At 34.6% G+C, this 59,621-nt stretch overlaps 6 protein-coding genes and 3 long non-coding RNA genes across 17 annotated transcripts; 5 read left to right on the top strand and 4 right to left on the bottom strand.

Annotated features, from left to right (window-relative positions):
- Positions 1-2,187: 2,187 nt before the first annotated feature.
- Positions 2,188-5,947, bottom strand: LOC125048874 (cystathionine beta-synthase-like). The gene is made up of 10 exons (XM_047647830.1): positions 5,596-5,947; positions 5,425-5,528; positions 5,151-5,318; positions 4,829-4,989; positions 4,496-4,720; positions 4,144-4,276; positions 3,887-4,067; positions 3,634-3,765; positions 2,971-3,215; positions 2,188-2,323 (listed from the first exon to the last, which is right to left on the bottom strand). Exons 1-10 carry the CDS (start codon positions 5,664-5,666, stop codon positions 2,256-2,258), a joined length of 1,488 nt encoding a protein of 495 aa, XP_047503786.1. The 5' UTR covers positions 5,667-5,947; the 3' UTR covers positions 2,188-2,255.
- A 110-nt stretch (positions 5,948-6,057) lies between these two features.
- Positions 6,058-17,758, bottom strand: LOC125048853 (venom carboxylesterase-6-like). Of its 3 annotated transcripts, none has more exons than XM_047647805.1 (11): positions 17,574-17,758; positions 15,433-15,680; positions 13,778-14,016; positions 13,332-13,526; positions 12,794-12,989; positions 12,587-12,721; positions 12,287-12,422; positions 10,179-10,412; positions 7,516-7,691; positions 6,860-7,140; positions 6,058-6,539 (listed from the first exon to the last, which is right to left on the bottom strand). In XM_047647805.1, exons 2-11 carry the CDS (start codon positions 15,556-15,558, stop codon positions 6,359-6,361), a joined length of 1,899 nt encoding a protein of 632 aa, XP_047503761.1. In that variant the 5' UTR covers positions 15,559-15,680; positions 17,574-17,758; the 3' UTR covers positions 6,058-6,358. The 3 variants fall into 3 exon arrangements, with proteins under 3 accessions (XP_047503761.1, XP_047503744.1, XP_047503751.1); XM_047647788.1 differs by having other exon boundaries at positions 15,433-15,683; XM_047647795.1 differs by having other exon boundaries at positions 15,433-15,683; positions 17,570-17,758.
- A 1,697-nt stretch (positions 17,759-19,455) lies between these two features.
- Positions 19,456-20,493, top strand: LOC125054753. Its single transcript, XR_007117752.1, has 2 exons — positions 19,456-19,879; positions 19,966-20,493. It is a non-coding gene; the product is annotated as an uncharacterized LOC125054753 (long non-coding RNA).
- Positions 20,494-21,728: 1,235 nt separating this feature from the next.
- LOC125054764 (lipopolysaccharide-induced tumor necrosis factor-alpha factor homolog) lies at positions 21,729-23,177 on the top strand. Its single transcript, XM_047656831.1, has 2 exons — positions 21,729-22,369; positions 22,530-23,177. The coding sequence occupies exons 1-2, from the start codon at positions 21,969-21,971 to the stop codon at positions 22,642-22,644; spliced, it is 516 nt and encodes a 171-aa protein (XP_047512787.1). The 5' UTR covers positions 21,729-21,968; the 3' UTR covers positions 22,645-23,177.
- Positions 23,178-32,543: 9,366 nt separating this feature from the next.
- On the bottom strand, positions 32,544-42,338 carry LOC125062259 (ribosome-binding protein 1). Of its 6 annotated transcripts, none has more exons than XM_047668167.1 (21): positions 42,178-42,338; positions 41,526-41,747; positions 41,176-41,352; positions 40,542-40,718; positions 40,015-40,168; positions 39,740-39,937; positions 39,505-39,650; positions 39,320-39,432; positions 38,529-38,682; positions 37,887-37,967; positions 37,284-37,439; positions 36,460-36,565; positions 36,277-36,383; positions 36,057-36,188; positions 35,821-35,961; positions 35,539-35,628; positions 34,911-35,360; positions 34,517-34,633; positions 34,086-34,166; positions 33,953-34,006; positions 32,544-33,830 (listed from the first exon to the last, which is right to left on the bottom strand). In XM_047668167.1, the coding sequence occupies exons 2-21, from the start codon at positions 41,724-41,726 to the stop codon at positions 33,810-33,812; spliced, it is 2,856 nt and encodes a 951-aa protein (XP_047524123.1). In that variant the 5' UTR covers positions 41,727-41,747; positions 42,178-42,338; the 3' UTR covers positions 32,544-33,809. The 6 variants fall into 6 exon arrangements, with proteins under 6 accessions (XP_047524123.1, XP_047524042.1, XP_047524201.1 ...); XM_047668086.1 differs by lacking the exon at positions 42,178-42,338 and adding an exon at positions 41,891-42,025; XM_047668245.1 differs by lacking the exon at positions 42,178-42,338 and adding an exon at positions 41,887-42,012.
- Positions 42,339-42,656: 318 nt separating this feature from the next.
- Positions 42,657-44,523, top strand: LOC125055422. Its single transcript, XR_007117885.1, has 2 exons — positions 42,657-43,327; positions 44,286-44,523. It is a non-coding gene; the product is annotated as an uncharacterized LOC125055422 (long non-coding RNA).
- A 2,303-nt stretch (positions 44,524-46,826) lies between these two features.
- LOC125055428 lies at positions 46,827-48,111 on the top strand. Its single transcript, XR_007117887.1, has 2 exons — positions 46,827-47,119; positions 47,279-48,111. It is a non-coding gene; the product is annotated as an uncharacterized LOC125055428 (long non-coding RNA).
- Positions 48,112-49,249: 1,138 nt separating this feature from the next.
- Positions 49,250-53,989, top strand: LOC125055399. Of its 2 annotated transcripts, XM_047657856.1 has the most exons (5): positions 49,250-49,620; positions 49,824-50,959; positions 51,037-51,208; positions 51,438-51,545; positions 51,772-53,989. In XM_047657856.1, exons 1-5 carry the CDS (start codon positions 49,527-49,529, stop codon positions 53,151-53,153), a joined length of 2,892 nt encoding a protein of 963 aa, XP_047513812.1. In that variant the 5' UTR covers positions 49,250-49,526; the 3' UTR covers positions 53,154-53,989. The 2 variants fall into 2 exon arrangements, with proteins under 2 accessions (XP_047513812.1, XP_047513819.1); XM_047657863.1 differs by lacking the exon at positions 51,438-51,545 and having other exon boundaries at positions 49,252-49,620.
- Positions 53,990-54,398: 409 nt separating this feature from the next.
- On the bottom strand, positions 54,399-57,754 carry LOC125055412 (dimethyladenosine transferase 2, mitochondrial). Its single transcript, XM_047657874.1, has 8 exons — positions 57,704-57,754; positions 57,197-57,612; positions 56,970-57,111; positions 56,752-56,891; positions 56,448-56,594; positions 56,216-56,355; positions 55,806-55,970; positions 54,399-55,463 (listed from the first exon to the last, which is right to left on the bottom strand). The coding sequence occupies exons 2-8, from the start codon at positions 57,593-57,595 to the stop codon at positions 55,304-55,306; spliced, it is 1,293 nt and encodes a 430-aa protein (XP_047513830.1). The 5' UTR covers positions 57,596-57,612; positions 57,704-57,754; the 3' UTR covers positions 54,399-55,303.
- Positions 57,755-59,621: the final 1,867 nt, after the last annotated feature.

Raw genomic sequence — 59,621 nt, forward strand, 5'->3', positions numbered from 1 at the left:
TAGCGAGCGGTTCTGAATTCTGAATTTTAAATTTTAAAATCCACATTCTACAGGTGACAGTGATGGATCCACAGATAAATAGTGATGGATGTATATCATAAAGAGTACGTTATCGATAGGATATAGAGCCAACACTCAGCTTTGTAGCGCACTAGCGTTACCTGGAGATCGTTGTACTAACTAATATACTGTCAAAACGAGCGTATGCATAGAATTTCAAATTACCATCGACCATTTTCAAATAAAATTTTGATATTTCATATAAAAATTTTATGCAGAAATATAATAATGAGAGTAAATGAAACTAATAAAATATAACTTTTTATTTTATTGTTATTTTTCTTCAAATGTTCAAAATATTAAATTTTCATCTTTTTTAGTTGCTGAAATATTTTTTCATGTAGGCCTGGTTTTAAGTTAACTCGTGCTCGTGTTATATATATCAACTTCATTTAATTGAAGATGGCAAGACAAAATGTTATGCTGTTCTCTTGCGAAGGCTTATTGCCATAACTCCTTCTTCTTCTATCTAATCAAAATAGAATATCAACTATCAACAGAAATGGTGAAATTTTAACCAGCGAAGTACTTAAGGGAAATCACACGTCTGCCGTAAAGACATGCATGTGGAAAATATTTTATTTTTATCTTTTACTGATTGTTTCTTACCTAATAAAAATTTGAAAATCTTAGAATCCTTCCAAATAAGTAGGTAAGTTATTCAAAAAACTTGAGATCTTAGTATATGAAATAAACTTTTGATGAATTTCATGGAGTGCGATGTGCGACTAAAATCGAGTCAAAATTATATATATCATCAATTGCACTGTTCCTAAAATATCAAAAATCGTTTTGGTTTCCGAGGTCCCTAGGTGACCTGACCAGTTCGTCTTCACCAAGGTTTCATATTTTCCCCGGTTGCTTTGCTCTATGATACATACGATGATGCCACTCACTCTCCTGCACTACACCGGGAACCCAGAAAAGTTCAAATCAATGCGCCAGTAATGTAGCTTAATATACATAGGAGAGACATTATGAGGCTAACTAATGCATAGATTGTAAATATAGCTTATTATTTTTCACATTATTATTCATGCTCACGACAGCAGAAATATAATAATTGGTTTTACTTCAAGAAATATACGAGTATATGCAAATATACAAAACAAAGCATGAGAAATTTATATGCAACTGACAGTAGTTAATGTCACTTTGTAAAATAATGTTGCCATATTTAAAGTAATAGTGATACGTACAGTTCTTGTTCAATCAGATGAATGAACAATTACAACTATCAAATTTGTGTCTGAATATGTTGTTCACGAATGTTTGTGGAACGTTAAAAACAATTTATACAAAAACAAACAGGCTAGGCATTCGGCATACACTGCCTTAAATGAAGCAATTTTGTTTATATTTAGTTTATTTATTTCGAATAAAATCTCGTCTTCTATATTTTGTTCCATAACTACAGTTAGTATTTTGCGTAGAATAGAGCGTATTAATTGCCGACGTCGTTGCGCGTTCATTGTGGCGCTGTAATTATACTCTACTTTAAGAAATATAAACGTTCACTCGCAACGCACTAAAGAACTTGCCTTTCAAGTTGTACTAAAATACTCTCCTAAACACTATGATAATGTAAATCGGCCCTAATTAAAAATAGGACTATAGTATATCGATCGACCATAGAACAAGAAATTAGCATAGCTTAATCATGTCTTGTCGCAAACGAAGGAATGTGTTTATCCTTTGTTTTCTAAGGCCATCCTGATCGGTTAAAATGAGATAGAACAATATTTATTATGTTTTTAGGACCGATGTTTTTTTTTGTGTTTCTCTTTAAGAGGAAATTTACTTGACTTAAAACATTAAGGTTATTTAAAATTTTGTAAACAAAGATAATTAGTTTTTAGTAGGTATTCTATACTAATATAATATATCTGTGATCGTTACCTAAACAAACATTTTACACAAATTTATAAATCCCACCCTAAACTTAAATATTACCTTTCGGTTTTTCTTTACTTTAATTATTATAAATAAGACGATTGGATATAACATTTTAAGGAACAATAAAAAATAATTTTCAGTTTTATGTCGACGCTGGAAAGTAGTAATTAGGTGAGATTAACAGTCAGGATCGTCGAACATATTATCTGAAAAAAAAACTGAAAAAACGAATGAGTTTGCAATAATAAGTTTATTTTAAAATGGTAAAGAATATAATGAATACATTGTATAATAAAATATCACTGCCTAACTAGAATATAGTTTAATATGTCATCTGCAGTAGCGACGCTTTCCGGAATAAAGTGATCTGTAAAATACATAATAATATGTATAATTTTAATTAGGTTCTAAACAAAATAGAGCGGCTTAAGAAAGCCAAGCAAAGTAACGAATTGTAAAGAAATCAGTTGGAGACGTTAAATTTGCGTCTCAGTATAACGATTGCCATTGTCATTATTATAACTATATATATATTACGTTTAAAACAGCTATCATATTTTATGTATTAAACACGTAAAGAAATAATTTTATTTTAAGATTGCTTTAGATTGTTAGTTATCTATTGTGTGGAAAACACGCTAGTCTGCTGTCTGGCTTGTCATATAGATTTTTATTAGAAGATTTTTTTGTTGGAACATTTTGGATTTTAAAGGAATGAAATGAAAGTCATTGTTTTCAAGTACTCTTTTAAAATAAGAAACTCTGAATATTGTTGCTTTAAATATTTCAGCTAAACATTGGAGTTTCATTCACCATATAGGTACATATATCAATAATTCCTTAAAGATTGCTAGCTAGAGCTACTGGTCACCCACAACACAGGAATGTCCTATTGTGGGGACCAGCGTCTGTAAACAATTTCAACAATAGAATTAAGATTAAATTATAAAGTTATTAGGTAATTGGATTAAGTTGCAATTGAAGATAAGATATTCTTCAAGCTCTTTCGATTACCTTCGTCATCCTTAGAAACATTGGTTCCAATAACAACAAAGTCGGTTATGTCCAATATCCTGGATAGCAAGCCGACACTCGGCATTCCTTTTTTGCCATTCTTTGCTAAGATGTGACAATCTTTCACTAAATAGTTGGTTACCGATTCATTAAAATCGAAATTTTCCGAATCTTCGTATGGGAGCTTCGTAGGGTTTGTTGCGTAATTTCTAAAGCTGTCTTTTGAAACAGCTCCAACAAACGATCTGAAATTATTTTTGCTATAATAATTTATTAATTTTCGTTTTCATTTATTTTAAAATAGGTATATACTGGCGACCCGCCCCGGCTTCGCACGAATGCAATGCTGATACTAAATTCAAAGTATAGAGTATAGGGAGAACCGCGGCCTCCGACGCGCTGCGTCCCGCAATTTTTAAATTTGTAATATCTGGCCATCGCCGGGCCATATACGTATAGATCTATATTAAATCAACAATGTATTTAAGGTATTTAATTGGATAAGGATTAATGCTGTATTGGTTAAATCGCTTCGAAATTAGCCATTATTTGTCGTAAAAAGTAAATGACAAAAAAATAAATGAATGCAAATAAATAGACGGTGTATCATTGTAACCGTTTCCTTTATATTATGTGCCTGTAATTTTTATATAAGCATCTTACCCTTTTTCATTTACTACAACTGCTATATTTCCCTTTCCCATTTCTTTTATTGCCTGCAGACAAGTCATTTTAGAATCGACTTTTGGATATTCATGACCAGGAGTTATTTTTGTAATGGGGTCCTTCCACCAACTAAAAATGTTATAGTCAAAAGTTACGTGTACAATTTATACAAATATGTATGTATATTGTGTAATCCACAGCGAATGCGCGTTGCGTTCGGGTAAAAGGTTATAAACTAGATGTATTATACCTCATAGTATGTTCTGGGGGGTCCAGAAAAAGGTGCGCTTCCATCCATTGATTGCAAACAAACTTTGTCATGTAGTTACGAATGCCGTCAGTCAATATAACCACGATACGTTTTCCCAGGCCTAGTTTCAATCTCTTTGCAGCTTTTATTGCGGCTGCCATCGCGGCTCCACTGCTTCCGCCTTAATATAACATAACACGATATAATAATATTAATAAAATTCAGTAGCCAGTTCGAAACTAATTTGTTTGGCATACCACAAAGCAGTCCCTCCTTCTGGCAAAGTTCCCTGGCCATCAAAAATGATTCTTCATCGGTGACCACCTCGTAGCCATTTGCAACAGATTTATCTAAGACTATCGGTGCTTTAGAACCACCTATACCTTCAACCTTGAAATAGGAAAGTTAATTCAAGTTCATTCAATTAAGGTAACGAGAAATACACATTGTTTTATGAACGCACAACGGAACAAGTGAGTGTCTAAGTGCGAACACAATTTTATGAAAATTGACTCATTATGCCAACCAATATTTACTAGATTATTTATTAATATGTAGTAGATATATCATGTTAATCATAAAGACACACAGAACAATTAAAATACGTACGAGATACGGATGTTTCTTTCCATGAACATTAAATATGATAGAGCCGTCAGGTTCAGCTACAATGATATGGCAGTTCGGGTAGCGCTCTTTAATTTTATGACCCACGCCGGATAAAGTTCCTCCAGTACCAGTTCCCACGACTACCATATTTATTTCTCCCATAGCATTTAGAATTTCCTCTCCCGTGGTTTCATAATGGACTCGCGGATTTGCGTCATTTTCAAACTAATAACATGTAACACAGGACCTCATAACATTATTTTATTTACTCACTTAGCTCATTAACACTTGATGTTCAGATATGATTGTAACGCTTTAGGATTGAAGACTTACCTGGTTGAGTATAACAACATGTTGGAGGTCTTTGTCATGTATCTTGTGGGCTATTTCAATGGTAGATTTGTTCGTCTGAATTACATCGGCACCGAGCAAACGCATGGTGCTGACTTTTTCATTAGAACTTTTTTCTCCGGTAATAATTATACTTTTATTATCTGCCAACCAAAACAAATTTAATATATGTTTTCTAAAAAAATGGTTGATGTCGTTCAATACCCATAGATATATGTAAATACATAAATTAACACTTATCTTACCGGTAAGATATAATAGCGTATAATTAGTAAATTGTAGTCTTTTAATGAGCATGTCTTACCCATAAGTGCTGCTTCAAAGGCAACGCCAATACCAGTATTTCCAGAGGTGGGCTCAACAAATATAGTTTTATCTGTCACATTACCACCTTGTTTGGCATCTTTCAGCAAAGCAAGCGCTGTACGGTCTTTGATGGATCCCCCAGGGTTTAGGAATTCACATTTAGCATCTAAATAAGTAAACATTCAACACTTATTAACAAATCGACATGTATTTTTGTTGTGTCTATTTCACGTTTAGTTACTGATGTGAATATTTTTTATGAATAAACTTACAAATTTCGCATTCCAAATTGTTTGCTTTCGGAATTTTATTCAGCTTCACGAGTGGGGTATTGCCAATCAAATCCAATATACTGTTGTGTATTACGCCTTTTACTCTGAAATTGTGTTGTTTAATCAAATACCTAATCAATCGCAGTAAATATATATTTTAAATAAACTTACGTCGGTTTCCAAAAAATTTTTTCCCTGTGAGTTACAGGGAATTTATGCCCTGAATTAATAAAATTGTACATCGTGAAAGAATTATTTATTGAAAATTTCTTATGAAAAATCAATTTAAGACGTTTTAATACAACACGATCTATGAGTTAAATGTTCATTCATGTTAATGTTCAACTTACTTATCGAGTCGATATCAAGACTTAATTGAATAAGTTGCAAACAATACCTGATATATTCTTGCTTATTTTCATCTTAATAATCAATTTACACTTAAAATTGCGTGTACAAGTATATAACTTTCTTTTGCTCTATTTTTTTATTTATGCAATATATAATTATACTATACACCAGTTGGTATTTTGAATTCCATGGTATTTTCTATGATATTATTCAGTTTAAATTTTAAAGAATACCAATGCAAATCAAATCAAAAGACTAACAAGGGAAGAAGGAAATAACGTGTAAGTTAATTATATTTTTATTTCGACCTATAACTAATATTCGCCCTCACAAGTGACATCGTACCAACCTAATAAGGTTACATTGCATTTTTAAAAAAGAAACGACACACGATACTATGCACTAATGTTTCAATTTAATTCAATAATATTCGGTAAAACCCGACCACGCTAGATAAACAGTAAACACCCGTTTTATTCGTAAGTACTAACGTATGAGCAGCGCATTCACTCTAAATTCCATTGTCTTTAATAAATAACACCAAGTTTTATCACTGCAAGTTCAATCACTTTGTCTAATTCCATTACTGTTTAGAATTGTCATAAAGCCAGTCCCAAAAGTGTAGCCGGTTTGATTCCGGGTCAATTCGCTGCGTGAAGTTCCCAGTTTCGGTAATATCGAGGTAATTAATGGGTTTTGCGGTATTGACGGGGAGCCAATTGAAGTTCACTATTGACTCGTAGTCAACTGGGGGAGTTGGATTTCTGTAAATAAAAACAAAAATGCAGATAGATGGCTACAGCTACGAGTACTTCAACAACGCTTCTACATTGTGATATGCATTGTAGACAAATTTAAATAACGTATTATCAGACTAAAATATTTAGGATGTCAATAAATTATTATGCCAAGACGATCTTTAAAAGAATATAAGTGTTACGGCGCCAATAAAACAAATTTTGGACCTTCTAGGCATACATAAAAATACAGTTATAGCCAATAATTTGACCTCGAGTCTCTCACCGAGCAATCTTGTTTATGTCTTATAAAAATGATTGTTTAACTTAAACATAAAAATATTTACCCAGTTTTAGCAAAATTTGCCCACATTTGTACCATGGTTCTAGAAACAGTCAACTCGGGTGATTCGCCATCTAGCCTGTAGTTGAGTCTTGAGAAATAGAACAGGTAGCCCAACTCATCGCCATGGCACGCCCCGGGGTACGTTATACCCAACATTCGTTTAAAGAGTCCTAAAGCTCCGTCAAAGGCAAAACGGTAGAGGTACGTCGGGCTCTTTGTCGTATTGGCTCGGAAACGGACCGTTTCCAACGCTGGACGTAAGAACATTATGTCGGTGAAGAGCTGCGTAAAAATTATGCATTACAAAATATTGTACCTTTGGCTAGCAATGAAATATTTTCTTACAAAATATAATTAAAACGGAATGCATTGAATAACGCAAAGCTTTGCGTCTAATTATGTTCGTGCAATAACATTTGCGAAAGCAATACTGATTTGTAGGTAAATTGTAGCTCTCGGATAACGTGGAGTTTCAAAGTTGGATTAATAAGTTTAAAAAGAGCTCAAGGAGAAACTAAGAGGAAGACTTATACTAATATTCTACCGAATGTACATGTACATGAGGAAAATTAAAACAATACGACTTTAAGCAAAAATAAAATACCTGTTACCAAAATAAATACCTAAATGAAAAGCGATTTGTCTCTATGTACTTACATCAATCAGACTGTCGATATTTCTCATATCAACTGGTCTCTGTTGGAAGTAAAAGGCTCGTACTTGGTTTACGATTTTCGCTACCGCCTCTGGTCCACCAGTTGATAGTTTTGGAGGTATTACTCTTTGAAACTCATTATCTATCTCGTTCAGTAACTTGGGGTAGCGTTGGAGACCTAAATACCATCAAATTATTAGTATTATGAGTTAAATTTAGAAATTGGACGTACAGGGCCTTCCTACTTAAATCATTATATAGTTAAGTATATAATAAAAGCAAGTGCGTCAATCGTTGACGAGAAAATCCTAGTCATGGAATTAATTCGTCTTTTAAGATAAAGTATTAAGTATAAATTATATTTGTTTTGATTGTTGTTGGCTACTTTACTCAACAAAAGTCCCACGAAACTTAGTTTTTATCCACCCAAAAAAACAAAAACCAAAAATATCTAAATATTAACAATTATTCTTATTTTTAACTTTTAATTTTATTTTATTTACTATACACCCTTACACGCGATTTTCATTACTCACACTGCTAACCTTTATATTATTATTATTTTCTACTTAGTATTAATTTTTTTTTGCTATTGAGGCGCAAACTAGCTGCTGTGGTCTCTGGCAGAATGACCAGCGCTGTGGAACTTTCTGCTCCTCATCATAATGCTGAGCCAGGGCCAATTACAACCACAGCACACACACATTGCACACTTGAAGCGAACCGAATGGAAAAAGGGAATTTTTAATTTTTAGTGTTTTTGATATGTCTTATTTTATTTTTTCTTTGAGTATTGTTATTTTGTGTGTTTATGTGTGTGTGTTTTCGTATGTAATAAATGTTATGTCTATGTCTACTTCAACTTCATGTCTCGCTAAAACCATAATTGCATCTTCAAATATATTTAGACCTTCAGCATATATTCGTCAATTAAACTTCAATAGCAGTCATATTTTATATCTGCGTTACAGACGGTAAAAATTATTATTCTTATAAAATTGATGAAGTAATACGCGACGTGTTTCGTAACTGATAATTATATGCCAATGTATAAATTTTATATTTACACATTATTTTATTTCTATATGTGTATATAAGCTTATATTTATATTTATTTTCAATGGAACTGTTTAAAGCAAACTTTCTAGTTTAAAAATTGATGTGGTCAGATGTCTAACTGTAAACTCAAATAACTTACGCAGCTTTCTGTAAAAAGCTACAGTCGTTCCCATTCGAATATAATGATTCTTTAACCGATGTCCTTATTAAGTAAATAACTAGTAGTACTTAGTAACCCACGAAAGGCATATTTACCATACCATTATAAATTGTTAAACAAAAATGTTCTCATGCATATTATTTCTCGTGAACGAAACATGAATCGTATGACATAACGTACATTATTTGGGGCATTTTCAATTTCTCTGCGGTCATCTGTTATCTAACAAAAGTTGCAACATGTCTGTGACAATATAATTCGAATTGAGATGTCATAACTGCATGACTATGTTTTAGGTTATACAAATAAACAGAGCGATTAACATTGTCTGCAATGAAAAATCCTATTATATTTATCTGGGCCAGCTAAAATGCTAATATTTTTTAATTAATTAATTTAAGAACCGTATTGACTGGTCTTTTAAACCCGGATCGGATAACTGGTTTAACAAATATGCGGAATTATACAGAAATTGAATACATTAATTAAATTGACCATCGAAAAAAGTCCAAAGTTAATCCGATAAAGCTTACTAACATGGAAATTTCCAAATGTATAAATTTGTGAATAATGAATACTTATGTAGTATATTCACAATATATAATTAATTTTAAATATAGTTAATACAAGTTAAAAAAAAGGTACCCGAATTAATTTATTTTCTTTTAATGAGGTTAACCCGTTTTTTTACTAGTCCTGTGCTTATCAACCGAAAATAATTATTTTTCCGGCATTCTACCCACATACTAAGAGTTATACAGCAAATGCGTTGACAACGGCAATCACAAAAAGTGGTTATGCTTATATATGAGATGCAAAAGATAATTTACTTTGCATTGACCACAGTCAAGGTGTGCGTATCCAAACATTAATTATTGTCCGCGAAACTTGACAGCTGACCGCAGCCCCTTGAGGTTAATAAAGCAACAATTTGAAAACGTCGGATTTTAATTAGTAAAGCTAACGCGGTTTCCGCCAGTAAATGTACAAGATTTCCACGAATGGAAGTGGAAACGACATGAAACTAGAGGTTCTAATTTCCCAACATCTTAACCGAAATTAATGATTGAACGTTAGCGGCCTTGTCGTTGTACATTGAGTAATTGCGCTTTTGCGGTTTCTTATAAATTCTATATAATTTAATGGTATGTAATTTAAAACAGTGGAATTACAAGTATAACGAACATAATACAAGTGGAGACATGCGCAGTTATTTTACCTTATACAAGTTTATAAAGCAAAATGACACCTACAAAATATTCACCGACCTGTTATAACAACAATTCTAATACTACATATAAGGGGTTATTATTTATATAATGTTCCCATATAAGGGTCGATATCGATATCATAGCAAATGACGATTCAACATAATAATGTAGTTTTCAAATTAACATATATGTCTATGTTTTTATTACACAACTCTCAAATTATAAATACACTTACGACGCAATAGAAGAATTCCTTCCTGTGCGTTATATCCGGTGAGAAACGGTACATCAGCCCCTGGGAGATAGGCCTTCGGCTCATCCGTGAAGAATGCTCCTGGTATATCAGGCTCAACACTGGGCAAGAATGGCAGAGCAACAGTGCTCTGCAGATCAGCAGTTTTGCCAGCGATTCCGAATAACCGCGCAGCAGCTTTCACTAGTAGCTCACTGGGTGTGGCACGAAGGTATCCTAAATATTAATAAAATATACATTATTTAAACCACTACGTGTATATTTAAACCGTTTTTTGCATAATTGTATTCAATCTGAAAGTGTCGTTCCCCATTTGGAGAAGGGACAAAAAATTTGCAATTTTAGTAATTTTTTATCAAATGATGACGCCGAAGTCTCTTTTTTCTACATAGAGTGAAAATGTCGACTTTAGAATATCGGGATAGCGTGCTATTCACTACAAGAATCGATAATTACCTATTAGAAACGAAATAACAAACTAACACTAATAAAATTTGTCTAGAAACTTCCATCTCAAATGCCAGTTTTTATTAATGGGTTATTCCGCAAAAGGATGATAAATTGCCTTATTAAAATTCATAACATAATATAATTTACTTGTTTTGCGAAAAGTTTTTTGTGTAAATTTTTTATAGTTCAGCAATAAACAACGTAGTATTTTGCGATGTGCAAAAAATCATATAGGTAAGTTTTTATAGCGAAACTTGTTTCCTACAATGACTAATTGTATTTTTTCAACTCACAGACAATAGATGTGTTTTAAGCTTCGTAATTGCATTTTAGCCGAAACAAGTTTTGTAAAACATGTATTTGTTGTTTCCGACTCTAGGAAACAAACGATGTTTATACCCGTGACCACAGATTTCCGTGCCGAGGCAAGTGACCTCAAAAAAATTACTTAAAATGAAAGTTAAAACACGGTATTGGTCTTTTTTCTCTGTTGTATGTTGATAAATAATCTAAATATCTCATAATCTAATATAATATGTTCACTATAATGATACGTTACTAACACGCTAATATATTAATTAAAGCTCTAACCACGGAATATGAGCCACGAGGTACGTGATTCCTAAATCAATCACTAGCACTTGTCTATGGTTCGTAATGTACTTATGTGATCTCTGGAGACACTTTTTCTCTCCAAATTGATATTTACATTCCATCAGGGAGAAAATGGACTAACAAAAAAGGACAGATCAAAAGAGCGATGGGCCGGCGAGATTGATAGGATAGCTGGCAAAAATTGGACGATGACGGCAAAAAATTAAATAGGTTGGAGGAGGCCTTCTCCCGGACGGGGGCCGCATCTTAGCTTAAGAACATTGTATATAATATATTTATATATAAATATATTATATACATAAATATATATATGTAGGTAAATTAGATGTGTGTGGATAAAGGCTTACTATTATTATTATAAAGGGGAAGTATAAACTAAGTCAGTTTAAACTAATTGTTCTCTAGAATCTAACTCATGATCAAGAATACGGATCCTAAAGGTCATCATCAAGTTATTCAAGGGTATGATTTAACACCGACGCCGCTTCGCGTATTTATTATCCTTAATATTGGGTACGCATTGACGTCATCAATAATTTTGCAAGTGTTTTTGTTGTAAGACAACAGAAGCTTAAATTCCAAGGCTTTTCCACAAAAACTTTATTGTCGAAATGTTTTAATCAACATCTTGTTAACGAGAATAAAAATGTTAAAATTTTATGATAATCACAGCGGAGACTTGTCACGGTGCCACTTATGGACCGTAGAGGAAAACATAAACAATATAAGGCATATATTTTATGATGAAACTTTATCTTAACATCGATTAAATTAATTTGATTATAGTCGTAAGTTGACTGTTTTGACTGTCTTGACTTTTGAGGCAAGTTATAAATATTTATGTTTTTTGACTTCTAACCAAAAACAAAATGTTGCCAACATAAACTGCCCCATTAACTTTGCCGATTCTCTTAGGAACCCAAGCCTTGAATCTTGAATACTCGTACACATACACCGATTTAACATAATTTTTAAATGCAAAAATCGTACAGCTCAGTACTTATTCTAGTAATTTTCGTACTTACCTAACAATTCAGCCGTATTGTTTGTGTCAATACCAAGTTCTCGGCCTAGTTCAAAGGCGCGATTCTTCGGCTCCTTTGCAAGAGCCCAGGGGGATGTCGCTGATCCACTCTGCGCTATCGCTCCATGGAAGAGACCCTATCAACAATCGAATCTCAACAATCATGCTCGGGACCCTAATTGAGACCTAGGTACGTTAAATGTTGCCGTTTGGCCCTCATATGTAAGATTACTACAAAACTATCTCTTTTCGCATAATGCATAGATAATAATTGAGATGACGAATTCTTTTACTTGCTTACCCTAGAAACGGGAGATAGCATATGCATATGTACAGACGCAGCTCCGGCTGACTCTCCGAATATGGTCACTCTATTGGGATCACCTCCGAAGAATTCAATGTTGTCTTGGACCCACTTAAGGGCCATCACTTGATCCTGTACGTCAAAAAAAGATTGTATTGCATACTATCCAACTTATATTTACGTTGTATCACGAGTGATATTTACCTTTAACCCCATATTCCCAGACACCTCTTCATTTTCCAAACTCAAGAATCCAAGGGCTCCGAGCCTGTAGTTGAGGGTGACTAGCACCACTCCAGCACCGACGAGGTGATCTGGTCCATACAAAAATGCATTTCCTGAGCCCACTGCAAATGCACCTCCATGGATCCATACCATTACGGGGAGTTGAGGATTGTACCTAAAGGTATATGTTAACTTTGAAATCATTTAAGAAAATGTACGAAATATGTGGTACATTGTTGTATAATTTTAATGTAACGTTTGTTCGTCAAGTTATAAGCGTCAATCGAAATTACGTAAGAAACGTTCTGTAATGTCATATGGAAGTAACTACATTACACTTCCTTCCCAATATTATGTTGCATAGTGCCATGTCATGCATAATGCACGTAACAGTATGTGATAAAGTAACGCGTTAATGGCATTGCAATACATGTCTTCTTTTTTGTGTAATTAAAGTTTAAATAATTTATTATAGTATATAAACAAAATATTGTATTAAATATTGCGGCATACGTACCCCGACATAAGGTCCGGCAGAGCTGGTGTATAGACATTTAGAAAAAGGCAGTCTTCGTCGCCTTTATATGTATCGAAGAGCATAAACCTATGAGGGCAGACGGAACCTTCTTCCAAAGCATCGCGGACTCCTGACCAGGGTTCCAGTGGAGCTGGGGGCCGGAACCTAAGCGACCCTCGAGGCGGCTCTGCATATCTATAGCGTAAAAATTCATAAGATCAAATTTCATCTACTACGAGCAACTTTATTACAATCATAGATTTTAAAGTGGGACAATTGGTGTTGGATGAGTAAGACTTATATTGCAAAATCTGTTAAATATCAAGGTGGAGAGTTGTTAATTTAGAGGTTTCCAATTTTTAAAGGTCACTTTGGGCTTATATGTGAATTATATATTAGGATTGGAATTTAAGCAATTATATAGTAATGCTCAGATTGAACAGTACCTTATTCCTTTGAAACTATAATATGGTGCTTGCGGAGTGCTTCTCGCCACAACTCTTCGTCCACGCAAAGATCCAAGACGCGTGGTGACCAAAGGGCCGCCACCGACGCGCATGCGATCGACTAAAGCATGGACCAGTCGCACTGCTCTCTGGGGCACATTCTGCAACCTTCGCAGAGCATGCTTTAGACCTTCCGATTCGCTCACCGTACTAGAGAGGCGTCTCCATGCACCCGTTACCTATGAGAGATACGATGTCTTAATAAATACAAAATCCAACAGTATACTCATTTATTGTAAACTGTTGTATAAAAAAATATGTTATAAACAACGACACTGTTTCAAATAATCGTACATATATATAAGTAATCGTACTTATCTTTCTCTTTTTAAAGGATATCAACTAATATCAAAAATAAAATAGAGAATTCAGTCATGACTAAAATGTAATTTAATTACACCGGACCATGAATATAAACAGTAATATATGTATTCACATAAAAATAATTATAAGTGTATTGTAAAGTATATCAAGGTCAATTTTTTACTTTGAAATATGTAACTATTTCAATTATTATGACCGAGCTGTTGCAGACTTAATTATTTCACTGTGCAGTCTGCCGTACCTCATGCAGTTATTAATCTTTATATTTATAGCCATCTGTAAATGCAATAATGCTGGGTACACTCCACACAATACTAGAAATACTTGTAATTAGTGTTGAAGACAACATTGTTGAACATTCGGAAGAAGGCCTTTTTACCCGCGTTTGCGTATTAATTTAATCGAGATAAAAGGTATAAACTAACAAGTGAAAGTAGCACACAACATATTATTGTCTAATATATGCTACATATCTATTTAATATTAAACTAGGTCAGAAAACCCTTGGGGCACAGCTTTTAATTTATAATTGGATTATCAACGTGCTTTACTTTTATTTTGAGGTTTAATGGTAGAATGCGTTGGGCATCGTATACTGAAGTACGTTTTATTACCAGTTACATAACTAGATGTGAAAAGAATAGGCCTTAAACTGTATACAAATGACTTGCTTATCATTGTCCAATTGCTTAACCAGATAAATTGTATTGCTCTATAGGACTGTGCCCTCGGCTCTATCGCAATTCCACGTGGACTCATTATATATTTAACTTGGTGACCTTCGCCATCGAAATTTAGGACTTACCTACTCTGTAAATAAATAAAATTTTCAGGAATGATTAACTATTGTCAACGGTTATGTTAAAGGTCAATCGAAATCAGATAAAAACTACTAACGCGATAACTTCTTCCAAATTCAGAATACATCTCAAAATAATAGCCCCACACACAAATGCCCTCCTCTTTGTGCTATTATAAAAATGAAATACAACAAAAATAACCATAATAATAGAATATATTATTTAAATATATGTATACTACTTTAAGCCAATCTTATTTGGATATTATTAACAGTGAGGTTATATCAGTTGATCTTGCACTTCTAACTAAAACTGTGACTGTGTATTTAAAAAGAATGTTTATTTTTGTTTCGACATTTAGAAAATAGATTTACAACTGTACAATACTTATGTATAAATTTATAGTTCAAGAATAAATTAATAATACTTAAGAGAGTCCTAGAATATCAAAATAATTTTAATACAATTTACCTTCATGGAGTTAAGGCTGCTGGCAGCGTTAGCGACGACATCGCCAAGAGCGGCCGGTGGCAAGGCCCTACTTCTTGCCACCAACACGAATGCACACAAGATCACACAACACCAACGCGCGCGCATTGTTATCACTGATCTTCAACACAGATCTGTATAAAGTTCATCACATATTGCACTAGTTACTTAAAGTTATTTGGCACAGCTCTCAAAGTAAAGCATTCCGCAGCTTATGAGTTGTACGGAAACTTCTAGAAAAAAAAAACATTTTATTATAAGTAGATTTTAGGCAATAAGAACTGTATTATATTTAATCCATATTATATTATATATGTATATTTAATCCCGCCATTTCATCGAAACATGCATATTTACTTTACTTTTCCAAGTCAACGAATCAATGGCGTTTAAACCTTTAAATGATTCTTGATTGATGGTGAAGCGCATAGCAATTGTTTTGTTTTTTTTTATATTCTTATATTCTAGTATATCAACTGTTGTGTATTATCTGGTTATTTGTTATTGAAACAAAATTTATTTTCAAAGAACAGAAAATAATTTCGCTCAATGGTATTTGAATTAGGGATTGGTTTGTCATAATGTTTTGAACAAATCAAAAGTTTTTTTTTCTTTATGTCGTCATATTTTTCTGAGTCATATTAACGGAGTCCCTTATGAGTCAGCGATATTTGACACGCTTTAACAGTTTGTGAACAAAATAAAGATTACGTTATTTACGTAGCGGAAGAAAAGCATTTTTGTGACTATTTCGTTATAGTGTTGGTTTGTACTTGTAATCAAAAGTATTTAAATGATAAAGATGTAAACATAGTGGAATATACTAAGTTAAAGTGTGACAAGTTGCTTTTTTTAAGCACACAACGTGAAAAATATCAACTACAATACCAGTTTAAATGAAATTTTAGAAAGATAAATTAAAATTACAATATACGTGGAAATTCACTCCAACATTTTATACAGTTCACGTTCAGGAAGTTCTTAGGCTTTATACATTGTATGAACATAATGTTTACATAATCATAGAACTCTATAGAACTGTAGCAAAGCGCTTCGTTCTCAATTCTAAAGTCACTTTCACTAACATTTGTGCATGAGAGTTAATGTTTACATAGCATCTGTAGTTCATCCGATATTAAAGGACTAGTTCAATGGCTCATTAGTTGAATTAGAAAAGTGTTTTTATTATTATATCATAGCATTAATCCATATCACTGTCGTCGTGATTGTATCTATACTTCAAAAAACGAAAGAGTCGAGCACAACTATTGCGAACCTGTAACTCTTTACCTGATCATAGAAAATATTCGAAAGATATTATTAGACATATTCTCTAAAAAATTATAATGTTTTAGACAAAACTTGACACAGATTTAAAGTACCGTTTCACAAAAGTGTAACGGGTGACCTTATTAAAAACAGTGTAAAAATAATAAGTACGTATTTAAAAAAATATTAACACAAAAGTTTTCCATACATTTTTCGAGTTTATAAATAAGGTCCTCTAAGAATATATAATTTTTAAATGTCTTATTTAATTGTACATAATTGAGAAAGTAAAATATAAAACAAATTAAGTTAAAAATCTTTCATTTTTCATTTTTTATGTATAGTAAAAGAATATATGTATATACATGTATGTATGTTTACAATGCTTATAAAGACTTATTACGGTGTCGTTAAATAATAGGTTCCTTAATTAAAGCATGCGTGTGCACTGTGCATACATAGAGCACAACCCAAAGGTGCTGACTTCGATTCACAGCGTATCAATTATTATTTCTAGTTAAAGTGTAGAAGGCTGACTTATTTTACACTTATTTGACTATAAAAAGAGGACTTTAATATTAAACAAGAAAATAAAATGGCATATGCTTACCACCGGGTTAATTTTAAGCAAAAGATCCGGCAAAAAATCACAATCAATTATATTTTTTATTAATTTATATAATTATTTAAGAGCAGGTAATAAAAGATTATTGTGTATGTGTATTAGTATTCGAATTAATACTTTTTTTAGGAAAACCAACAACACGAGTTGAAAATAAAAATCTGCAAGGAATTACAGAATTTAACCCACATTACTAATTACATAATTTATTTGTGAATAAACAGGCACCTACGTTACTGCGTGACTCCCGTAAACCAGCCAATCCCGGAACGGCGAATAGCAATACGTTCTAGAAAACACAAAATCACCCTTGTTTATTTAAAGAAAAGTTCGTTATTTCGATTATTTTGGAAAGTTTAAGCGACAAGTGCACGCGTCTCTTGCCGAATACTTGACTGCCGCATGCGAGCGACGGGTCGCTGTTACTCAACTCCACCCACCACAAACCAGACTATTATCCAATACAATTCAATATGTCGAATAATTTATCAGCGCAGTTTTATGTTGCACGACTCAAAGGTTCCGGCTCCGATACGAATATTTGGATGAACTACAATTCAATTTGATTTTTAATTGATTATTTTTAAACAATTTTTTTGTTACTTTATTTTATCCAGAAGTTCTTTGCTTCTGCTACACCCTCCCCCGCGATGGGGTCTTTAGGGCCGTTTGGGCGTATGCCCCCTTCGGGTTGTGTGTTGGTTCCCTGCGGGGGCGGTACGGGTGCAGGCCCTAGATGAGGGCTGCGGCGCGCGGGGAGAAAAAAGGCTGGACTCGCAGCGCGCAGCCGGTGTTTTGATTTGAGTTGTGAGGACTAGGCTCGACTCAGTCCTGGGGTCGTATCCAGGAGTGTCAAGTCCGGTGATATGTAGTCGGGCCATGGAGTATTCTCGACTTGGCCGCGCGGTCAAACCGCGGCTGGTCTGATACCCGGTTGCCCCGGGGGAGGCCCGCGGTCGAAGCTGCGTTTTTGCCTTGGTGTCTGGTCCGGTGTTGTTACGAGTACCGGAAGCGATCTGGCGACTTGAAATGCCAAGGCGCGATGTTTTGGATTTGGGCTTGCTGAGAGGCGTCCGCTCAATCGAACATCCCCTTCGACGCCGTGCGACGAACTCGTCGATGGACTCCAACCGCAAGTCTCGCGCTATGGTCTTTACGTAGCGTAAGGTTGTATTTTTGCGTGCGCGCAGTCTCTGGCGATTGCACTCGTAGGAGTACCACGCCGGTGCCTAGCGCGAGCTTGGTGCGGAGAGGTAGATCTCCGGCGAGCAGTAGGAATTATAGACTTCTCTGCCTCCTTGGCTCTTCCTCGAGAAGGCGATTTCTTAATGTTTATTTTATAGGCTTAACGTAGAGCTGTACGAAAAATCGGCACCAAAGATCCAAGGCAATCGTTAAATAGTTACTTTAATTGAAATTTATTTCGACTACATGTTTACCGCAAAAAACATGGAAAATGTCTATAGTTTGTTTGTATTAATATCTGCAAAATATGAAATCCCGATGTCTGTCGTGTGTCGTCCCACAACAGAGCGTTTTACTATATATACGTCGTGTCATATTTGTAGGCATATACTTATATATGGTAGGCAGCAGCCGAAACGTCTTTTGATAAAATGGATAGTGAGAAATATACGGGAATTAGTTGCGGAAGTCATTAGGTAATATGACATAATATTATATTGGCAAGTGAACTCAATGCCGAAAACCTCTATGTAAGGGAGAAGTAATCAGCCTAGCAGTTTGTTCGCACTAATATTTACTAATAGTTGTGGCAAACGAAGTTCTAAAGAGTCCGAAAGGACGATCGCAGAAGAGCACGGGGAAAAGGCTTTGCTGTAGAGGTAAATGCGATTTAGACGGGCAGAGGGATTTTAGTTTGGATATAGATTATAGACATACGCTTCTCGGAGCCTCAGGCTCACACTCACCTACTCCTACGCCGTTGTCTAGCCTCGGCACAGAAGTCTAAAAAAGAATTCCTCTCTGTAAGAAAAGGATAAAATAACTCGGAAGCAAGCTTGTACTTAGTAGTTTGACCTATTGCTACTTATACGAATTATTTGAATAAATAATTACATTATAAGGCAAAAAAAGATTGCTCATGTTTACCACTTAGGGCCAGTTTTTTGATCCGTAGTAAAAAATGGTTTTACCATTTGTTACATTAACTATAGTTAAATGAATAACCATTGGTAAAATCGTAAATGCGTTTTTCAATCCCTTTTCTAACTATAGTTAATCTTAACAATTTGTCAATTTGTTGCCAGTGCAATGAGCAATGACATCCCAAAAAATGTGGTTCTTTTTTGTGGGGAACATTTATTTTGTATGACAACACTAGACATATTGAGTGAATGAAATCCATTTTAGCCATCTTCATTCGTTATTTGCGCTTTGAAGAGTTTGAAGTGTCAAATTAATCTAAATAACACGATATAAATAAAGTTGCTTTTCTGTGTTTTAATACGGTTTACACCTTTTACGATACTTAAATATATAAATAACGATGTCCGCAAACAGCCAACAGTCAAACAAGTAAGTACAAACATATTTTCGTGTTATTTATTCCGGTTTATCTTGTGTTTCGTAATGGAAAGTAATACATTTATGTTTTGTTAAAGGGACCATACTGCTAACTTCGCCAAAAAAGAAACTGCCAAACTGGTGATGCTTCTCAAGGATTACACAGTCGTAACCTGCAAACAACTGATCACTGCAGCAATCTACAAAAAGATGCAGCTTGGAAATCTCTGTGACATTTTCAACTCAGATGGGTCTAGACACCAATGTGTTAAATTTAATATACATTTAATGAAGGTGTAGGCACATTTTTATATTTATTCTTGTATAGCTGTGTCCTACAACAAAAGGAAAAATCTTTTAACCCTTTGGAAACAAGGAAGCGGATTATGATCCACACGGATAAAAAAAAATCAGTTTTTGAAACAAAGACAAATAAGAGAGGATGATTTGTTCAATTATGCTAAGAAAGAGCATCAAAAACATTTTCTGCACCAATGAGAGGCCCACCAAAAATCCATACTGCATAAAGAGGAGGTGCACCAAAAAGTGATGCAGCAGATGGAAGAAAGGCACAATAAATATATGTAGCAGCAAAAAGAGTTGCATCAAATTGAGGTGAAATGCAATTAGAAAATATTTAATTGCTACTTTAGGGTTTCATGTAAATTTTGTAATGTTTTTATAATAAAAATGGTTTGTATTTAAGTTATAATTAAACAGTTTATTAATCAAGTCAAATGTTTTATTTATAAATTCTTGTAATAAAGTAGGTAGACGCTAACTCACAAATGTAATAAAAGCTCTAAAGAATATCATAGGTCCCTAACTAATGTGTAGCTGTAGTTTTTAGTATAAGTACATACAAGTATGATAATTAAGTATAAGCAGTACAATATTAAGTATAATAATTATAAGTTAATATTATTAGTACTATATAAATAATATTAACTCTAATTCATTATGTATTTAATTGCCTATAATATTAACTTATAATAATTATAAGTTAATATTATAGGCAATAAAGTAAAGTAAAGTAGGGTAAATGTAAATTTACGATTAATTTAACTTGACGATTCAAAAGTGTACTTGGTTACCCACTTGAATAAAGATATTTTGAGTTTGAGTTTGATAAAACACATAATGAATTAGTAATATACTTAATTATATTTTGCTGCGGTTCTGTAGCTAGTAATGAAGCAAAATAGGTTGGTATGAGCTGCTGTCTATATATACTCTTGTTCATTGGCAGTTTAAGATCATTCCCAATTTCAGTAACAATCCAGAGCACTGTTCCCTTCGATAGGGGGTAACAGTGACAAAAATCTACATCCCAGGTTTCTAATGGCGGATGACATTGCCTAAATATTTTTGGTCACTCATTAACACATTCTCATATAATATTATCGTCTTCTTCATCGTCTCATTAATTAAAGTATCTCAATATGTTTAAATTCATCATTAGATAGTAATAAACGTATTTATCATAGTTTGATTTCTGTGACAAACAGCTGTTACTATATAAATTACCAGCGGCCATCTTTTTAACCCTCCGATACTGAGTAGTTAACTTTTTTGCCTAATGGTTAGATATTTTACCATTGGATGCTCTTACCACGGATCAAAAAACGCAATTTGCTGATATTTAACTAATAGTAAGGATTTTTTACCAATAGTTGAGTTAACTACGGATCAAAAAACCGACCCTTAGAAATTTTAACTGACCGACCCTTCTAACCCTATTTTGGTGAATTCAAGGTGCTTTTTGTAATCGGGACATTTGGCAGCACAGACGAAGACAGCCAGCCATTGCCAGCTGACAATTAACGTTTTACGTCAAACTTGTGGTGAAACCATTGCTGTCAAGTCTGAAAGTTTTCCAATTTACCTCTAGGCTCTACTTGCACTGTGAATTGTGATTATTATTTACTTTTTTAGGAAGAGCATTCATTACAAAATATGTTGTGCATAGTGTTTATTTAAATGCGAATCTTTGTACACAGCTTTCATTTATTTAATTTTCAATCGTTAAATTTAAACATTTCTCGCGTGCTGATGAGTATCAAATAAATAAGCTTTATTTACGTAACGTATAAACATCATCATGGCCACCAATGACCCAAGTGTAAACAGTATTCCATCAGCCCCAAATGATTTGCCACCTCCATATTCAGCCGTTGTAGGTAATCCACCGTATGGCTTTGTGGCACCTACGGGGAATAGTTACACTACCAACGGCTCTGAACCTCCTAAATATTTCACTCCTCCTGGCGTATATCCCCATCCTTCCCCTAATACTGTCAACATTTCTCAGCCTCTTGCGAGAGATATGCCTACCTCTTCAAATATGACAGTTCCTGTCGGAGTTGTCTTACCAGCTGCTGTAGGATCTGAACCAACAACAGTTACTTGTTATAATTGTGGAAAAGTAGTTACCACTCGAGTGACTTATACCACTGCTTGGCATACACACTTGGTTGCTGGTTCATTATGCATCATCACTATGTAAGGGTTTTGTTTATTTATTTTAGCTTTTGCATTTGTATTAAAGTATTGTAAGTAAATATTAATTTAGATAAGAGCTTCTGACACTGAGAAATTGAAGAACATTTATGTACAAGACAACTTTAATGTTAGTTTATTAAAATTCTGCTGTTTGTTACAGGGCCTGTTCTTTATGCTGTCTCGGGCTAGTCCCATATTGCTTTGACACATTCAAGGATGCAGAGCATTACTGCCCAAACTGCAGTACCTTTATTGGAAAAAGCAATAAGTGTTAATCACAATTCCTCATTTCATATTAAATGTATGGATTGACACAAATTACAATATTAAGTAAACAATAGCCAAGAGAAAAATTTTGTGCCATGTAAATATTAAATCTGTAATGTCCATGATTCTAAGGCCTGTTGTTGGGAGATGCTTAAACAATTAAGAGTAAGATATTGGATCACTATACTATGTACACAATCATTCTTCAATTGGTCTTGTGATGTTGTAGCAAGTATGTTGTAGAACTGGCATTATAATGGGTGGCGCAAAAGTACTGGCACTAAAGAAAATTTGTTTATTTTTTTTATATGACATTTCCTGTCATTCTGTTGTTGAAAATTGTGTAGTGAACAAATTTAAAATACACTGAAAATAAACAAGGACCGTTTTACTCCCCAAGAACGTGGAATAATCGTGTCAATGTTCTTACAGAATAATTCATCAGTGATAAAACACAACGTGAATTTCGTCGACGATTTCCCCACCGTCCGGCACCGATTGGTCGCACAATCCGACGCTTTGCCACACGCCTTGAAGCAACTGGCTCAACATTGGATAGACCTAAGTCTGGGAGACCAAGAACAGGCCGTTCAGCTGAAAATATCGATGCTGTGCGCGAAGATGTGGAAGAGTGTCCAGAAACATCAACGAGGCGACGTGCCACGCAATTGGGCATTTCCAGACGGACCCTGCAGCGTACGGGAACATCTTTAAGTCTTTCACCAAAATACGGACAAATCGTCGACGAAATTCACGTTGTTTTTATCACTGATGAATTATTCCGTAAGAACATTGACACGATTATTCCACGTTCTTGGGGAGTAAAACGGTCCTTGTTTATTTTCAGTGTATTTTTTTTTTTTTTTTTTTTTTTTTTTCCTTTATGGCTCTGGCACGGTTTGTGCATTAGCCAGTGTCAAGTAGGTATAAGATTTTTATAAGTCGCTGTTTTAATTATTTACAGTTTATGAATAATAAAAAACGAAGGAAACTAATCGCGACATAACATAGATGATTGAAAACGCATTAAATTTACAACAAAATCAGAATAGTTACATAAGGGGAAAAATTAATCAAAATTATAGTTTAATGTTATTATTTACAATAAATATACTTATAATACTATATACAAGGGGATTTAAATCTCGAAGAAGTAAAGAAATATTGGTAGGAAGGGGAACAGAGAGAGATACTAAAGAAGTGTATAAGGAAGAATGGTCATATTTAGGACAAGAAAAGAAAACATGATTCAGGTCAGAAAAGCTCTCGCCACACTCACAGGCGGTACTAGTTACGATACCAAGTTTGTGCAAATGAACTGGAAGGCTGTTATGTCCCAGACGCATACGGATTATAGTAGAAGTGGTGGTTTTACCAAGCGACAATTTGGCAAACCATGGCTTCCTGGGAACGGAAGACTGTATAGCATACAAGAAACGACCCTTAATCCGGCCTTTCTCTTCCCAACACATATTCCAGGATTTGTGGAGATATATGCCGGGCAAAGCAGCAAGATCATGGCCAAAATTCTTGTACGGGTGTACGTCACCGGTCTCAGTAGCACTGTTAGCCAAACTGTCAGCTTTTACATTTCCAGAGATACCACAGTGACTAGGTATCCAACAGAATGAAACTAAATAGTTGTGTAATTGGCAGTGCAACAGCTTTCTCTTACATTCAAATATTACATGAAAAAATGGGTTAAGTTTTAGTGAAAATTTTGCTAAGCTCTGTAAAGCACTTAAGGAATCGGTAAATATAACGGTTTTATTGAGTTTGAAACACAACACATATTCAAGAGCTTTTAGTAGTCCAAAACATTCACCGGTAAAGACCGATGATTCCGGAGGTAATTTAATTTTCTGAACTATGTTGTATTGTTTGTGAAACACTCCAACACCAACACACCCATTGGAGTGTTTAGATGAATCTGTGTACATTTGATGCCAGTTAGGCCATTTGCTATTGACATTGCAATTAAAAATTGCATTGGCATTAAAATCAGATTTTTCAATGCCAAGAGAAAAGCAAATCTCTGGAGAAAGAAGAAGAGAATCATAAGAAGAGCTAAATAGAGGAAGTACATTAAAGGAATGAGTTGGGGCTTGTAATTGTTTGAATTTCAGGAAGCTTTTTAATAGACAAGGTATAGGTTTATGTGAAGAGGGTAATTTTAGAGAAAGAGACTCCAGTTTGGAGATGAGGGGATGATGGAACTGGACAATTCTAAAAATGAATCTATCTGACAGATATTGACGTCTTAAGTTTAATGGAGGGTCACAACATTCTATTTGCAAAGCATTAACCGGGCTTGATTTCATGGCACCAGAAACAATCCTTAAAGCCCTAGACTGTATGAGGTCTAGTTTTCTAAAGCCAGCTACATTACCTGGATCTAAGAAAAAGGTCCCAAAATCCAGTACACTTCTAATAACAGCATTATACACCAACCTCAATGTGGCTGGGTGAGCACCCCACCAAACTCCACTGAGACATCTCAGCATGTTCAAGTGTCGCTCACATTTACCAACTACAAATTCGCAGTGTGGTTGACCTGTTAGTTTAGAATCAAGTATAACTCCTAAGAACTTTACTTGATTATAAACGGGTAATATATTACGATCATATGTTATAGTAGGTGAGGGAGGAGTTCGGGATTTAGTGAAAAGTACAACGGAACTTTTTGAGGGAGACAGATCTAGGCCATTTGCATCCATCCAGGATTTTAGCAAAGATAAAGAAGAGGAAACATGTTGTTCAGCAATACTTACACACATATCAGAGGCATAAATAACTAAGTCATCGGCATATTGTAATAAACTAACTGAATCTCCAATTGAATCTTCTAGGTCATATGTATAAATATTGTACAATAAAGGGCTCAGAACAGACCCTTGTGGCAAGCCCCTCCATACCAACCTACTAGGCATATAAGGGCCGCCAACATCTAAAATAATTTTCCTCTCCGAAAGAAGATTTACAATGAAATTAGTTAAAAAATAAGGAACCTTTAATTTATTTAATTTACTTTTAAGAATATGTAACAAAACGTTATCATAAGCCGAATTAATATCCAAGAAAGCAGCGACTACTGACTTTTTATCTGTGAAAGCATTACGAATGTCCGTAACTAATATGCCTAAATTGTCACATACACTTTTACCTTTTCGAAATCCAAACTGAGTTGGGGACAGATATTCGTTATTTTCTATATACCATTCAAGCCGATTTTTAATTAAATGTTCAACAACTTTTGTTATCACCGATGACAAGACAATCGGACGATATGATTTAATATCAGATCGTACCTTAGACGGTTTTAAAAATGGCAGCACTATTTGACTTCGCCAAGATGGCGGTATGTCATTTGTCAATAGAACTTTATTTATTAAATTTAAAAAGAAATTTAATCCATTTTCACCAAGGTGAGACAGAAATGAATATGGGATCCCATCTTCCCCAGGTGCACTGTCACTGACGTAATTTAATACACCTTTTAATTCTACTAACGTAAAAGGTAGATTTAGAGAGGAAGGGGCGGCATCAGAGTTATTTTGTTTAGAAGAGTGGATAAAATCTCTAAGTGGAGCAGAAGGAGGAGCCAAGCGATCAAGGAATTGATCAGCTAACTCTATAGGAAGTAACGACGTGTTAGAAGGATTGACAGCTGACCTAAATCTTTTGATATTTCGCCAAATGACAGTTGAATGTGTTCCAGGTGATAAGGTGCTACAATATTTCCTCCACCCCTCAGATTTCTTTTTTTTAAATAGCTTTTTAACTTCTTTCATCACAGTCATTAAGGTCTCGTAGTTTTCCATAGACATATCATTGCTATAATTATGCTCAGCTGCCTTGCGTTTTTTAATACTTGTGGTACACTCTTCATCCCACCATGGTGGAGATGGCAACTTATTACTACGCGGCTTTTTCTTTGGAAAAACATTATCAGCTGATTCTAATAAAACAGTTTTGAAATAATTACTATCTGTGACATTAATTTCTGAGCAAGTATTAATTTTCTCTTCTACTAATAAAGTGTATTGACTCCATTTAGAGTCAATGATTTTGTGTTTGAGGCGAGAGTTATGAATAAACATGTTACTATTTTTTTTACAGGGAAATGAAATGATTATTGGATAATGATCACTATTGTAAGATGAACACAAAGTAGACCAAGATAGAGAAGATGCTAAATTGGGAGTACAAATGGACAGGTCAATGGCACTAATTGCTTCACCAGGTTTTGTGAGGCGAGTAGGAGAACCCGAGTTTAAAATGCACAGGTTATACATGTCTAAGATATCCAATAATGCATACCCATAACTATTAGAAACCGAGCTACCCCAAGATGTGTGATGAGAGTTAAAATCACCCAGAATCATGAAAGGCTGAGGAAGCACTGAAATTAAGTTTTTAATTTCATTGAAAATTTGCAAGGAGGGGTGAGGGACATAGATAGAGACAAAACAGATATCATCAACAATAGCTGCAATAATAGAAAAGCTGTCACTATGTGAAGGAAGAGGGAAGGAAGAAAAGGTGCTAGAGTTTCTGATGAGCAGGCATACACCACCATACCCATCAGCCCTGTCTTCTCTTAAGCATAAATAACCAGGGATTTTAAATACATGATCTGGCTTTAACCAGGTTTCAGATAGAGAAAAAATAAAAGGATTAAAAGTATTTATAATATGTATAATTTCATGTTTTTTGTTAATTATACTGCGGCAGTTCCATTGAACTAGCCTGTCCATGTTGGCCATTATTAATATGAGTGTAGGTATGAATTAAATTAGCAGCGTGGGACGGTATAGATAAATTGGGTTGTGAAAGTAATTTGATTAATGTAGTAATTAGCTCTGCTATTGTCTGTGAGTTTGCATTAGAGGATGATGGATATGCACAACCATTAGATGGCTCTGGCATATTATAGTCTCTTACAAGAGACTCATGTGCAACATGATCGTAACCTTTACTTTGTTGAGGAGGGGTTCTAGGTTTAGTAAAAAAAGTTTTTTTGTAAGATAGTGTACGTGGAGGTGGTGAACCAGGCAAAACTGTATTTCCACCAGGAAGAGATTTATTTGGGATAGAGGATACTATATCTGCAAATGACTTAGATATGGGGGGATGTAGTTTTGATGCTTCAACATAGGACAGGCTATTCTCTGCCATTGATAGTTTAATGTTGGTTTGTCTCACATACTCTGGGCACTTTTTGCTTGAAGCAAAGTGCAGCCCAGAGCATGAGCAGCAAGAACCGTGGTCTTCCTCCACATTACAAGTATTTCCAGTGTGGCCCTGACCACACTTGTAACACCTAGGCTTTGATCTGCATTGGACCTTAGTGTGCCCAAAGCGGCAGCAATTAAAACATTGAATAGTCGGATATATATATAAATTAACGGGCATAGAGTTGTAACACATAAATACACGTTTAGGCAAAACTTGTCCATCAAATGTAAACACAACTGTTTGCGAAGGTTTCCATGTAGGTGTGTTGTTTACCATGACTTTATAGTTAAGTCGCCTGAGTTTCAGAATTTCTCCACACCCAATGGGTACGTTAGTGTTCTCCATAATATCCTCAGGAGACCACTCGGTTGGGACTCCCTTAACTAAACCCATCCTTGTAATATTAAAAGTTGGGATAAAAGCCTTCATGTTGTTAGCAGGTAAGCAGTTTGAAGTGATAAAGCTGTTAGCGTCTGTGTAATTATGAAAAGATAGTGTCATTTTATTTCTACCAATACGTTTTAAGCTTCCATTTACAATATTTTTAAAAAGATAATTTTTTAAAAATCTGCCAAACACAACTGGGTGTAAAGTTGTACTATCATTATCATCACGTTGTATTTTCTGCACATGTACCACAAACGGGCCATGGTCATTGGCATCATAACTAGCCCTACCAATTTGTGTGGGGGTTTTAGGAGAATTGCTGGTGGGAGGAACAGGCATTGAAGTAGTATCAGTGCAAGGAATAGCAGGCAAATTAACAGTGCTCTCAGGAAATACATCTTTACATTGACAGTCTGAGTGTTTACTACTTTCAGTACTACTTTTTCGTTTTTTTTTGTTACAATGCTTACAAACTTTGTGGAGATGGCTGCGCTTCAGCTTCCTTTTAGAAACCAAAGAGCAGTCAGAATCCATACCAGATTCATTAGAAATCGTGATAAATGCAACCGCGGGGGGCGCCGTGCCCCCCGGGTCCGGAGGCTCGTTCATAAAAATCCGAAAAGCTTACCCCAACTCGAAGAAAGTAGAAGAAAATATAAATAATAATACAAACTACAAATATATACAAGTTTGAACTATTCTGATCACCTAATTGATTAAAAATATTATTTTACAACAAATTCAAACAAAAACCGCGTCCGCCAAATTCGAAGGTTTCCCGCGTTTTTCTCTCAGTGTATTTTAAATTTGTTCACTACACAATTTTCAACAACAGAATGACAGGAAATGTCATATAAAAAAAATAAACAAATTTTCTTTAGTGCCAGTACTTTTGCGCCACCCAGTATAATGGACCCATATTTTTTATTATTTTTCCATAGTGATCAAAATATTTTAGAAATAAATGTATATCATTACTAAAAACATTCTGTAGCTATTTAAATTTCAAATATTATATTTATGCATTCCTCTTTAGATTTTTTAAATTAAAATTAAATACATTTATTACTAAGTATAAAACTATTATTAATAAGTAATCTGTGATAAAATATTGAAACCAACCATGCTTGTACAAATATTTATATACAATAGATAATTTAAAAAGTCAATGAAATAATATTATTTTTAAAGGCATCACTTCCTTAATATATGAAGCTAATAGCTATTTGAGGCTTATGATGAGGTCTGATAAATATATGTTTTTAAATTTGAATAAAATAGCTAACTTCGTATTTTTACATTTAATACAAAATCAATATTTACAACTTATTTTTAGTTACAATTGACTTGAAAATCTTAATGTCAGAATGTTTTATTTTCTTCTTTTATTTTAATTAAACAAATACATTAACACATTTTTATTAACTTGATCTGGAGGATACATTGACAAAGTTGAAGTGTTTAGTTTATATATTGTGAGAAAAACATAAGAATTACATATTAGGAATCTTCATTCTATATCATCTCTTTACGATAACTGTCAAACATTTGCAATAATTTATTTAATTTCTTCATTCTCATAGTTTTTAAATATTTCATAAATTATTAACCAATATTTTTTTTAAATTTGAAAATTTCTATATCAGTCAGTATTCCATATCAATTTCATATATTATTTTAGCAATAAAGATTTAAAGGAAATGTAGTCTTTTTATTATCTAATTTCTCAGAATTATATTATATAGCTAGTCAATATTATCTGGTATTTGTATATCAAAGATGATAAGATAAGGATTCATGTCTATCTGATAACCCATTATAAACAGGCATTGTTACAAGTTATCAATAATTTAGAAGTATATTTAAGAGCAATGAGTAACCAAAATGGTTTAGGAGGAACCTTTAACAGTGAAATAGTACAACAAACTCGTAGTGAATCTATAGATGCCCCACCACCTTACACCCCAGTAGATACATTACATGTGCCAACTGTTATTACTAATCAACCTATTATACATCAGACTATTATAGTACAACAAACTTTAAAGGATGTACCAATCCTCATAGATTGCCCTAGCTGTCATAAAAGGTGCATGACTAAAGTGGATTATGCAAACTCACAAAAAACACACATGATAGCAGGCTTTATTTGTGGATTAACAGTGTAAGTATTATTTGAGATATTTAATTAAATATAATTTTGCCTAATTGTCTAGTTAAGGATTTGCTAAAAGACTTATATTTTACAGGTGGTGCTTTTTATGTTGTTTTGCTGCCTTGCCTTATATTTTACGTACATTCAAAAAACCAGAACACTACTGTTCTAAGTGTAACTACTACTTTGGATCGTCTAAAATGGTTTAATTGTAATAGTTATTTAAAGCTGACTAATACTTTAAATACATAAGTTGTAAATGATATATAACTTACTACTTCTATACTTTCAAACAAATAAATAACACATTTTTTTTGTTCTCTGTTTTATTTATTACATGACTCACTAAGTACTGTAAGGGACTTGCAATCTATAACAATCTGTAGCAATTTTCCACTTCCCCTCTACTGCAACAATAACAAATGTTTGTTGAAAGGGTTTCCTTACTTCTTCATTTTGATATGTAACATCACCACAAGCTTGGATAAGGTATGATAGATTATTAGACATTAAGTTTTCCGAAATAGGTTGAGCATCAATGGTCTTCACATAATGGTTACTGGGTGGTAAATCAAGTAAAAACTTTTGTATCTTAGCATTGCCATTTATTCCATTACCATTCCAAACTAATAAACTAGCATCAAGATAAAGCTTTGAGGTGAGGTGTCTGCTATTATCAAGGTGTTTGTAAAATAACCTCGTAAATTCTTCTGCCGTTTCACATGCACTGTCGACGTTCTTTAATGTTGATTCAGTAGCCATATCAAAAGCTTAAAATGAATTTTTTGCTTATTGTTACTACTGAGTGGTTAATCTTTAACTTTATAATTATTACGATATTTTTTCTCTGCTCAAAGACACAACACAGGAGTTTCACTAATAGGTTTCGACCTCAAATTCATTAAAAATACTTTTTAAATAAGTATAAATATAGTAATTAGTAACGAAGACGAAAGAAAATAATTGCATTAAATGACTTGTTTGTTAAAACTTAAAAGACGTCATGCTTGAATTTTGATTTTTGAGGTACATACGAGTACATAAACAATACATTTTAAACGATTAACGATATGACATTTTGTTAACTGTCACCACATAACAAACTATAAATCTTCAAACTAAGACTGTGTATATTCTAATTTTTTTTTTGTCCTTCGCAGTTTCGCACTTTTAACTTTTATAAGGTCAAGAGTAGATTCGTTGATTTCTAAATGTTAAAGTAAAAATAAGTTGTTGATAACGTCTTTCTAATAAATTCCCACCTCTTTTAATCTAAGTAATTAACGGTTGTTATTTATTGTGAAGTTCTTTAGGCGCGTTATGAAAAATGAAAGTGAAATTTTACGATGCGCGCGCACCGTGACTCAAAATTAACAGAATGAAGTTGCCCACGGAAGATGCTACGGCATGTCGATAATTTAAAAACAACATTCGAATAATATAGAATTTATGTTACACTTAATGTAAGAGAATAATAATAAATATTTATTTATTTAATTTTTCAAATGTAAACTGAACTTTATTGACTCCTTTTCCATTCTTTGATTATTTAATTGTAATTAATTATTTTATGATGCTGTTACTTCTGATAAACTCTTGAAAAAAATCTCTTGTACAAAATAAGGTTTATGTTGTTATACATTATTTATTTCCTCCTGAATTAATCCAATCTACGACTTTCCTATTGCACAGTAAAAACATCCCACTGGGCCCATAACCATTATGGGTCCATTAAAATGGAGTTAATTAAAAAAAGTATTTTCAAATTGGATAGCATGCCGATATCGCTTGACCGCGCTATTGCAAGGCATAGATGACCTAATGGATATCGACGAGGGAAAAAACCGTTGTTCTTGATGATTTCACAATTTTAAGCAAGATATGAAAGGAAAGCATTGCATTATTTGTTTTAGGCAATTTATAATTGCCACACAAAAATTAAAAAAACAAATATTGTATATGTTGATAAGGGCTTCTCGAAATATACCACATACATACATAAAACCCGGTAGTGGTTTCTCCTTTTTATCGAAAGTCTTAATAAATTAATTTACCTAAAGTGTCAAATACTGTTTATGCTGTCACGAGAGAGAGATAATATGGTGGTAACATAAATAAAAGAAATACTTGTAGAAATATTTTATTTGATTATATTTTCATCTAAAATTACGAGTTTTATAATAACGGTTCTTATCAATAACATAGTATGTCTATTAAGTATATTAATATTTTGGACATTTGACACGCAGAATATAACAAACAGTACAAAGGTCAATGAAAAATCGGATTTAATTTAAATAATCAAATTATTCTAGATATTTTCCGAAAATAATAATTTTATCAGTACAATCAATGAAACAAAAAAATCACCCTAAAACTTATGGTTAACATGCATTATCGATCGAATATCTCATTTGTGGAAAATAAACAGTCGGCATATCAAAGTCAAATCTTATTCTAAGGCACTGAAAAATGATTATGTTCTAGTACAAAAGCTAATAAATAAATCTTTATAAATAAAATAACACTTCCTAAAATTGTCCAAACGATGTAATAAATTGTAATTTCTTTTATGTAAATTTGTTATTATATCATTATTATTGCAGGAAACGAGAGCACGAAATAAATTAGTTAGGTAGCTTCGTAAACACAAAAGCATACTAATATATTATAATTAAGGATTTAACACAGTAAATGTTCTATTTAAAACGTCTAACCCTATTTTACGAATGATAAATCAAGTCTTTACACCACGCCAATTGCGTTTTGCGTTAAAAAGCAAGTTTTGTTTTAAATGACCAGTCTATGGCGTCGACCGTTCACTCATTAATCACTAGGAATTTTTATATCGAATCGAGTCTGTTAAAACACAATATAAATTTAATAATAATCACAGTTTTCCATCCATCAAATATGGAGTAAAAGTAAACATAAATTCGATCGTAATAATAATTCGTCGTAAAACGGACAATATTTTGAAATCGTTTGCTCCCGTACTGGAAAAACATACATCGAACTGGAAAAAATGTCTTTTGTATTAATTTGCACTAAAAAAACTTTATCTACTTAAAATAGTAAGCCTATCTTCGGACGCGTCGCCTTTTATTCATTTTCGTTTCATCTCTCAGAACCCTCGAGAATTTTATTGCAAATTAGTTTTCCTTAGAAATAAACGGATTTTATGTACACATTAAATATAATACAAAACATTACCACCGCACATACGGTCGCACACGAATGTCAAGCTTTGGAGCCGAACCGATCTTTCCGTTTTATCAGAGGGACGTCGAGAGCTCGCTCCGATCAGAGTTAATGAAAAAGAAGTGGCAGCGAATATCGTTATCTGCCTTCGCTGGATCTTCCCGAACGGCTCGATCCTATTGAACGTATTCGTTATTTCTCAGCCAGGGTTGCCTGTCGATGAATAATATAAACCTTCAATAACTACTAACTAAAATTACTTTATGTTTCGATAATAGTTTGGTCTATTTAACACACATTTAGTAATTATTACAACTTTTTGAAAGGAAACCGACCTGCGGAGGACCGTTGCGGACGTCACCCATTGAGAAATTCGACAACAATTTTTCCTGAAAATAAAAATGAGTTTTACGTTCGTAAATATTCCAAAACAAACAAAAGAAAAGTCTCTCGCGTCTCCTCTCTCACCTCCGTCAGCCTCTCGGCGTCGGCGAAACTGGTGTTCTTTTTAGCTACCGCCTTCTCCAACTCCTCTATTTTATTCTGCATCTGAAAAACGGGAATGAAAATGAACGGACATTCAGTATCCCATTCCCGTGCGACACGATCCCGACACCTTCGATAGATAGAGAGACGACGACAAAAGACGGACAATACTCGATCGCAGCGCGACTGTTTTAAGTTTTTCAGTACTTCGAGGAGACAGAGAAGTTTCAAGAAAGCGCAAAGAAGCGCACGTCACCGAAACACACATTGTACCTCCGCGATGATGGTGGACAGGGACTTCTCTATGCAGGAATACGCAAAGGCCACGGGTTCCTACGTAAAAATGGACTTTATCATTACAACTTTATTTATTGGCTAGTGGTCGGCGAGAACGGGCGCCCGACGAGCCTCACCTGGAGCACGGTCCTCTGCCGGAGCTCGTCCAGCTCCTTCTGCTGCTCGGCGAGCTGCGAGGCCCATCGCGCCTCTTCCGCGGACACGTTCCGTTGCAGCTGGCTCAGCACGCCCTCCTGCAATTCATTGTCGTTTTCAAAAAACACGCGCTAGAAGTAACGAGATAACAATCTTTTCGAACATTTTATTCTACGTTTGTAGAAAAAACGACACTAACAATAGAAAAAGCTAAAACGTTGACTATAGCTAACTTCAGGGTGTCGGTTTATTGTGACGGCGTACGCGCGCTTCGTAAAAATTTGCTCTAATCATTTTCCCTAACGCGCCAAAAGAAGTATAACTTCAAAAATGAACATTTGCCTCACAAATAAATAATGAAATGAAAGAAGTTACCGTGACTTGGATCACCCTCTTGTATTTCTCCACGGACGCTTGCAGCTGTCGGTTCTGCTCGACGAGATCCGCAACTCTGGAGTCGTCGACTGGCGCTCGATTCGCTTTCGTCTCCATCTCGCTCTCCAGTCTCTTCTTTTCGTTTTCTTTATCGAGCAGCTTCTTCCGGAGCTCGCTCTCCAGTTCCCTCTTTTCGTTCTCCTTTTCTTGAAGTTTCTTTAAGAGTTCACTCTCGACTTTCTTCTTTTCGTTTTCCTTCTCGGAAAGCTTCTCGGCGAGCGAGACTTCGGCCGAAACCTTTTCGGACTCCACGTCGCGGAGGTGCTTCTCGACGTTGTCCGCGAACGCCCTGATCCAGTCGGAGCCCGCGGATCGAGAAGGTGCCGCGCTGGGACACGCCGACCGCAGGACTTCCGTCAGTTCCTCGTACTCTCGCACTTTGGACGCTTCCTGCGGACAATTTTTGAATGCTCTGAAATAAATTCTCTTTTATCCGATAGAAAGTCAAGCGTCTAGCGTCAGTCACAAACGTGCCAGAAAATATGAGACGTATTCAAGCGGCGGTAAAGGGCGGTAAAGGGCGGGAAAGGGCGTTACGGGGGTATAAATAAAGGTGGTCTCCACTTACAGAGGTCCCTCGGGCCTGCGCTTTAGCCTGAAGAGATCTCTCCGCATTCTGTAAGGCTTCCATAACTTTCCAGTTTTTAGTTCGCAACTCCTGAGTGATCGGAGTCAAACGATTAGTTTGAGGTTATAGAAGAAAGCAGAAGAAAGAGAACCGTAAACGTACACCTATAGTGATAATAATAGGAGTCACGATTATTAATCATTATTATTTAATTCGTGCATTAGAAGTGACGGGGACCAATACGAAAGTTAATCATTTGCAGTTCCGCCGAGAGGTACGTACGTTGTTTTTCTCCCGGTGTCGCTCGAGCTGCTGCCTCAGCTCGGTGAGCTGCGTCTGCTGCTCCTCGTTGTCGGCTCGCGCCGAAGACAACTCCGCCTTCAGAGCTTCCACCGCGCTCTCCACTTTGGCCAGCTCGTTCGCCTGCCGAACCGACATGCGCTTTCACAATCTTATTTATTCATTTAAGTACACGACTCCAACTCGTAAGGATACAGAGTCTCGGAAGGCGGGAGTACCTTCAGTTTCTCGATGTCTTCGGCGGGAGACAGACCGTTGTGCGCGGGCGCCGCTTTCATCAGCTTCGCCTCGGCCAATTCCGATTCACGCGCAGCGAGTTGCTCGCGGAGGGAATTCAGCTCTCGGTTCAGCTGAAAATGAGAACAACGATATTATTAACATCGTAACGAAGATCACCAGAAGTCTTTCTTTTCAAACGAAAGCGAGAGCGGGGGCTACCTGCTGCTTCTGACTCTCGAAGGCCGCTTTCGACTCGTCCAGAGCGGTCTCGGCCGTCTGCGCCCGAGCGCTCGTCTTCTGTAGTTCACTCTGTAGTTCCGTTAGACCTGTCGAAATAAATAATTCCAATTGAAGAATAAGGACGGTCCGTCGCGGGGAGAGCCCGAGGGATAGAGAACGAACCGGTGAGTCTCTGCTGAACCTGTCGCAGCTCATCCCTGGCGAGTTGCTCGGCGTGGACGGCGCACTGTCTTTGATTCTCCAGTTCCGAGTATAGGCGGTTCGCTTCCTGTGAATTCATTTTAATTAATGACTTACAAGTATTATAATATTCATAACTCATTGTTATAAGTTTACTGTCGATCTATAGATAATCCGGCTCGAAGGACCGAAACGTACATCCCCTGGGTCATCGGGTGCTTTAAATAATAAAAGATTTTTGTTTTACTATATATTAACCACTCACGTACAGAAATAGAATATAAACGAAATAATGAAATCTTAATTACTCAAAGAGAGTGCCTACGTCTGGCTATGCTCTCGGGTGTAACTTTTAGGATTTAGGAAATCGCTACGCTTATAAAACTAAGAAAGCCCGAGCGAGTAAAATGTACAGCCTTGGCTCGTCCAACGGGATTGACGGGTCTACTTTTTGTTTCAGGAATAAAAGAAGGTAATGCTTTTATTACTAGGATAATAAGAGATAAATAGAATGTTTCACTGATTAAACATAATTACATAAAAAACGGACGACACCGAAGAATGTATTACCACTCTTTAATTGTTTTTAAAAGTTTTTCTAAACCGAGATGTGGCTGACCGGAATAGGATTTTGGAAAGTGTAATCGGTTGAGCTCTTTTAAAAACAAGTTGGATAATTTCTCCAAATCCGCAAATCATAATAATAATGCTTTACGACTTCGTTTCGTTCTCACGTTTTGCCCGTACGCAACATATTAATATGACTTTTGATATTTATTTCAGTAAAACATGAAAAAGCTAAAGACCTGCAGCTGATGCGCCAGGTCGGCGGCGTGCTGCTGCGCCATGAGCACGGAGTCCCTGGCGGCGGCCACCTCGCAGCGGGCCTGCCCCGCCTCCACCGCGCGACCGCTGACTTCCGCCTGCAGCACCGACAGCTGCTGCAGCAGAGCCGCCTCCGACTGCGTATTGCGAAATTGCATATTACACGAATTGCTTTCGAGAGTTCGAAGCTCCCATTTTGGGAGGTCAAAGTGGAAGTTATGAAAATGAAAAATAAACTGTCATCAATCTTTAATTTATCAAAAAATATTAATTATTTTCACTCGATTAGGCGAAGCCATAATTAATTTAATTTCACACTCTAAATAATATGACTTCGCCTATCTAATCCTAACACTATCTTGAAGTCACTTGTTTTATTATTTAAATATAATAGGTATTTGTGTCATTTAACTCAAATTGTAGAAAAATAAATAACACAAAAAATCTTGCCTAGACAATCGTCGGCGGCTGGGTGAAATTATAAATTAAAAGCTATTAATGAATAATCTGAAAATCGTTTATAATCTTCAAATGAATTAAAAGGAATATTATATAAATTAAAATAAAATCTCAGAAAAACCCACCTCAGACAATCTCTGAATGTGCATCTCCATTTGGACGCGTTGCGCCTGCGCCTCGTTCTCCTCGACCAATTGTGCTTGAAGCTGAAATTCAACAACCTCCAATAAGAACCACCGTAATTTAGCGGGCCAAGGGAGGTAAGATAAAAATCTTGCCTAGACAAGATACGTCGTCGACTTTTGAGTCATCGAGTGCGGCTATCCTATGTCTAATGTGATTTTATTTTCATAAATACGTTTTGAGTTTATTAAGAAAACTCCTAAACTTTAGAAATTATTATAAATCAAGTTGAACTCGTAAATATATTTAAAATCGTTAAATTATATGATTATTACGCCAAAACAACGGACTGTATTCGACCGACGCTTTCTCTTGCATTTAGGGACCTCTTCTTATAATAAAATGTCCCGATTTTCGAATTTGAGATAGTTAAACTATAATAAACTTAAAAAAATACATGAAACTTTTGCTAGGCGATTTAGATTCAATTTGGCATGACTTTGAGGTTCACATTCACAAATATAGAGTGTACTATATTTCAAAGTTTTTTTTTTAAATAACACTAACTCACGAAGAACAACTATCGTATCGGGGCTCAACTGTGAAGATGGTCGTAGGACACACAAGTTACAAAAGACACATACGACCAGTTTCTCCTGCGCAAGCGCATGGTTGTCGTCCAAGAGCCGCTGGATCCTGGTCTGCAGCGTGTGCAGCTCGGCCCGAGAAGCGGCCATCGTCTGCTCCGCCGCCCGACTGGCGCTCGTCGCCCGACCGCGCTCGGCATTCAGGAGGCCCCTGTTCGCCGTTCGTGCGTTGCACAATTACATTTCGACTGATGAAGACTCGTATACAATTTAATTAATGGCACGATTTGTAAACACTCGGGAGTGTTTCCTACGATAACTAGTAATAATAGTATTGATAATCTGGAGGGTGTTATTCTATTTTTTTTTATGAAGTAGGTCAATAACGTATTTATTAAGTCCATTGAATGATTTTTAAAAAGCCAAATAAATCAATGTATTCAGTGAACTTTGACAAAAGATCAGCATCACCAGTGTGATTATAAAGATAAGACTAATTTATTTGTCAATAATTCAAAGAGGCCAGGACTACATTCTCAAGGAGTTAACGCCTTGGAGACACCCTCCACCCACACATTGTTTGGGACGAGTTCAATAAGGCATTGCCATTACTTGGAACGGTGATTTAACCAATGCCAATGCCAGATGCCGGACATCGATTGCCACAATATTTGGCTGAAATTAGCACTTTCCAACAAATCGTCGATTTAGAAATAGTAATGTCAAACGTGATACGAATAACGGGAAGTGCGATTATTCATTTAATTCTTATCATTGATTATTATTTAAAAGCAATTTATAAATGAATAACATCGAGTTTGGTCTGTATTATCACAGACTATATTCACCTGAGCTCCTTCAACTTGGCATGAAGCGCTTGAGACGCTTCCACCTCATCGGCGAGGGCCTTCTCCTTATCGGCCAGTTGCTTCTTCAACTTTTGCATGGGATCGTTGGGACCCTAGAAACGACAGACTTTGATTTTCCAGATTCCGACCCGAGATCGTATTAATTAAATTAGAAAAAACCTCACCTCGGTCCATTCGGAGTGTTCGGGCAAGGGGTCGTGTTGCTTGTTGAGCAGCGCATCCGTCAGAATCTGGATCTCTGTGCGCGAAAGAGAGGCCTCCTTCACGACCCGAACCAATTCGCTCACCGACACTCCGCCGCTGTCACTCGCTGAAATAACGATTATATATATTAGATTTAACAGAAAAAAGCTGTTTTGAAATAAAATTCAGAGACGAGACACGATCGACTCCACTGACCAATAAGTGAGAGCACATTAGGCTCGGCTTTCTTCTTCTTGCTCTTTGTGGACGGCGGGGACTGCGCGGGAGCGGAGACCATAGCTTGCTTCAACAATTTGTCTGTAGTCAGCTCGCTGGGCTGCGGGGCGTTCAGTGGCGGCACAGCTTCTTCCTCACTCGGTCCTTCTTCTACCGTTTTCTTCTCTGGCTTTTTAGCTACAATGACATTGATAAGTAGAAGGGAGTCTTAATACCTATAGCTTTACCGTATGTAGTGGAAGAATGCGACGTACCTTTTCGTTGTTCCTTTGGTACTTCACTGCTACTACTGACTTCACGAGACGCCTCCTTCGCGACTTCAGCAGATTTAACCGGTGCCTTGGCGATGACCTTTGTTTGTTTCGACTTCTCCTTCTTTTCCACAGATTCTTGTTTGATGTCGGCAATCTAGTCATATTAAAAAAATGATGTCATCATTTAAACTACAAATTTAATGTAAAACAGTTGTTTGTTTGAACAGATGCTTGATACCAGAATACTATGTGACAATGAAGAGAATATGCAATATTAAAGAATGATACAGTCCATTAACACTCAATAAATATTCTAAGCTGATGGTGGCATGATTTTTGAAGCAAATGAATTCATTGACACTCTATCTATCTCGACCACTATCTATAACTATAGTGGTACATGAGATACCAAAATAAATCACTAAGTATGTATATTGTGCTGTACCAAAATTGTATAATTCCACAACATACATAATTTTATTAATGTTTTTGACAACCAAAATATAGGGTTTGAGTGAGAAACTCACTTTATCCCCCACTTGTGAAGAGTGTAATAACTCGAACTCATCCTTAGGTTGCATTTCTTCAAAATGATTGGTGACAGGAGCTGAAGTATCCGCTGAGCTCAGATCGCTAACGCAACTTGGATCCTCTTTATTTACAAGTATTGGCTTTACTTTAGAATCCTTGCCACGTTTACGAATCTGTACAAGATGATTTCAACTCCTTAGTTGTATAATATGCCTTTAAAGTGTATGTGCAATAAAATATAGATCTTTTTATGTTTAACTTCTCCTTGACGTATCTGCATTCATGCATTCATCATATTTAAATATAGATATCATTCACCCACTTGTTAAAAGGTCACTAAAATTAATGCATCTTTGTAGATAAGATTAAGTACCCAGGCATTATCTAGCACGGGTAATGATACTACAAAAATAATATAATGTATTTCAGATTCCCAAGTTTAAAAAACATTTCATTTTATGAATATATGTGTAATGGAGATATGTACTTATGTTTACAAAAAAATAATGAGGGATCTTAAAAAATCATGCATGAAATATTTCTATTTTACCTTCCTCATTTTTACACTTCCCTTATTCAACATTTTTTTAATTATAGTTTTAGTAAAATTCAATTAGATATTGCTAATACCTTAATAGTAGGAGGGGTGTCTTTGGGGAATTCAACAACAACTGGTGGTGGCTTAAAGTCAACATGAGGTTTTGCTGTGGGTTCATCTTCTAATCCACTTTCAGCAGGGGCCTCACTGTCATGATCACTTCCCGTCACAGCTGTTGGATATTCCTTGTTCTTTTCTTTTTTTGCTATCTGTACAAGATGGGTATAAATTAATTTATTTATTAGGAACATGTATATATTATCAATTATTTATATGATTGTCTATAAAAAAACATCATGACTATAAAGGGATTATTTAAGGCACACAAAAAAAATAATTTAAGAAAATAATTCATATGTAGTATGAGGTGGAAGGTACATACCTTTTTATTAGCTTTTTTACTCGTCTTCTTATTCTTAGTCTTATTATCAGCCAGAGCTAACAATTCACTCGTAGCTTTTCTTTGTTGGGCTATTGCTTCTTCATAGCTAGTTCCAGAAGCAGAGAAGAGTCCCATGAGGAGAACGATGGCTACGACTACTACACCCACTCCACCGAATACAAGTAATGCCTGCAGCTCCATTGGATCTGCTGCACCAAAGCCCTGAGGAAAAAGTAGACACGAAATTAAGTAAATCAATTAAATTAGTCTATAATATTTAGCGGTTTGATTAGAACTTTTTTATGTAAATACGTAATAAATGATTAAACCAAAAATAAAACGTACTGATTGCCGCACATACATACTTAAAAAATGTTAAATCTTCCTGAAAACTGCATTAGCCTCCGATCTAGAAATCCCGGATCATCTACAACCTACGGGCTACGAATACTGACACGTAAGCAGTGACACATGTCATAGGTTATTGACAGTGAACTGTTAACTCGTTAAGTATTAATAAGAATATATTTTATTTAGCACTATTTAAATATTACGTTAATTGTTATCAGTAAGAAAGTATTATTTTATAAAAATCTGTAACTCTTAAATCATAATTATAACAGGTAATTATTATCATTATTAAAATGTTTACCTGTTAGCCGGGGTACCTTTGAATATAATATAAATACTATAAAATAACTGCTGATTTAAGTCAAGTCATGTACTTATTGAAAAAAAACACATAAATCAAGAAACATTAAATTTATAAGTGCCATAGGCCAAAGCTATGAAATCGTAAAAAAAAAGATGACAAATGAGTTATGACTTATGACACTTCACAACCCTTGATCACAGATTATATTAGCAATAGTTAAGATTTAAGGCTAAGGGTGAGATCTATAGTCCGCACTTGGACTTTGCTCAGACTTACCTTACGAAAAACTTTGCTTAGTGTACACTAAGGTTAAACTATGATTTCGTATTTATAGACATTTTAACGGTTAGATTAAGCTAAGCCCAAGCTAAGACAGCAAATGTCAAAATACAAATTGATGTTTCATTTCATGCAATACTTTGTTTATTATCCTTTAAAAAAGTAAACAATAACAAATATTTAAACATCTAAAACGGTACACATATATCTTCAATTTATTGTTATTTATGTATTTATTTATTTTATTATTGCAATAACTAGAAATTTACGAGTAACCTTTAGAAAATGTATTTAAAGATGGCAATAATTTTGTTACGTAGAACGGATCGCATTGTTTTGGCAACAGCAACAGAGAACTTGTATCAACAATTCAAAAGTTTCAACCGCTTTTTCACTTCTCTGTTTCTGTTTGTTTGAGCATATAAATATTTATTAAAACAACGACTGGCTTTGTGACTTGGACCTGTACCGATCCCGTATACCTACTTAAGACCTACGCTTTCCTGAAGGACTGTGACGTTTTGTGTTTTGGCTTTGATACGAATTTTCAATATCGAAAGTGACAATGGAGAATATAGAGAGAGTTCTAACTTCAATAGAAAACATTGAAACGTTAGGAACTGCAGCCGATATGAATCCCCGTATGCCTAAGCTATATGTTCGGAACGAATACAACCAAAATCCTTTCGAGCTGTACAGTGAGAATGAATTTAAAAGAAGGTACCGTTTTTTTAAACACACGGTACTAAATGTGATCCTGCCACTGATAATTACAAACTTACAACCTTTTAATAACAGAGGATTGCCAATTCTACCGCAATTGCAAATACTTATTGCATTAAGGTTTTATGCAACTGGATGTTTTCAGGTAATATTGTGGTCATAAATATGTATTGTTTTTCGATTTGATATAGACAGTACTTTCAGATTGTCAGTCCAGTGGGCCAGAATGCGTCCCATGCTATTTTTGCTTGTTCTAGGTCACTATCGGACAAATTGTTATTGCCAGTTCACCTTACAGACAGCTATATTGGTATCCTTTGTTTTCTGACGGATCACCTCATTTCTAATTTGATCCTTCAGAGAAATACCAAGCATAGCTCTCCCCATTGCTCGCTTAACCAGTGTCAGTGATGTTTCTTCACCATGCATCATCATTGGCAGGACACACTGGTTGAAGACATTTGTCTTCTGACTTTCAGAAGCATAACATATATGTAACTAATAATTATTCCTTGAAATTACAGATGGTGTGTGGTGATTTGAACAGCATAAGCCAATCTTCAGTGTGCTTAATTGTAAATAAAGTTTCCGCAGAGTTGAGTAAATTACTTCCTAGATTTGTGAATTTTCCAAGAAATATGACCACAGTCAAAAGGAAGTTTGAAGAATTAGGAAAATCTAATACGCACCATGGCCTAAATAATATAATCGGAGCTATTGACTGTACCCACATTAAAATTAATAGACCCAGAGGTATCACCCACTCTGAAGCATACAGGAATAGAAAAGGGTATTTTTCTGTAAATGTGCAAGCTATAATAGGGCCTGATCTCGAAATATTTGATATAGTGACTAGGTGGCCTGGAAGTTCACACGACAGCAGGATATTTAGAAACAGCCAGGCGTATGCAAGACTGGTAAATGGTGAACTAGAAGGAGTTTTAGTAGGTGACAGCGGCTATCCAGCACTGAACTTCATGTTAACACCACTTTTGAATCCACAAACAAGAGCTGACAATAATTATAATTATTCTCAATTGAGAACTAGGAATATTGTTGAAAGGTTTTTCGGAGTGTGCAAAAAGAAATTTCCATGTTTGCAGAGAGGACTACGATCAAAATTGACAAATACCAGCAACATAATTATAGCTTGTGCTGTATTACATAATATAGGTATACAGAGAGGGGATGTTTATGACGATGGTGATCTTACTGATCAAACACCAGAAGTCGAACAACACAGAAACAATGAAAGATCTACTACAGGTCTAGCATTCCGGCAATCTGTGATTGCACAATTTAACTAGGTTGGTTTGGTAATAAAGAAAATTAAAACAAAAATTGTTTCATTTTAATCATTTATTTTCAGATTATTTTTTAAACTGTAAAATTTCTAGTTCTAATTTATATTTATGTCGAAGAAATTCGATTTCTAACTGATTTTTTAGTTTCATGTGTTCCACTTCTATCTCAAATTTTTTTTTGTTGTTGTCTAACTCTTGCCACAGCAATTTTTTTTTAATATCCTCAAATGAAGTTTTATTTTTTCTGATCGCTGATGGTGTAGCTGATAGCTGAGAGGGTTCACTTTTAGTGGTGACCTCAACACTGGTTTCCGTTAACCCAGCTTCATCAGTCCAGTCCTGGCTTGTTCCCGGCTGAATTACAGATTCAAGTGTGGCCTCTATACTGGACACTCTTGCCCTCTTTGGTCTCCAGCTTTCACCGTCGTTGTCATAACCAGTACCAGCTATAAAAGTAAACAGTCAAATAAGTTATCATATAGGTATGTCTTTTATTGGTTAGAATAAGATAACATGCAGGTCAACTAATATACCTGTCCAGAAGTCTGGTAGGGGTGAGAACAGAGTGTTGTCACATACTTTGGGAGAGGCCTATGTTTAGCAGTGGATGTGAGTTGGTTGAAAATGATGAGGAATTATATCTTTGGGAAATGATCTTACCTTCTACTGTAGTTAATGTGTCACAGTCTATTGGCACATCTATTGATGGCATTATTTGTGGCATGACTGCAATCACTTGAGTGTCCATTGGCCCCATTTCAGGCGGTGCTGGTCCTCCTCCTGTCCTCTTCCTTTGGGCTTCAAGGGTTTTGGCATCCCTAGCTTTTGCCTTCATATTTTGCCACATCTTTTTTAATTGTTTAGAATCAGCCTAAAATCGAAAAAAAATTGTACTGAAATATAAAAGTTCATATGACAAACATGAAAATTTTATCAAACCAAAATTTACCACCAAGGTTACATTAGCATTGCTTTGGCTTTGGCTCATTCTATCCTTGTACCTAACTATACTCTAGTTATATATCTATCTTTGTAATTATCGTACAGCATATTGATATTTATAGATAGTGTATGTTGGTGGATTACTTACAGTATGTGACACGTTAGAGTTATTAAATTCTATTGCTAATTCTTCCCAAGCCTCGTGTTTCTTTTTTTGGGAAACGGCGTCCGTCTTCCTGTTCTCTAGAATGCCAATCTTTGACTGAACCAACTGTACAAGCAGTTGCCTCTCATATTCCGAGTAAGGCTTCTGTTTTTTTTTATCCATTTTTTGTGAGCGAGTCCGGTCCGAGTGAGAATAGCCGTGGTCAGTCGTTTAAGCAGGTACAAAATCCGTTGAGCAAGCAAGGTCGTCAGGTAATAAAAGGTAGAAGATTCAGGTAATCGAAAATAACGGTCAACGGATGTGAAGCGATTAGCGAGAGACGAAGTTGGTTTGCTTATATTATGTAGTTTGAATTTTGTTGTCAACATATGCCAGTGCTGCCAGATGACAGATACGATATCACACCAGTTATTTATAAGATCTCTCAAAAATGGGGTTGAACACTTATATAAATAATGTAAATAAACAACAATAGATACCATAATAATGTGTAATTATTTTATTTCATGCATTTCATAGGTATTTATCAAGATCATTTAAAATTTCTTTGAATTCAAATTCTATTTTTCCCAAAGTCTATGGAACTCTGATACCAAATGGCAACACCGTTCATTAAAAACCGACAAAAATAAAAAGTCCAGTAAAAGATATGATGGTAGAGCAAATTTTAGGCCATTATTTTTGTTAGGCTTATAGTCAAAGTTTTTGGTAAGTCGTCGATTTCGTGGACTTGAGATTAAGCTAAGCCAACACTAGGGAGGGATTCGCAGTTTGCTCTATAAATACCGACTGTGTCTTAGCTCGATAGTTAAGTCAGAGTAAAGTCCAAGTGCGGACTATAGATCTCACCCTAAGGGTGAGATCTATAGTCCGCACTTGGACTTTGCTCAGACTTACCTTACGAAAAACTTTGCTTAGTGTACACTAAGGTTAAACTATGATTTCGTATTTATAGACATTTTAACGGTGAGATTAAGCTAAGCCCAAGCTAAGACAGCAAATGTCAAAATACAAATTGATGTTTCAGTTCATGCAATACTTTGTTTATTATCCTTTAAAAAAGTAAACAAAAACAAATATTTAAACATCTAAAACGGTACACATATATCTTCAATTTATTGTTATTTATGTATTCATTTATTTTATTATTGCAATAACTAGAAATTTACGAGTAACCTTTAGAAAATGTATTAATTATTTAAAGATGACAATAATTTTGTTACGTAGAACGGATCGCATTGTTTTGACAACAACAACAGAGCACTTGTATCAAATATCAACAATTGAAAATTTTGCCTAAAGTGTTGTATATGTTCGGAACGAATACAACCAAAATCCTTCCATCCTGTACGGTGAGAATGAATTCAAAAGAAGAAACCGTATTTTGAAACACACGGTATTAAATGTGATCCTGCCACTGATCATTACAAATTTGCAACCTTATAACAACAGAGGATCGCCAAACCTACCGCAATTGCAAATACTTATTGCATTAAGGCATAAAAATGCAACTGGATGTTTTCAGGTAATATTGTGTTCATAAATATGTATGGTTTTTCGATTTGAATATTATACCTATGTATTCTCAAATGATTTTAAATACATAATATGTTGAAGACATTTGTCTTCTGACTTTCAGAAACATAACATATATGTAACTAATAATAATTCATTGACATTACAGATGGTGTGTGGTGATCTGAACAGAATAAGCCAATGTACAGGCTGTTTAATTATAAATAAAGTCTCTGCAGAGTTGAGTAAATTACTTCCTAGATTTGTAAATTTTCCAAGAAATATGAACACAGCCAAAAGGAAGTTTGAAGAATTAGGAAGATCTAATACTCACCATGACCTAAACAGTATAATCAGAGCTATTGACTGCACCCATATAAAAATTAATAGACCCAAAGGTATCGCTCACTCTGAAGCATACAGAAATAAAAAAGGGTAATTTTCTGTAAATGTGCAAGCAATAATAGGGCCTGATATGGAAATACATATTTGATATAGTGACCAGGTGGCCTGGCAGTTCACACAACAGCAGGATATTTAGAAACTGCCAGGCTTATGCAAGGCTGCTAAATGGTGAACTAGAAGGAGTTTTAGTAGGTGACAGCGGTTATCCGGCACTTAACTTCATGTTAACAACACTTTTATATCCAACAACAAGAGCTGACAATAATTATAATTATTCTCAAATAAGAACTAGGCATATTGTTGAAAGGGTTTTCGGAGTGTAGAAAAGGAAATTTCCATGTTTACAGCTAGGACTACAGTCAAAATTGACAAAATATACTAGTTATATATAATTATAGCTTGTGCTGTATTGCATAATATAGGTATACAGAGTCATAAGCATCCCCTATGCTTATGATGATGGTGATCTTGCTGACAGCAGAAGTTGAGTAACACAGAAACAATGAAAGATCTCCTACAGGTCTAGCATTCCGGCAATCTGTGATTGCACAATTTAACTAGGTAATTTGTTCGGTAATAAAGAATATCAAAACAAAACTTGTTTCATTTTAAACATTTATTTTCTGATTCTTTTTTTAAGTGTAATACATATTTCTAATACTTATTTATATTTTTGTTGAAGAAATTCTATTTCTAACAGATTTTTTTAATTCTATATGTTCCACTCCTATCTCAAATTTTTTAGGGTAGTCAGGTAATAAATGGTAGAAGATTCAGGGAAACGAAAATAACAGATGTGAAGCGAGAAACATCGGTAAGGTTATAGTTTTGAATTTCGTTGTCACTATTTTTTTTTTTTTTTTTTTTTTAATTTATTTATTAGCCGGATACAAAGTCCATTGGCAGTAGTTGTCACTATAATATGCCAGGGCTGCCAGGTGACATACAAAATCACACCAGTTATTTTTAAGATTTCTCAAAAATGGGGTTTGAACAATTACATAAATAATATAAATAAACAACAATAAATACCATAATAATGTGTAATTATTTTAATTCATGCATTCCATAGGTATTTATCAAGATCATTTATAATTTCTTTGAATTCAAATTCTATTTTTCCCAAAGTCTATGGAACTCCGATACAAAATGGCAACACCGTTCATTAAAAACCGACAAAAATAAAAAGTCCAGTAAAAGATATGATGGTAAAGCAAATTTTAGGCCATTATTTTTGTTAGGCTTATAGTCAAAGTTTTTGGTAAGTCGTCGATTTCGTGGACTTGGGATTAAGCTAAGCCAACACTCGGAGAGATTCGTAGTTTGCTCTATAAATACCGACTGTGTCTTAGCTCGATAGTTAAGTCAGAGCAAAGTCCAAGTGCGGACTATAGATCTCACCCTAAGACTCACAGTCAAAACTTAGCGCGCCATAATATAAAAAATAAGACTCAGCGCTAAGTGTATTTCTCGTATGTCAAAAACGTAATGGATTTTGATATTCGGGAGTCATTAAATCTGCACTAACATGTGTTTTAACGTTAGCACCTTAGCGAATCTAGATAACAGTGTGTAGAAATGTGTAAGAGATTGTGTTTATTTTTATCAGATTTCATAATATTAGTTAAGTAGATGCACATTTTGTTGTGCTATCAGGTAAAAAATATTTTATCACATAGTCTAGTCTGTGGAGTTACTAAGTAGTACAGCTATAATATAATGTACTTCCTACTATTCTTAATCAATTTATAGTTTATACCTCGACTTGATCTGTGAAATTAGAATCAATTTTAGTTTTTACTATTTATTGTCAACAGCTGCTTAAGAAATTAAAAATTCCTAAAGTTAAGTTATTACTACTTCACTAGTCCCTGTTTAATAAAAAGAGATTATCATTAGTATTTATCAACTTCTTTATGGTCCTTGGTAATGTAAAAATTAACTTATATACCTCTGGCATTAACGTCACTAAAACCTGAAAAATCTTGGATATAGTGAAATTCACATAAAAAATGTCGATACCTCCGTTGGTGTGCAGTACTCCTCCTCCGCCAGACCAGTGTGAAGAGGATAAACAAATTGATGAATTTGATTTACAGTATAGATGTAAGTAAAAATGTCATAAACCTACCTATTTTTGCAGAGAAATATAGAATTTATTAGATTAAAGCTAATACATAACTGTTAGGTTGATAAATCTTTTTTGTCTTTGGATATAACTTATTCTCAATGTATATATGCAGGACTTAGTTTGTCAGTACTGTTTTGCTGACTGTGTGTAATAATTATGTATAAAATCCATATTTCAGTGTCACCAGAGGACGAAGATGAAAATGATGAATATAATTATGGAAATTTTAATAATTTCCATGATGTTATGCCTAATAATGATGCCTTGGAACCACAAAATGAAACCAGTAAAGAAAAGACTGATCATAGCATTATTGAAATAATTAAACATTCTAAACACAGCCCAAGTAAGCAAAATTCCATAGATAAAGTAACCATTGATGATGTGGCTATTGAAGACTTAAACTTAAAGGTAGAGCAAGAAAGTGATCTTGTAGATCAGGTAGTAAGTAATAATAGTAATGTAGATGAAGATTCAGACACATATGGAATAACATGTTTTACACCGCATATAGAATCCCCTGATAAAAGTACTTTATGTGTAAACTCTAATGTAGTAACAGAAGAGAGTAATGAAGAAAATGAAGTAGAAAGCGTGATACCAGAATTGAATGATTTATCTCTATTTTCTAAAGAAGGGGAAGAATCACCAACCAAATTATTAGAACATTCTGAGGGTGATATTGTGAGTAATGAAGTCCTTGTACAAAATATAACATCTGAATGTGAAGAATCTAAACAAGATTTGCATACATCCGATGATTTTGATGACTTTGAAGATTTTAAATTCACTACAAACAGCAATTACAACATTATTGAAAGTGCTGGTAATCCTTGGGAAAGTAAGCATCCAAAGGATTTTAACTTTGGGGATTTCAAAGCCGATTTTGATGCTAATGAAACTATAGATGAAGAATTACATAACGAGAAACTAAATGATGAAATTATCAATAGTCAAGCTGAACTAGATAATAGTGAAGATGAAGATTTTGGTGATTTTGATGATTTTAAGTCTTCAGTAAATAAAGAAATAGTAGAAGAACATGCTTCTCAACATGTCACTGTTTTAAACTTTCAAAGTAATGAAAATGAGGGCCAGGTAATAGAAAGTATAAAAAATATTTTATTTAATATCTTTCCTGACGATTTACCAGATTCTGAAACAGCATTCGATGGAAATCTTGAGTCTTCGCTAGGTGAAACGTGGCATCATTTGAAAGAAATTGATGTAAGACAGCCTTACATTGTATATTGGAATAATTCTCTTGGTCAAAAAACTCTTTTAAAGGCCCTATGCATTGATTCACGAAATATTGTAAGTAAATTCATGTTGCTGATGTCTTATTTGGTTGGAAATAAATGTAACTTATCAATATTTTTTTGTGTTTTCAGTTGTTTGGCCCCAAGTGGAATTCCTCGATGCCAAAATATGCAACAAATTTATGTGGAGCACCTCTAAAACCTCAAAAATCTCCTACTACACCACAGCAACCAGACCTCAGTGCTGAAAAAAGTAAAGAAAACATCACATGGACAGATCCTTTTACTTCAACTGGACAAGGATGTAAGTTGCCTACATTTAAGAAACATATTTGTGTGGCTAAGTAATGCTAGGACTGTGATATTTAAAGTTGATTCAAAGGTTGTGTTTTGACACTATTGAAATAACTTTAAAACACAGTCAACATTTAACTAACAATAATAACATTTATTTCCACTTTGAACTTTTTTGCATGTCTTGCACATGGATATACACTTAACACCATTGCTTCATCATAAATGCCATTCGATAGACACTTATGCCGAAGCTCTACTCCTAGATTTAGAACACCTCATGACCACTTTAGATCAAATGGCTCACAAACAGTCTACTCTAAAAATATCTGAGTTACTTTCAACTGGTAAGTTACGACTGAAGTCATTTTTTACGCGTTTCTATTATCATATAACTAACTTCACAGCACAGTGATATGTGTGTAGTGCTCTGAGATTGAGAGAGGAAATAAAAATAATTAAATTTTAGATATTAAGAAAAGCTGCATTGTTATTAACACATTCAGAGCAAACCTAATAATGTACATAAATAAAGGTGGAGTAAGAAATTTCATGTTTTTTTTTATTTTCCAGCTAACAGTTCAGACAGAGAAAAGACCCTAAAAGAGTCTCGACCGGCAGATCTGAATGTCTTTGGAAGCTCCATTACAGTATCTAAATTAGACAAGATCCATTCGAGTACCCTCAGTGTGCAACCTCTTAGACATATCAATTTGCCTGATACACATATATTTACACCTACTGACTCTGAAACTCCAAGATCAAAAACGATTCATTACGACATTACACCACCTGTATTATTACCACAATCGATAGAGAACCACGGCATTAACCCAGAGATATCTACCCAAAAAAAGTCTACCTTTGAAAATAATGATGATTACTGGGAATTTCAAGATTTTAAAGGTACAGCTGAAAGTGCCCAAAATATAGATATAAAAACAGAAGAAACTATTGATCCAAATGCAGGAATGGTTCTTCAAAGTCAATTATTGCAACCGGTCAAAGTTGAGCCAACCGTGCCCACATTAAACTGGCCAGATCCTGGCGAGGTTAAGGAGACATTTGATGATTTTTCTGATTTTGTATCTAGTACTGCCTGGAATAATGATAATTCAAGTACTGCAGAGGCTGCATCTCACCCGCCAAGTGCTAGCCTTATTGGAACGGCACCTTGTGATAATGTAGAGGATGAATTTGAAACATTCCAATCGGCTCCTACGCCTGCATTTAATCAGAAATGTGCAGAAACCTCGTCACCGGAAACTAGTAAATTTAGCAATGAGGTCATACGTAGACTTCCATCGGATACATTGAACATTAGGCCAAACGAAGTCTTCACACCGAACACTGTGCAGAATCATAATATTTCTGTGAACACGACCTCAAAATCTAGTCCAGTGAATACGTCAATTCTAAAACCTATGAATCCCGGCCCGAGTGTTATTCGCCCCCAAAAAGCGGGACAAATTTTACAACCGCTTTCTCTCGAAAGTTATTCGCAGATAAATTGGCCCAAACCTGGGATAGATTTACAAAATCTTTCAAGTTTCAATCCTCTCGAAAGCTTCGAAGCGTTCAAAAGCGAGTCCGGCTCGAGCAAAGGCGCATCGCCGGTGCACAAAATAGCTTCTGTCGCCGTGAACGAAACGCTCGATGACGATATTTGGGGTGACTTCGTTTCGAGCAAACCCAAACATGCGGCTCCGAAGAAGTCACAGTTAGTCGCAGACGACGACGAATGGACAGACTTTGTGTCGAGTCCGAGCGTATCACAGAACAGCCTTAACACCATAAGCTTCAATGTCGCAACCAATTCGACGATGCAAAAAATGTCCAATCAAAGTGTTTCTAAAAATAATCAAATCGCCCTGGATGTTCCGGTTCTCAACTACATAACTCCGAAGTCGAACAGCCGCGGCGTGTGCGTCGATAAACATTTTCAAAATTTATAACGACTTTATATCATATTTTTATATTCAATGAATTAGTTCTTTAACATAACTAAAATTTATGTAAATATTATATTATGGTGAAGGTATTAAATTGTTTTATAGTTTTACTTTCGAGTAAAGAAGCTTGTTGTTCACATAGAGTTTTGTGTGTTCTTTGAAATATATGACTTATATATACTTTTTGATCTCTTGATGAGTATTTCGATTAATTTGAACTAAGCATATTGTTAGAGATCCGTGATATGTACTTAATACTACTTATTCGTTTACAATATTTGTAAATATATTCCAAATTCTTAAATGATTCTGTACAAATTGGTAAAATGTATTTATGTTTTAGATTTTTCTAAGTATCTTATAAAATATTTTTCAATAAGACAGTTTAGGTAGTATCAAATTTAAGTATTCTTTATTGTATTTATTTTATAAATTGTAATATAAAATTAATATTTTAAATTTCGAAAAGCAATATTTGTAAATTGGTACATAATGTAAATATTGAAAATGTGTATATATAGCTATAAAACATAGAATAAAAAAGTATTTTCTAGAGATTGAATGTATTGTCTTGTCCTGTTATGTTAATTTTCGTAATTAATGATATATTTTTATCTACTGCAAGGAACAATATTATTTATGAATTATGTCATTATAGACTATAGTTAAAAATTGCATTTTTAAAGGATTTAAAATAGTTATCTAAATTTGTTACCATTTTGTTAAATGTTATTTTCCTGCTTAGTGATCCTATACTAATATACTTCTTTTCGTATTATCGATGGCTAAAAAGTGTAGAATTTGTTGATCGTAAGTAAAATAAAGAGATTTTGTCTTTAGATCATCTTTTACTATTATAATACCTGGTGAACAGCAATTCACCACAATCCTTTACATCTTTAAAGCTATAGATATAAGAAATACTTGTTTCTAGTGTAGCAACGATATTGTCAAGATTATGTATGAGAACTGACAGGGCCTCAAAAACCGAAAAACATTATGGTTTTGATTTATCATTGCGTAGAGTATGGAAATTTAAATCTTCTCAATGAAGTTTTAGATAATAATTTTTAATTATTGCGAAACTTTATACGTATAACGCGTTTTAGTAGTAATCAAGGAACCTTTAATTTCTTAATCGTGAATGAATCTAATAATATTTTTTATTTGTTAGACGACACAGTCTATTGCGAAATAACAATAATACCTTAAAAGCTACGTGAGTTAGAATTAGTAAAAAAACGAAGGTACAAGAAAATTATTTATTTCCGCAGCCCTGACGGAGATCCCGCCGGCCCTCACAACAATCCTGTACGAGGCATGCCTTTTAAGTTCTGTCGTTTCCATATTTCCCGGCAACTTTGAATTTGGACCTGTACTATATTCGAATGTGTTTACATTTTGAATCTCAAAATAGTTAAAAGTATTAGGATTAATGCTATTGTTTAGTCACAGCGTCGATTTGAATCTGTCAAGTTACGTACGAAAATGAATCTTTCTAAGGAAAACGTTCGTGCAATAATTTTCTACAACTTTAGAAGAGGCCTGACACGGCTTCAGTGTTTTGAAGAGCTAATATCTGTGTTCAGTGATGAAGCCCTATGTCTGCGGACTGTCGAACGCTGGTATTTAGAATTCCAGCCTGGACATACTAGTGTTAGTGACCAATCTAGCGAAGGGCGCCCAAAATCCGCCTTCACTGAAGAAAACATCATTGCTGTGAGACAACTAATTCTCGAAGATTGTCATGTGACGTATCGAGAGATAGAGGCTCTATTAGGCATCTCAGGGACAACCATTCAGAAGATCTTGCATGAAACGCTTAGTGTGAGAAAGCTAGTTTGCCGTTGGATACCGCATCTGCTTTCCGACGATCACAAGGCGGCCCGCTTCAGATGGTGTAAGAAAACTCTGCAAAGGATAAGCTACGTGGTGAATACTTTGAAAAACAATAAAAAGTACTATAAGGTTCTAGTTGAGTTTTTTTCTGCAAACGACAAAACTTAAAAGGCATGCCTCGTATATAGAGGCGGTCCAACTTACGTTGTTATACAGCACCCTTTATATTAATACATTAGGTACATATCAAATGATAAATTTAATTCTATTCTTATAGCAACACAATCCCTCATTTAATACTTCCGGTACATCATTTACATATTTTCTAATTCACTTTCTGAATCGGAGTGTTCTAAGTCGTCGAGGTGTGGGTCAGGGTCACCTTCGCTAACTAAATGAGATGCAAACTTCGGTAGACTGTTCTCGACAGTTGCTCGAAATGGACAATGTTCAAACTCCGGCCACGATACAAACCTTTAACAAATGAACCGAATTAAATATTTCTTAATTAATTGAGGCGCAGTTGACGCTGTAGAATGTCAATGTCAATATCTTGACTAAAAACGCGCCATAGGATACTTCTTTTCTTTTTACATCGGGAAAAAAATGTTTTCACTATAGAAAATTTGCCCTTAGTATCTTTAAATGACATTAAAAGTTCAATGTAATACTATTTCAAAGGTAATCTGAGTAAAAATTCATTAAAATAGGTTCAGTAGTTAAAGCGAAAAGACGTAGCAAAAATTTTTCCTTGCGCTTATATTTTTTTTATATCGTGTACGAAATAATATTAAATGCGTACGATTTTAGACATACCGCTTAAATACAGTTATTTTTTGTTGTAAGGTCAGGTCCCCAAATTCAGTGAAGATAGTCATATGTGGGAGGGGAGCATCTGTCTCATCTGGCGCCACTTCTTTGTTGACATCAGGCGGGTCCTGTCCTGTGATCAGCCACACACCACATCCCGGAATCCATTGTCTAATCATTTAAATAAACGTTAACCACCGTCGTCGCTGATCATTTAGTTTAATTAGTGCCACATAAATGTACTGGTTATATTAACTAAAGAAAAATGTTTAGTTCTTTTAGTATTTTTAATTTGTAAAATGAATGAAAACCTAGTAAAATTAAATTTTATATTAAGCAAAATGTCTCTAAATGTTTATCATCATCTAAAATATTAAGCATGATTAGATCATAGCATGGATTTTAAATAAACTCACTCTAGCATAGGAATTACTCTTGTTGATTTGGAAAAAGTTTGGGGTTTAAAGAAATACCACAGTAATGGTAAGTAGGCTGGATGGCATGGCAGAGTTTCCTTCTGAGTTATATTGACTAAATACAAAAAATGCTCATCTATCTGAAATAAAACAATAACAAACAATATAATGTAAGGTTGCTAATACAATCAATTATAGTACAGCAATATTTACCAAATTTATTATTACTTACCACTGAGGTTTTTTTAGATGGTGGAAAAGTCCAAGGCAAAAAATGTGCTTTTGGTACTTTCTGAAGGACCTTATATTGGAAAAGAGATTGAAATAATGATGGCACTGACTTATGTTTGCCATGCTGGACATTCAAATCTGTAAGAAACTATAATATTATCACAATTAGTATCTATGCATAAACTTAATTTATAGACAAACATAATTTACTTTAATATGTTTGGGTACACGAGACAACAGATGTAAACCAAGAAAAAAATATCTTTATCTCTATATTTCTAATTTAAAAAATCAAATATTATTACCTCATAATGATGTGTTGGTAATATAATAAATAAGTCTGGTCTACCAAGTTGATTTGTTATATTGTGAAAAACAATTGTATTAATAAGATGTTTCACAAATGATAATCCAGGTGTAGCTCCAACTATTTGCAACTTTCTACCTTAAAATAAAATAAACCATTTCAAAACTCGACAATAATGACAGTAGTTTTTTGGAAAGTATTGACTAAAAACAGCACCTATTTTGTCTGTAGCTAGGTCTCCTAATAGGTCTTTTATTCGATTTCCTTGGTCAATTTTATCCTGAAATGCAAGCTTCCACATTCCAAAAAAATCTGCTATTTTGTATATGATTCTGTTAGGATATTTCTCATGTAATTCCTGTAAGTGTAAATATGGACTTACTAGAATTACTGTATTATAAACCTTTTGTAGGTGTATGTTAACGAATGGCAAGGAGACATACTTGTAATGACTTTTGAAAGAATTTAGTACTCTCATACAGATATACAGGGTTATTTTGATTCCTGAGAATTTCTTCAGTAAGAAATCCTAGTCCAGGATTCACTTCAACTATTGGTGCTCCCTTTTCAAAATTCCTTGTAATAATGGTTGAGATATCTTTTGCAGTTTTCCGGTTTATTAAATACATAGTTTCAGGCGTTTTATACTTTTTTAAAAGCATTCTTGGTAAGTGTGGTACAACATCATTATATTCCTTGTTACTATTTAAATAATTCATAAGCCCCTGCGCAACTTTTGTATTTTCATCCGGTTCCTCACTCTGATTGTTAATTTTGTGTCGAAAACGCATCAAGAGCAATTTAATATTTGTTTTTCGAATTGTAATAGTATTCACCAGCATTTTTCCTTTTATTAAAACTGTAATAAAATATTGAGTTAAGTAAAAATTTGTTTTCTGTCTTTAATTTTAGTATCATAATTTTTAAAAAACATTTATCATGCAACGTACCAAAAAAAATTTGTTTATAGATGATGATATTAAATTATCTCTAATGGGAATGTTTATTATAGTGGTTATTAATTAATAAGTAAATTAATATTTAATATACTAGTAGCCAGTGATGCCAACTCCTATAGAATGTTTCCCCGGGACCGTAGATAGAGTATAGAACTAGATGAGCTTCTAAAATAACAATAATAACTTAAGAGAGAAGGCATTAACGTGAAATACTTAAGTGCGAGCGAAACAGAGTATCAGTTTTTCTGTCTCTATTTGCGTATCGGGTTTTATTTGTTTACCACCGAGCGCTTGGTGGTAAACAGAATGTCACCAATTTCCCACATTGCCACAATGTCGTCATAAATCTGTGAAAACCTTGGGTTTGACAGTTTGACTTGTCAAACCCATATTAATTTAAGACTTTATCCTTATAAGAGGTGTATTTAAAGTGTCAGTCATGGTGAATTGCTGCATAATTGGCTGTAAAAGCTATAGTGAACGTAAAGAACCAAACATAATCTTTCATCGGTAAGTAGCTTATTTTGTCACGACTCAGTAACTTTGTTCAAGAATTATTCATTCGAATGTGCATTTTGCAATATATTATATAATATATACTAGCAGACCGGCCAAGTGTTGCTGTGGCTAAGGTTTTTATTATATTACATAGTAGTAAACTATTTAATGGAAACGGTAGAAGAACTTATGTGAAAGGTAGATAGCTTATGTGAAACGTTGGTACTTTTAACACAGCGCCATCTGTTAGAATTGTATCAAATAATAAACAAATATTTGCAATAAAATCATATTGCGGGTATAAATTGAGCTATCCTATCTTTTAAGTTAGATCAAACTGCACACGGTGTGCAAATTTGATTGATATCGGTTCGGTACTTTAGGAGTCCATAGCGGACAAACAACGTGACACGTAATTTATATATATTAAGAAAGATATTAAGATTGTCAAGAATAAGGAATCTTCAATGAATTAAAACTGTAAATACGGCAATTCCAAACATATTTTTCAGTGCTAACCGACTAAATTGCGAATCATGTTACCTACATCAGGTAGTTGCCACACTACGTGTCCTTTGTAAATAGTTGGATTATAACTTGTTATTACCAGCACTTGAATAAATTTTCCACTTTTTTCAGTTTTTCGAATAAACCGTTTAAAAATAATAAATGGACTGAGTGTACCGGTAGATTAAACTGGCATCCAACTCAAAACACCCAAGACACTTTAAAAAAAATGCTATAACCAAATAATAAAAATAATAATAATATTGTTATAATTGTTATTGTTTCTAACCTAACCAATGTAGACTGTACACTGTACACAGTGTAGTTGGTAGCCCTAGACCTCACGCACACTTCTGTGTGTGTACAAAAACGACGTCTGTGTATTACACACACTTCTTATAATGAATGTCTATTGTGTATTAGGTAGAACAGTTACTACGCAGTACGCAGCGGTTGTATAGAGTGTTCGGGTGTGGTTTAATTTAACGTAACTGATTAATAGGTATACGTGTGGAGTAGGTGAGCACCCCCTAAATTTTTTTCTTATAGTAAAAATTACCCCACAAAATAGAGAAATTTTTTCTCATGGCAATATTAGTGGCATTATGAAGTTATGTCAATGATTCGCTATCTCACACGCTGTACGCTGATGCCTGGTCTATACCATAGTCCTTCTATGCATAATGCACGGGACCAAATTGAAATACCCTATGTGTCAATTAAAAACACCTAAAGTTTTTGTTGTAAATATTAAATTAATTTAATGCATGCATTAAAAATACATTAAAGTAGTATAAAATAGCTGTTATTTCGATCTTGGAGTATTACAACTTTTTGATATTTCAGTTATAGCTACGCTTGGAGTTTATATTTGTTTAGTTTGGTAGTTGGGTTCAAAGTTTAA

This window comes from Pieris napi, chromosome 1, assembly GCF_905475465.1.
Source record: "Pieris napi chromosome 1, ilPieNapi1.2, whole genome shotgun sequence".
Classification (NCBI taxonomy): Eukaryota; Metazoa; Arthropoda; class Insecta; order Lepidoptera; family Pieridae; genus Pieris; species Pieris napi.

What these genes read in the sequence shown, in the direction of transcription:
- LOC125054764 (XM_047656831.1), top strand. Translation starts at nt 21,969, where the DNA reads ATGGCCACCAATGACCCAAGTGTAAACAGTATTCCATCAGCCCCAAAT. An exon ending in TCATTATGCATCATCACTAT is followed by an intron (nt 22,370 to 22,529) that starts GTAAGGGTTTTG and finishes TGTTTGTTACAG; the next exon opens with GGCCTGTTCTTTATGCTGTC.
- LOC125055399 (XM_047657856.1), top strand. Translation starts at nt 49,527, where the DNA reads ATGTCGATACCTCCGTTGGTGTGCAGTACTCCTCCTCCGCCAGACCAG. An exon ending in ATTTGATTTACAGTATAGAT is followed by an intron (nt 49,621 to 49,823) that starts GTAAGTAAAAAT and finishes TCCATATTTCAG; the next exon opens with TGTCACCAGAGGACGAAGAT. An exon ending in GCATTGATTCACGAAATATT is followed by an intron (nt 50,960 to 51,036) that starts GTAAGTAAATTC and finishes TTGTGTTTTCAG; the next exon opens with TTGTTTGGCCCCAAGTGGAA.
- LOC125062259 (XM_047668167.1), bottom strand. Translation starts at nt 41,726, where the DNA reads ATGGAGCTGCAGGCATTACTTGTATTCGGTGGAGTGGGTGTAGTAGTC. An exon ending in TCGAGAGTCAGAAGCAGCAG is followed by an intron (nt 36,189 to 36,276) that starts GTAGCCCCCGCT and finishes TCTCATTTTCAG; the next exon opens with CTGAACCGAGAGCTGAATTC. An exon ending in CGCAGGCCCGAGGGACCTCT is followed by an intron (nt 35,361 to 35,538) that starts GTAAGTGGAGAC and finishes AATTGTCCGCAG; the next exon opens with GAAGCGTCCAAAGTGCGAGA.
- LOC125055412 (XM_047657874.1), bottom strand. Translation starts at nt 57,595, where the DNA reads ATGCTGGTGAATACTATTACAATTCGAAAAACAAATATTAAATTGCTC. An exon ending in TCTTTCAAAAGTCATTACAA is followed by an intron (nt 57,112 to 57,196) that starts GTATGTCTCCTT and finishes TTACACTTACAG; the next exon opens with GAATTACATGAGAAATATCC. An exon ending in TACCAACACATCATTATGAG is followed by an intron (nt 56,595 to 56,751) that starts GTAATAATATTT and finishes ATAATATTATAG; the next exon opens with TTTCTTACAGATTTGAATGT.
- LOC125048874 (XM_047647830.1), bottom strand. Translation starts at nt 5,666, where the DNA reads ATGTACAATTTTATTAATTCAGGGCATAAATTCCCTGTAACTCACAGG. An exon ending in CTTTGAAGCAGCACTTATGG is followed by an intron (nt 4,990 to 5,150) that starts GTAAGACATGCT and finishes TTTGGTTGGCAG; the next exon opens with ATAATAAAAGTATAATTATT. An exon ending in TGTTTCTAAGGATGACGAAG is followed by an intron (nt 2,324 to 2,970) that starts GTAATCGAAAGA and finishes TGTATTTTACAG; the next exon opens with ATCACTTTATTCCGGAAAGC.
- LOC125048853 (XM_047647805.1), bottom strand. Translation starts at nt 15,558, where the DNA reads ATGCGCGCGCGTTGGTGTTGTGTGATCTTGTGTGCATTCGTGTTGGTG. An exon ending in AGGAATTCTTCTATTGCGTC is followed by an intron (nt 7,692 to 10,178) that starts GTAAGTGTATTT and finishes GATGGTATTTAG; the next exon opens with GTCTCCAACGCTACCCCAAG. An exon ending in GCAAATTTTGCTAAAACTGG is followed by an intron (nt 6,540 to 6,859) that starts GTAAATATTTTT and finishes TTTTATTTACAG; the next exon opens with AAATCCAACTCCCCCAGTTG.